Raw genomic sequence first — 72,089 nt, 5'->3', positions numbered from 1 at the left:
ATGCGAGACGTCAGGTCTAGTACATAACATAGCATACATGATAGAACCAATCGCTGAAGCATATGGAATCGCTTGCATGTGCTTAGTTTCAATGTCCGTTGCCGGAGATTGCGATTTGTTCAACACGGTTCCTTTAGCCATGGGGAGAGCTCCTTTCTTGGAGTTGTCCATAGAGAAGCGTGCCATTACTTTGTCTATGTATGTACTTTGACTCAGCCACTAGAAGCCGCTTAGACCTATCTCGGTAGATCTTAATTCCTAGAATATAAGCAGCTTCACCAAGACCTTTCATTACGAAACAAGAGCCCAACCAGTTCTTAACCTCCTTAAGCATAGGGATGTTGTTTCCAATGATCAGTATATCATCCACATACAGGATGAGGAATGATATAGTGCTTCCACTAGCCTTTCTGTAAACACAAGGCTCATCTCTCATTTTTGATAAAACCAAACTCTTTAATTTTCTCATCAAAATGAAGATTCCAGCTGCAAGATATCTGTTTAAGTCCATAAATGGACTTATTCAGTTTGCACACCCTGTTAGGATATTTAGGATCGACAAAACCTTCAGGCTGAACCATATAGACATCTTCAGAAATATGTCCATTAAGAAAAGCAGTTTTGACATCCATTTGTGTCACACCCTCAAATTTCCACTAGCGGGGTTTTACCACGAGGAGCGTGACACACCAGGATCCAACCATTCGTCATACCAAACCAACACGTAAATAATTTAAAAACATAGTTTAACCCTCGTAAAAAAAACGAGTTTCAAAACAACCAAATCAAATCAGAAGTTTTGCGGAAGCATAAAGAAAATGGTTTTAAGAAAACACAAGTATCACGTGCCAAAACATGCACAACCCACAATACTTAAAAGAAACCAACTGAAATCCATGCAAATACTAAAAACTCCAAGCAAGCATGCTACGTGCTCCCTAGCACTACCTAGCGACCTGGGCAAGTATCAATACTCAAGTGTCAACACAGGGTTGGTGAGTTCACAAGTTAAATAAAAATAATTATAATAAGTATAAGTAGATTTTCCACATCTCAAATTATACCAGGGTAGCTAACCCATTTACAAGCTACTAGACGGTTGAACCGAAGCTGACTGTATGTATGCCTTCCTACCAGGTCTATCACCAACACTGCGTATAAAAGTTAGGTAAATATCACACTCGTTTTACGACATCACAGCCGTGCTAGCGCGACTAACCCAAGTGTGGTTTGTCAAATCCAGTAGTACTACTCAATAAAACCCCGACGATCTCGGTTCAAAGTAAAGTAAGGACTTTAAGTGATAAAAGGGCATCTAGTATAAACTTGTGATATAAATAAGAAATTTTCAGAAAAATCCGAAGTATCCCACTGCATTTTCCTCCAGAAAACCAGTACAAGAGCAAATCGGTGTTTTCTCCCCGAAAACATGTAAAAGGAAAATAGTTGATGTTTTCTCCCTGAAAACAAGTTTACAAAATCAGTTTGTACTTTCTTCTAGAAAGCGAGTATGAAAAGTATGAACTCACCTTAAGTATGCAAACGAGATTCCACGAACAAGCTTAACAAACAAAAGTGTGCCCATCTAACCAATACCTAGTACAAGTATTAAGCTATGAGGAGGTGTTTAACAATACGACACCCTAGTACTCACGTAACGACCCACACACAAACATGGACCTGACCCGACGACTCATTGGTGATATATAATAACGTCAATAGTTTCAAATTACTCTAACATGCATCCTATGACACCACACCATCCAAATATCAAGCAATTATCATTTACAACCAAATCTGTCCATGAAACCTTTGAGACAAATTTCCGCCCGCACAACCTAATTTATTAAACTAAGCATCCCTTTGAAATAAATTCCACAAAAATTACCACAAAAGCAAATCTGAATTAGGTTTCTCAAGATATTTTTATTATATTTTTGTTTTGTGTACAATATCACAACAATTCAATAATTCCAGGTAGGTACCGATTATTCATCAGTTTGCGCAACAAAATGTATAGACTTGGCTAGACCTCTAAATCAAAGTAAATCAAGCAAGGCCAATTGGGTTAGCTTCCTAACTCAAAGTATGGCCAGAATTGGAATTAGCCCAATTGGCTTTGTCATCATCGAGTTATGATATTGTGAATATAGATCAAAATCCTACCTTACAAATCAGATTCGACCTTCGGTTTTGTAAAATCATAAAAACTATCAAGAACTCGACCAAAAATTACGAAATACAACTTTCTGAAAACTAGACTCAAAGTAGTACGTCATCAAGCAAAGATTTAATAAAAACTAAGCAATATTTATCAAGTTACAAGCAAAATCATAAGCGAGTTAAATTCTGTCCAGAATTCAATCTATCTTGAACCCTAACCAAATCATGTTTACATGAACAACAACATTCTAAATCATCAATTATCGATCAAAAATGTCTTATAATGGTTATATCACTGAGATTTTCATGCCATGCATCACTTAACATCAAAGAACACACAAAGAATCAAGAAAACAACGGTTAAGAGATAGATACTTACAACCAATGATTGCTATTATGTAAACACAACCCCTAGCACTTCCAATGCACCCCTAAGCTTCCCAAGTGACCCAAAATCTCTAGGGTTTCGTCCAAAAACGGCAGAGGTCGATAATATGTACTCTAGGGTTTTTAAAGTCGTTTTAAACAATTTTCACGACCTGACGATCCCCCGCGCGGCGCGAGGGATATAGCCAAATCCTACGCGCGGCTCGGGGCGCTTTAGGTTTTTTTTATATTTATATATATAAATATATGAATAATAATAATAATAATCAAAGTATGAACACGCAAAGCAAGTAATCACATAGCACGCACATGTATTCGATTACGAGATTGACATTTATCACCAACGCGTACAGACAGACTCTTGTGTGTGACTCGTTACCGACTCGTTATATGTTATGCAAGAATGTCTAAGGTAATGAAGTATGTGTTGACGGGGTTAACCTGAAAATGTGGGGTGTCACAATTTGCCATGTCTTGTAGTCATAGTACGCGGCTATGGCAAGTAATATCCTTATCGACTTAGTCATAGCAACGGGCAAGAAAGTTTCATCATTTCCAATACCCTGAGTTTGAGTAAAACCTTTCGCGACTAGTCGTGCTTTATAAGTGCACATTTCCATGCATATCGGTTTTCTTCTTGAAAATCCACTTACTCCCTACTGCCCGACACTCGGGGGGTAGCTCAACCAAGTTCCAGACTTGATTGTCACGCATAGATTGCATCTCGGCGTTCATGGTATCTTGCCATTTCTCATATTTCGGATCTAAGATAGCAAATTTGTAATTAGTAGGTTCGTCGCTTGACTCGGCTACTAAGAGGACCTCTTGTGTTCATGTCCGATGTATTAGCAACAACAACTTGTTGATCAGACGTTCCAACTTCCTCAGTGGTAGTTTGTAGTTCTTGAATTTCTTCAAGATCGACAATATTATCTCCAGTTCTTCGATCGAGAATTTCCTTCTCGAAAAAGTGGCCCTTCCTTTTGACAGAAATCACATTTGTATCAGGATGGAAGAAATAATATCCACTTTGGTTATAGTATCCGACGAAAACAACTTTTACACCACGAGGATCGAGCTTATCATCAGAATCACTAGTGACATAAGCATCACATCCCCATACTCCAAGGAAAGACAAATTGGGTTTTCGCCCATGCCATATCTCATATGGGGTTTTGCTTACCTTTTTAGTTGGAGCCAGATTGACAATGCGAGCGGCGGTCAAAAGGGCAAAGCTCCAAAAGGAGTGAGGCAAGTTAGTTCTACACATCATCGATTGGACCATGTTTAGTAAGATTCGATTTCTCCTCTCGCTCACGCCATTGTGTTGGGGTGTGCCGGGTGGAGTGTGCTGTGAAACAATTCCACACTCTTTCAGATGATGTATGAATTTTGAGCTGAGATACTCTTTGCCTCGATCTGATCGAAGCATTTTAATAGTTTTCCCGAGTTGTTTTTCCACTTCATTTTGAAATTCTTTGAACTTTTCAAAGGTTTCATGCCTGTGTTTCATAAGATACACAAAGGCATATCGACTGTAATCGTCAATAAAAGAAACGAAGTATCTTTCATGATTTCTAGACATGGTTATAAAAGGACCGCATACATCGGTATGTATGATTCCTAGCAGATCCTTTGCTCATTCATTCTTATGAGTGAAAGAGCCTTTGGCAAGTTTGCCAGCTAAGCAGGATTCGCAGTCATCAAAAGAGTACGGTCCTACGGATTCAAGAATCCCTTCGATTGGAGTCTCTTAACTCGTGCCTTGCTTATGTGGCCAAGTCGGCAATGCCATAGAAATGTATCATTGATGTCAGATCTGATACGTTTAGAAAGATTATATACATTATTTTTTATTTGAACATTAACCTCATAAATACCATTTCGAGGTTTAGCCTCAAAATAAAAGATATCATTCAAGTAGGCAGAAATAGCATTACTATTAAAAACGTACTTAAATCCTTGTTCAAATAATAAAGAAACTGAAATAATGTTTCTGGTCAAACCAGGTGCAAAAAAACAGTTATCCAAAGTAACTACAAGGCCAGATGGACAAGCAAAACGATATGCGCCAGTTGTAAGAACTGGGACTCTCTTCCCATCACCAACGATGAGTTCCATGCTGCCTTGTTTCAGTTTCTTCCAGTTTTCAGGCTCCTTCAAGACATTAACGATGTGGTAACCACATCCGGTATCAAATACCCATGTGTTGCTAGAGACAGTGAAGAGTTCAATAACGTAAATAGAAATACCTTTAGAGGAGCTTTCACCATTGGTCCTCTACCTTTTCAGCTCAGCAAGACAGTCGGGACAGTTACGTTTCCAGTGTCCCATTTTGTTGCACTGGCGCTCCTCAGGAGGTGGCGGTGGTACCTTTGCAACACCTTTGTTAGTGTTGGTGGCAGACCTGGCAGCGACAGTAGCCTTCTTCTTGCCTTTACCGTTATGACCCCGGTTCTTGGGTTTAGGCTTGACGACACCAGCAGATCGAACCATAAGAACTTGATTGTTTTAGCTAGAATATTCATCTTAGCCATCTTGAGCCATGAAGCTCCGGAACTGTCTTCACCCAGCCATTCATATCGAAATTCATTACGAACTAGTCGTAAGAGCTACGAAGAGAGTTCAGGATGAAATCCGCTGCCATTTCATCTGACAGGGAATAATCAAGTTCCTTAATTGTTCGATGTACCCTTTCATCTTGACGACATCCGCACTAACAGGTGATCCCTGTTCCATTCTGCAGCTGATGAGCTGCTTCATGGTGTCGTAGCGTTCTTGACGGGCTTGTTTCTAGAACATGCCCTTGAGTTGCTCAAGCATCTCATAGGCACCAAAATCTTCCAAGCCTTTAGCAAGCTCGTAAGACATGGTGGCAAGCATGATGCATGCGACTTTAGCCGAGTCATCCATATGCTTGTCAAGAACCCTCTTGGCATCAGCGGTATTGTTTTCAGCCTCAGTTGGAACAGGTCCATCGAGAACATAGTGCTTCTTTTCTATCTTGAGAATAAGTCCCAAGTTGCGGTGCCACTCAAGAAAGTTGGTGTCATTCAACTTTTCTTTCTCAAGGATAGCCTTGAGGGTGAATGAGGAGTTATTATCAGTAATCTGTTTAAATAAGCAAAAGTAAATTTTATTAGTATTTTCGATGTTTTAATACTATTATTAATGACCCAATAATATTAGTAAATAGGAACTTGAGAATCTGGCTTCCAGTTACTAATGGCAGCTGTAGCACACAACATTAGTAAGTGGTTAGGCAAGCAGGCAACGATTGCCAATTGTGAATAGAGCACAACTCTCGTTTATGAGGCCTATTAAGACAACATTTGCCTAAGTAGATACGTTTAGCCTCATCTATGTCCACCTTAGTCTCTAGACAGCTGTAGCACGTAACAAGAGAGTAAAGTAATAGTCACCCTAGTATAGTCACTTGTGAAAGAGCTGGATGTGTCAACGAAACCCTTTCACCTTGAAGGGATAGGCTAGAAATCAAGTGCGGTGCTGTAGCTCCAAACACTTGAAGTTTCGCAGTATGCCTCAAGTGTGACTTATAGTAGGATGGCATAGTTAAATTGGGATTAATTTTAAATATTACCGAATAGAGTAAAAGTCCAGTTTTACTTTATTGATCGAGACAACTTGATGAATCCTTTCATCTCTTAGGACACTTAGTTTTATATAACCTATTAAAACTAAGTTTGTCACGATAATACCAACCAATTTTAAGTTAATAGTTTTACCTATTAAGTTATAAGTTGTGGAAAATTAATTTTAGTTTAATTTTGCAAAACTTGATTGGTTAATTTATTTTAATATATTTGGTATTAGGTTGGTGGTATTATAATCAAGCAAGCAACCAAAATAACAAACAGAATATGTAAATCTTAAATGGCCATGATCAGTGATTGATCTTGCTAGAGCCTGTTAGCAAGATCAATCGGGTCAAGGGGTCACAACACAAAACAACCACAAGGATGGACTCTTGGTGCATCCCGTCATCTTTGGTAACTCCCACTGACTTTAAGAACTCCATGAGCTCGTGCTCGGTTTACCTTCGGGTCTTCTTCATTACAAAATTGCACTAATACAAGTAATGAAAAACTAAACCCTATCTATTACAATTTTGAACCATCAAGGTAGCCAAAAACCATAAAATAAACCCGAAAACTAAACACAACTTTTGAACCATCCATATGGCCAGAATAAAAATCATTCAACCAAAGAAACAAGGTCGGGCCAGATTTACATATTCAACGAAAAACAAGTTGGGCAATATTTTGGTCAAATAAAATAAATAAAATTTTGACCAAACTAAATTTGTCCTAATATTTTATCTAGATCAAAAACGTCAACTACTTTGAAGTTTATGATGTAGAACCGGTGAAAATACAGAATTCGACTCGCATGTTGTAACCAAGGCTTTGATACCACTGTTAGGTTTCAGTGGTGATCAGTTAAAACTTTGTTTATTAAAACCGGTTCAATAAACGTGGTTAATAATAATTAATCTCTCATTAATTATAGTTATACGCAGCGGAATATATAATTAATCAGCACCAAAAACTAAACCCGACAGGATCCGGTTACAAACAATACGAGTACGAGTCAAAATATATAATTATAAACTAACAATATATTTAAGTTTACCTCGGTTAATAATTAACCGGTTAAGACACCGAAGGCTAACGAACCGAGCTAGGTGACCCAACGAGATCCAACGACCAATCAGTGGCGGTGCACGATGGCAACGACAGTGATGGTGGTATCCGGACAGCGGCTGTGGGCCCCGGTCGGCTTCAATCGACGACAGCAGGGGGCGACGGTCGGCGGCGGTGGCTCCGGCAGGCGGCGGTGGCTAGACAGCGCCGGTGGTCGGAACAGCGGAGGTGGTGCAGGTTGGTCGGCGATGGGGTGGAGGAAGAAAGGAGATGGACTTGTTAGGATTAGTTGTCAGATTATTAAAACATCATATATTTATATAGCCTCCTATTAGGTTTAACTAATCTCATTAGTTATAAACCTAATGGGCCAACAAGTCCAATTCTAACTCCAAAGCCCGCTCCATGTAATTTTTATCTCGTTAAAGTGTCTAACCCGGTTAACTAACTTAAGCGGGTTAATGGTTCGTTACCTCACGGTGTAACTCTCACGGGTCATAACCCGGTTGGCCGTATTGACTTACCCGAACCGATCCATAATTCCAACATCTTCAACGAGATATTTTAGATCAACATCTATTTGTATGGTGAGTGCTTGAGCCGTGCCTCCTTCTTGTATGATTTGTTGCTACAAGAACCAATAAACTAATGTTGACGATTGTGGCTGAGGATTCGTGTTCAACACGGGTCCCTTAAAACAGATTTTGGTCCTCTACTAAAGAGCTCGTCTGTCTCCCAGGGTACAACAACCGAAGCAATATGTACTGCCAGGGAAGGCCACGCGCCCGATGCTACACCAGATAGTTTAGTGTGCTAGAACTTGAAAATATGAAGATGAAGTTTAGAGAGTACTCCTTTCCAATATTTTTGAAAAAGAAATATACTAACGTTTCTCTTTGATGATCATCCTTTTGTTCAAAACTTCTCTTCTTTTTCTTCTATTTAACCAAGGCACAAAGCCTTTATTTATACATAAACATTAGGACTCATGAAGAGTCTACAATAAAGCTCACTTATGTATATTTATTGTAACTTACTTCTCGTTATCAGGGCCGGCCCAAGGGCTGTGCAGTCCGTGCAACCGCATAAGGCCCAAAAAATCTGGGGGCCCAAATAAGATAACAGAAGTACGTTATAAATATGGTTAAATAAAACGCAAACGCATGTGAAACAATGTTGTCGATTAGCTCATATGGTTGGCTGTCTTGTTTGTCTATTGTTTTGATTAAGGGATAAGGGATTCAGGTTCGATTCTTCATCCACCTACTTTCCTGCACTACATGATGCACAATACCAAATTTTCTTTTATCTTTTTTTGTTGGTTACATAGTTGAGTTCTTTATGAATATTTAAGATTTTATTAGATTTTTATGTATAATTTTTGTAACATCCTAAAAATTTTAATGATGAATAAAGGAAGTTATGTTTAGTGATTTCGTGTAATTAATTAATATCGGGTAGGGAGCGGGTCTTGGACGTGGATTAATTGAGATGGGTTAAATGAGAATGGGATTTCAGGGATATAAATACCCCCAAAATCCCAAAATATCTTCATTTTCACCAAACTCCCTAACACCCCAAAACACACACACACACCACACGCATACCGCCGCCGGCCGGCCGAGCCAAGGGAAGAGTCGGGCAGGTCCGAGAGAGAGCGATTAGTGTACTAGCAAGTAAACGAGATCCAAACAAGCCCAAAAAGGTATGATTCTTGATCTTTGAAGTTTAAAGATCCAAGCTTTTTTAGTGTATAAGCGACCGAAAATGGTCGGGAAGCGTAGTGGGTGATATTGAACCATAGCAAGGGTGTTAAAATCGCTCAAAATGCTGGAAAGAAACCGAACAGCGGCTGTCTGGGCAACTTCGCCTGCATCTGGGCAACTTCGCCTTCAAAGCGATGAACTTCGCCTGCAAGCTAAGTTCGCCTGATGAACTTCGCCTGCAAGCTAAGTTCGCCTGATGACAACTTCGCCTGAGGCCAAGTTCGCCTAATTGATAAATTCGCTTACGGCCAAGTTCGCCTGATGACAACTTCGCCTAAAGCCAAGTTCGCCTGATGACAACTTCGCCTAAAGCTAAGTTTGCCTAAGGTTTAACTTCGCCTAAAGCTAAGTTCGCCTAAGGTTTAACTTCGCCTAAAGCTAAGTTCGCCTAAGGTTTAACTTCGCCTAAAGCCAAGTTCGATTAGGAAGTAAACTAAAAATCTAATGAAAAATGTGTTAAGACAGTTAATGGAAATAAAATTTTTTCAAGCTGACCTGGCAGCTCGACCCCAGCCAGGGGCTCTGCCCCTTGGACCTTGCTAGGGGCTGCCGCCCCTAGACCCCGCTGCCAGGGGCGCTGCCCCCGGACCCCCGTTCGTTGTGGGTCATATAAAGATAGACATACATTATGAGAAGTGATAGTTAATTGATACATATACTTGTTATACAGTCAGCCGTGCACAACTGAAGAAAGGAATTACGATTAACGGTGAACGTAACCGTGTTCAGGTGAGTTTCTAGCCCCATTCCTTGTTATGTTTTCGGGGCTGTGTGCATACTTGATGTGTTGTTAATACATTTATCCTAAGTGATAAGTGTATGCCCTATGTGATATATGTGTTATGTAAGAATGATTGCTTGATGGTACGTGAACGATCTTCGGATATTGCACGTACTGTCAGGTTGTAATGCTATGTATAAGGTAAGTATAATATGAATGCTTATGCGTATGAACGTGATAGAGATAATAAAAGAAGGAAATAATGATGTATGGTCGTATGGTTACGAAAAGGGTACCGAGCCCTAAAAATACTCGGGGTATAATATATGGAACGAAGAGGGAATCGAACCCTACTAATATTCGAAAACTAGGGACCAGACCCTTATAATATCTGTGATGTTAGGGACCAGACCCTTATAATATCTGTGATGTTAGGGAATCGAACCCTTCTAATATTCGAAACTAGGGACCAGACCCTTATAATATCTGTGATGGTAGGGACCAGACCCTTATAATATCTGTGATGTTAGGGAATCGAACCCTTCTAATATTCGAAAACTAGGGACCAGACCCTTATAATATCTGTGAGGTTATAGGGCGAAAGGCTCTTTAAAACGTATGATTATGTATGTAAAGAAAGTATGAAGGTAAAAATGAAAGTAAAAGCACTTAAGTGTGTATGAAAGAAAGTTAAGAGGTTAAGTATGAAATGTAAAGAATGTATTGTATGATTATGTGATTAACTAGAACTCACTCAGCGTAGCTGACTTTTAGTATGCACGCAGGTGAGTAGGATGAGACAGCTGGCTTGAGCGGGGACATATGGCAGAAGAATAAGAGCCTGGCATCTGAAGACTTACGATGTTTTAATTTTAATGTTTTAATGTGAAAGACGAATGATGTTTTGAGACAAGTTATGAAATATTGTAATGTTTTATGAAAGTTTTATATTCCGCGTAAATGTTTTAATTAACTCTGATATTTAGAACTGTGTTTATGAGTAAATCCAACACGAAAGTAGAGTTACCGGTAACGGGGCCTTACAATTTTTATAACTAGAATACTATAATTATTAAATTTAAAACCCAAATAAAACTTGTAAAATAAAAGCCTATTTAGTCTCAACTAATTTAAAGAATAAAATATATTTGTCTTTTAACCCAAATATACTAGTTAAGGGTCATTTTTTTGTTCTTACTTAAAAATAATTTTATATTTAGGGACCTATTTTTTATACTCGCACGGGGTCTACGAAAGCCTTTGAATTTTCAGAGACAGCCATTGCTCATTATGAACATAATTAAGAAGATATAGATGAAAAGTCTTGCATTGATCTCACATTCATTAAAATATTTTCCAACATCCACTATGAATTCTAGGGGTATAAGCAATCCATGGTAGATAGACTGTATGAGCAAACACCACCCTTTGGGATCTTAGCAATTGAGCATAATAAAAGATAAACTGTATGAACAATGAATCTAGAAAATCTACTAATATGAAGGTCATAACAGAAAACGACAAAAAAAAGGAGAGAAAGATAAAGCACACATTATATCATATACACCATAACTCTCATGTTGCAACATAGGGCTCTTTTCCGTCATCTAAAGATTCCCAGTCCTGCAAAAAATGCACCTTTTGAATAACATATGACTGCAACAAAAAATGTATTACACTATCATAAATAAAAAATGAAAATTCATACATACGATTCGCTTTTAAAACTTGAAGACCTTAACTATGAGCTTAATAAAAACGAATCTAGGATTACTTATGTAGGTAGTTGTGTTTGTGGCTTTGTAGAAAACCATATACACTTTCATATGTGTTGCATCCATTAGGTGTTTTATTAACTTATTCGAATAATTTAGTATGAAAGAATTGGAAAAATTATCACCATTAATCGGTTTTTAGTTTTGGTTCGATTTTGGTTGTTTCGTTTCAGTTACGTTTCAATATACTCGGTTTTTGGATTCAATTCGTAAAGATTTTGATAGAATTGTTATTGTTTTTTTTTTTTTTTTTGTAATCTGCCTTCAAAAACATAAATAGGCAAAGGCTTATAAACAAATACAAAATGATAAATAAGGAAAATATAATCAAAATAATCTTATTCTATACTCCCCCTCAAGTTGGAGCATGGAGGTCACAAATGCCCAACTTGTCGAGTAGAAACCGCAACTGTCAAGCACCAAGAGGTTTCGTGAACAAGTCAGCAATAACTACTAATGTGTAACGGCTCAATATCCTTCGACTTTACGCGTTCTCTGACGAAGTAGCAATCCATTTCGACATGTTTCGTGCGTTCATGAAAAACTGGATTATTTGCTATGTGTTTAACAGTTATATTATCACAAAATAATTGCGTCGGACCGGTCTGGGGAACATCCAAATGTTTCAAGAGCCATCGAACCCATAAAACTTCACTAACTGTTGATACCATGGCCCGATATTCAGCTTCAGCGGAATATCTTGATACAACAGACTGCCTTTTTGATTTCCAAGAAATAGGAGCTCCTCCTAGAAGCAAAACATAACCAGTTCGTGACCGTCTTGTATCTTGACAACCAAGCCAGTCTGAATCGGTATACCCAATGAGATTTACCCCACCACTACTTGGAAGTAAAATACCTTGTCCAGGAGTAGACTTCAAGTATCTGAGAACTCTTATAGCTGCTTCCATATGATTCTGTCGAGGATCAGCAACAAACTGACTAAGAACGTTGACAGAATAAGTAATGTCGGTTCTAGTGGCTTGTAAATAGAGAAGTCGGCCCACTAATCGTCTATACTTTCCAGCATCAACACGCACTTCTTCATCGTCCCTACTAAGTCTGGTGTTCTGTTCCATAGGAAAAACACTTGATTTACAACCCAACATACCACTATCTTTCAAAATGTCCATCACATACTTTCTTTGACTAAGGACAAGACCATCTTTTGTCCGTGCTACTTCGATTCCTAGAAAATATTTCAGAACACCTAAGTCTTTGATGCTGAATTTGCTGTCAAGAAAACTCTTTGTTTCTTCAATTTTCTTTGAGTTGTTACCCACTATTATAACATGATCTACATAAATAAGAGCCGCCACAAAGGTACTTGTTGTTTTAAATATGAAAAGTGAGTGATCGGGTTTTGATTGTTCAAAGCCAAACTCGTGCAAAGCAGATGCAAACTTTTGATACCAATTCCTAGATGCCTGTTTCAGCCCATAAAGAGACTTCTTTAGCTTGCAAAACTTTGTTTCTTTCCCTTTGTCGAAACCTTGTGGGATTTTCATGTAAATTTCTTCATCCAAGTCACCATGCAAAAATGCATTATTGACATCCAACTGATGAATTATCCAATTCTTCTTTACTGCCACTGCCAAAAGTGTACGAATGGCGACAAGTTTTGTCACCGGGGCAAAGGTTTCATGGAAGTCAATTCCTTCCATTTTAGTGAAACCCTTTGCCACCAACCTTGCTTTGTATCTTTCTATCTCGCCGTTTGGCTTGTATTTTAATTTGTACACCCACTTTGAATCTATGACATGTTTTCCCTCAGGTAGATCCTCAAGGGTCCACGTTCCATTAGTTTCAAGAGCCTGTATTTCTTTCTTCATCGCCTCTCTCCAATTTTCATTCTGAACTGCTTGCTTAAATGTTTTTGGCTCATCATTTAAACTTATGGCCGTCAAAAAAGCTTTATGCGAATTAGAAAATTTATCATAAGAAATAAAATTGGCAATAGGGTATACCGTCGAGCATTCTTGATTGGAGTCGGGTGTAGCTTGATCGATAGACGGTGGAAGATTCACAACATAATCATTGAGTTGAGCAGGACGAGTTCTAGTTCGTTTTTCCCTAGTGGGCTCTTCATGTTCTGTTTCCATTTGGGTCGTTGGTTCTGTCACATTGGTCTGACCAATGTTTTCAGTTTGGGAAGTGGGTTCTACCACCTGGTTTGACCTCTCATTTGTGATAAATTGTCACTATTTGCATCATTTTGCATGAAAACATCACCTTCATTCATATTTTTGTTCATATCATTATTTTGGCTATCGGGTTCTTGCTCGTTCTCTTCATGTATATTGCTCATGTTTTCGTGTGGACTTTGATCATCATAATACCATGGTGGAAACTCAAAAATTTCCGGTTCTTCGTCTTCCTTTTGGTTAGTGTCTGAGTCATAAGGAAATGTGTTTTCAACAAACCTCACGTCTCTAGACACAATTATGTTGCCATTCTTTACATCAAAATTCTTGTAACCTTTGATACCCCGTGGATAACCTAAAAATATTCCCGGTCTCCCCCGTTCTTCAAACTTGTCACCCCTCATCTCAGTGTTATGATAATACGCAAGGCATCCAAAAACCTTTAAACTTTCATAATCAGGTTTTTGTCCATAAATGATCTCATAAGGGGTCTTGTTTTCTATGATTTCTGAAGGAAGTCGGTTTATAATGTAGGCTGCTGTCATGATGCATTCTCCCCAAAAACGTGTGGGCAGTTTAGCTTCAAATTTTAAAGCCCTTGCCGTTTCGAGCAGATGAATATTTCCGTTCCACCACTCCATTTTGTTGCGGGGTGTGTGGGCAGGTGGTCTCTAGAAGAATACCATGCTCGGTGTAAACGTTGAGCATTCTGTTCGAGGTAAATTCACCTCCATTGTCACTTAAATATTTCTATCTTTAAAAGCATTTGTTTAAATAAGTTTGCATATTTCTAAGTACGTAGCATATATATAAAACTAAGTTTACCTAATTTTTAAGCATGTAACAAATATATTAAGTTTGATATTTAACGTATGTTTAAATATGTTGCAAGTTGTTAAATAAGTATATATGCTTTATAAATAAGAAATATAGTCTCAGAGAAATTAAATAGAAAAGAAATATACGAGAGAGAAAGAGAAAGAATGTATGTAATTTATTGTAGGTCCCGAAACCAGATCCGACAACGAACGGTTTTGTTCTTGATAAGTGCTCGAGACGGGTGCGTGAAACAAACAACCGAACATAAATAATATAAAGATAAAATAAATGAACGATCTCGTTGTCAGTTAAAGATTTGAAATATTAATAAACGAACCGACCCACCCAAGGTGAGCTCCCCTTGGGTGGATGACTTACACCATGAAAAACACACACATAAACATGACATATGAAGTCCTATTTATAGCCTAATATAAATATTCTAGAAAATCTACTCCCCGTTGAAGCTAAGCGTGGACACATAAGAACCATTGGATGGGTTTCTGGGGTTTTTACAACCCAATAGCGTTTTCATTTTATACCTAGCATATATATATATATATATATATATATATATATATATATATATATATATATATATATATATATATATATATAGGGTAAGGTTAAAATGAAAACCCACTTGAGTTGTGAAAACCTGCGAAAACCCTATGTAACATCGTTTTTTTTTTGTTACATGTAATATATGTTGTAACATTTAATACAAAACATCGAAACATCAAAAAAAAATGTTTTGCTATTTTTTAACATTATTTTACTAATTTATATATATGTTTTCAGGAGAGAGAAAAAGTTATATTTATATTTACATTTTTTATTCACTTTAATTGTGGACCACAGGATTTAAACATTAATTAAAAACATGTGGTTGAGAATGAGTTTCTAAAGTTTTCACAACTCAAGTAGGTTTTCATTTTATACTTAGCCTATATATATATATATATGATCAGGATCATGTGAGAACTATATATATATGATCAGGATCATGTGTAAACTTTCTGGAAATTGAGAACTGTGATAACCATTTTGAACCACAAAAAAACCCAAAAATAAAAAAAAAATCATAAAACAAAAAAACACAATTATAAAAAAACTAAAAAAAGTTCTTATTTATCATCCCGGTTTCTTAAAAAAACGTAAAAAAAATTCTCGATTTAGCTAAATTATACATATATGTATAATATGTACATATATGTACACACATGTTTTTTTCCTATACACATATGTATAATTTAAGGTAAATGATAATATACATATGTGTACATTACGTAACTAGAGATTAAATGAAAGTATACATATGTGTATAGGTATAATACGAAAAAAAAGAAACAAAATCGTTTTTTTATTATATATATATATGTATAATATGCACACACATGTTTTTTCCTATACACATATGTATAATTTAAGGTAAATGATAATGTACATATGTGTACATTACGTAACTAGAGATTAAATGAAAGTATACATATGTGTATATGTATAATACGAATTAAAAAGAAGAAAAAAATTTTGGTTTTTTTAATGAAACCGGAATGAAATATAAGAATTTTGGTTTCTTCACTTTTTTAAAATTTTCGTTTTTTTTTGTTTTATAATTTTTTTAATTATTCTTTTAGAGGTTTTTTTAGTGGTTAAAATTGGTTCTCAAAGTTCTCAATTTGCCAATGGTTCTCTTAGGATCCTTACCATATATATATATATATATATATATATGGTAAGGTTAATGAAAACCCATTTGAGTTGTGAAAACCCGCGAAAACCCTACGTAACATCGTTTTTTTTTGTTACATGTAATATATGTTATAACATTTAACACAAAATATCGAAACATCAAAAAAAATGTTTTGCTGTTTTTTAACATTTTTTACTAATCTTTATATATGTTTTCAGGAAAGAGAAAAAGTTATATTTATATTTATATTTTTTATTTACTTTAGTTATGGACCACAAGATTTAAACATTAATTAAAAACATATGGTTGAGAATGGGTTTCTAGAGTTTTCACAACTCAAGTGGGTTTTCATTTTATACTTAGCCTATATATATATATAGGTTTAAGTTCAGAAGAGAAATAAAATTACTGTGAGAAATAAATATGGGCCACTAGTTTTATTTTATGTTTTAAATGTTTAAAACTAAATGAAAAAAAATGTAAATGCACAATAAATGCATTCTCACTCTTCAATTAATACAACTAATATAACCATAATAAATCCCCTCTTTTCAATTAATACAACTAATATAACCATAATAAATCTTTTCTAATTAATAAATATCATAACATAATATTTTTTTTCAATTGATATACTTAGAAAATTATTGTTATAAATTATAATAAAAAAATAATCATACAAATGTGTTCATTAAATATAAACAATAAATATACAACCTACACAAAATTATATAACCTACACTTGTTTTGAGCAATAAAAACGTACAACATACAAAAAAGTATACGACTTACATATGTAATTCGACATCAACAATTATATAAACTAGACAAAGATATACATATCATATACGTGTGTAGGTTATATGTTTTTCGTATGTAGGTAATATGTTTTCTTATTCTTAGAACAAGTGTATGTTATATGTTTTTGTGTAGGTTGTATATTTTTATTGACATTTAATGCTAACATATGTAAGATAGTTTTTTGTATTATTCATCACAATGTACCTACGTGTTAATGGATATTGATATATTGATCGAGTTGGAAGAAATTGGTTTTGGTTAGAAAAAAAAATTAATGTATGAATAAATTGTATTTGTGTAGGATAAAATTTCGAGTGTATGTTATATATTTTTCGTGTGTAGGTTATATGTTTTCGTGTGCGTGTGTAGTTTATTGATGCTGAATTTTGTGCGTCGGTTATATGTTTTTCGTGTGTATGTTATATATTTTCTTATTCTTAAAACAAGTGTAGGTTATATGTTTTTGTGTAGGTTGTGTACCTTTTTGTTGATATTTAATGCAAACACGTGTAAGATAGTTTTTTTGTACTATTCATCACAATGTAAATACGTGTTGATGTTAATATATTGAGTTGGAAGAAATTGGTCTTGGATAAAAAGAAATTTTAATGTACGAATAAATTGTACTTGTGTAGAATAAAAATTCAAGAGATAAAAAGTAAGTTATAAAAATAAATGAATTCTTAATATTTTCCAATTTTAATAATTTGATTAGTTATATTAATTAAATAGATAACTATTATATTTATTAGTTATAATAATTGAAGATAGAGCATGTATTAATACTTTCCTCATTTATCTTTAAGCATTTAAAACCTAAAATAAAATTAGTGGCCCATATTCATTTCTCACATTTCTCACAGTAATCTCATTTCTCTCCTAAACCATCCCCTATATATATATATATATATATATATATATATATATATATGAAGAGAAGTGCGAGAAGTCATTATAACCAATCACAAATTTTCTTTTAATTTTATATTTAATTTGTGTAGAAGGGTATAGTTGTAATCTCTATTAATTTGTGAATATGGAAACTAATAAATGTTGTAAAAGGTTTCAAATAACAATTTATTTTTATTTTTCTTAAATATTCGTAGGATGTTACTCAATTAAAAATTTTAAGTTAAATATAATACATATCCAACTTATCAAAAAAACAAATATACATCTATTTCATTTTATTTTTAATTTCAAGATTTTTATCTAAATTACACATAGACACTTCAAAATATCACCTACACAGTACATAAATGAACCTACACACGATAAAAATTACGCGTACACAATTCAAAATACCTCCTACACAGTACAACTATGAACCTACACATGATAAAAATTACACATACACAGTTCAAAATACCACACACATGATACCTCTATTGACCTAAAGAGTACATACATGAACCTACATACTACATATGATAAAAAGTACACATGCAATTCAAAATACCACTTACACGGTACATATATGAACCTACACAGTACATAAATAAACCTACACACGATAAAAGTTGCGCATACAAAATTCGAATTACCACTTACATGATACATATATGAACCTACACAATACAAATAACCGTTTCTTTATTACATTTAACTACATATAATAAATAACGGATAATGCTAATAACTCACACTTGTAAAATTTTCACATACACATTCGTGATACCACATACACAATACATATATAAATCCTACACAGTATAAAATAAACAATTTCTTATTTTTCACATTAAACTACATATAATAAATAACTTATCATATTGATAGCCAACAATTGTAAAATTTTCATGTACGCATTCGTGACTCTACCTACACAATATACTAATAAGTGTAGGCAATACATGATATTTGACGCATTTGAATAAATATAATTGAAGATATTGTAGTATTAGATTAAAATAATATTTGTTTAACATTAGTTTGATTAATAATGTCAATTAAAAAATAACAATTAAATAAACTATATGTAACTTTTAAAAGTTAGTAATAATAACAACAAATAAATGTTATTAATGACTTAAGTTTCACACTAAACACTCTACAAATCAAAGACCTAACTATCCTTATTAATTAAATTTTTGGTAAATTAATATCTTAATAATTACTAGTTTACCTTAACCAATCTAATCCATTGATTACACATAGCTAATGTTAATCAATGGTTCATATTGATTTCTCACACTTCTCACTATAACTTAACTTCTCGCATGATCTATCCCCTATATATATATATATATATATATATATAGTAGGTGTGCCCGCGCGTTGCGGCGGGGACAATGGGGATTCAATCGATATGAGCTTGGTTTGCGATGTGACGGTGATGCATCGAGAATTCAATCAGTAAATGTTTAGTTCCTTATTCTACCATAGCAATAGATTTACATGTAATTCAACATAATTCCAAAATCTAAGTTATATAGTGCAGATATTACTTCATCTCTTGTCCATTATTTCCTTTAAAGCAATCACCAATTTTTTTTTAACATCTGTTAATTATATTTGTTGTCATACAAACTATGGGAGCATGTTACAATTGGTAGAGGATGCTTGTTTTTTCTCAAATATGGATTGCAACTTCATGTAACAAGTTAGTCTTAAGTCATCACTATCATTTTTGTATCCTAAACCAATAACAATGTAAAATTTCTAGTTACCGACTTCGCCACGATGCCAAAAACAACACCAAATGCCATTTTCGTATTAACAACACACAGAAGTACTTGTCAACGTTTAAACATCGGTTTCTTTTCATTATCATCAATAGACCATTGACCACGAGAAAACCTCCTAAAAGTTTCTAGAAGCTTGAGCAGGATTAATGATGGATCATACTGTTGCCAATTAATTAACAGCAGTGACCACATTAGTACTTGGAGGTCTCATGTTTTGTCGTTATTTAGCACACATAGATATAGTCTTCGTACAAGATATTCACAATTTAGAACATAGTCCACCATCTTCCCAAACTTCCTTTTATCATTAAGCAATGGTTGCGCCTGCTAAAAAAGGTTAAATATTAGTTTGAGTGGATATTTTCTTTTAAATTGTCAAATAGGTAACAAGTTTTGTATTTCGTTTAAGTCGTTTAGTTTAACCACATGAAAGTATCCACACAATGCGATAATATGAAAATAGCATAGTAATGAAAAGCGTGGCGCTCTGGCTCCTAGGCGTTCATTTGGCGCCCACTTTGACTGAAGTCGCAAATATAGAGGCGAGGCATTCATTTGGCGCCTACTTTGACTGAAGTCGCAAATATAGGAGAAAAATCTACAACTGAATATTTATTTATTTTTATTTCTCTTGATTTTATTTGATCTATCTCTTAAAACAATTTACCTAAATTTATGGGATTAACAAAATTAACTCTATTAATGCTCTTTATAATGAATGACATTTAGAGGTTAGTAATCTTTATTTATTTTTAAATTTTTGTTTCCGATTATGCTGTTAATTTAGTTAAGATTATGAAGATGCATGAAGAAGATGCTTTGTTTTAACCCGCTTGCTAAAGTTATATTTATTACTTTATGAACTTTTTGATTTCAAGTATGAACAATTTGGTTATTTTGGATTTTCATATGATTGTGATAACTATTGTTGAGGATTAAGCTTTTGAAATGATTTAGCATTTGAATAAACTGCTATTTGTCATTACAGATTTTGTTTGCGATTTTTTATATTTAAGTGCGCTAGGCTCACGCTTTATTGACGATTAGCGCTTAGAAGATTCATGTGTGCCTTAAGTGCGCCTATCGCATTTAATAACTATGGAAAATAGAACAATGATGTAACTTGGTTATGATTATTTACTATTATTACTATTACTCTTATTATTATTATTATTATTATTATTATTATTATTTTCAAGAAAGAAATTATTAAGGGTGTGGGCATTAAATGAACACTGTAAGTTTTTTGTAATCAAGTTATAAGACATAAAAATTAATCCTTGAGGCTTGATTAAAAAAAAGAAAAAAAAAACGTGATCTTAACTCATGTATCTACAAGGATCAAATGGGAATCTTGAAAGTGGCGATGAGTTGGGCGATTCATGGCGGGTCTTCGGGCTCGAGTACGGGTAAATATGCAACCCAACTAACCCATTTGGTCTTCTAGACCTGATGTATAGCACTCTTGTTCTTTCCAATCGAGTCGTTTTCTGTTGGCCCGGCAACTTGGAAAAAGGGTAAAATAGTCATTAGTAAAATTAAACAAAAGTTTTAACAAACACCCGTTATATATAGAAACCACAAGCGTCTACCGTTGTCTTCATTTTGTCATGTAAATATTCCAACCCTCTCGTTGTACAAGCTGCAATATTCATCCTGGTGTTCCATTATAGCCCTTTTTTGTTGACCCAATTACCTAACAAAAGGTAAAGTCATCATTTTAAAAATTACCAAAACTTTTAGCAAGCACCATTATAGAAACCATAAGCGTTTAACATGTTTCAAAATTAGTAAATATTTTATTTGATCCTAAAACAAACTGTTTGTGTATTTTAGTCGATAAGAAATAAAAGTGAAGTATGTATATTTTATTAGCATTCCGATCGAGTAGTTCTGTAGGCCCGATGACTTGGCCAAAGGGTAAAACTGTCATTTTAAAAAAACTAACAAAACTTGTAACAAACATTCATTCGTCTTCCAATCAAGCCTTTTCCCATGGGGCCAGTGACCTAGCAGAAGGGTAAATTTGCCATTCGAAGAAATTTGGCATAACTTTTAACATGCATCCATTTGTTCGTGTTTTTATCAATCCGTTTTCTATTAAGCCAATTACATGGCAAAAGAGTAAATTGTCATGTTTAAAAATTCAACAAAACTCTTAAAAATTCTATTAAGATGTGTTCCAATCAAGCTGTTTTCTTTGGGCCTGGTGACCTGGTAAAAATGTAAAATTGTATTTTAAAAAAAACTTTAAACAAACATCCATTAGTGTTCCAATTAAGCCATTTTCTTTGAGCCCAATAATAACATATAACACCACATTCATGAAGTCAACTTTCCTTACTTTGGTTTTGTTGGTTATTCTTTATCAAAATTTGCATTCGTATAAAATGACCAATGATTTGGGCAGGGTAAAAAGAATGAGAACGAACAGATTACATACCCAGTTCAGTGTCTCTATCAAATCCACATTGAATCACAAATCCGTGATGTGAGTCCAGTGCATATCTTCCAACATCTATAAAAAACTGGAAAAAAAAAACTTTCGAAAGTAAATATTAAAAGTAAATAGTTATTACACTTTATAGAGTAATCTTGTTTACCAGTATAGCCACACCAGTGACGAGGAATTCACTCAGGATTAACGACTTGACATAAATAAAGCGTTTGAGATGGAAAACTTTGGAAGCCTTTAAGAGATATATAACTCCACCTAATATATTTTATAATATTTTGTTAAAATTAGACTATAGAAGGCACTTAAATTAACTTATATTGAAGTTAGCTTTTGTTAATAAAAAAATCCAACAAACAATTGCATTGATCTTACAAAATGTCTTTCTTTTTAACTGAACTAAACCAGAAATATATACTAATCTAAACCCGACAAGCAAAAATCAAAAACAAAGAGGGGCCCATTTTCAGGTTTTTGCTCAATTATAAACAGATTAATGGATGCATCATATCTATCAAAATAGTTATCAATTCATTTTATAAAAACCTTCTCTTATTATTCTCACCAAAGTAATGAAAAAGGGATGAAACATTTTGACAGAACTTGTACCCATAACAAAGCAATAAGTGAGCCCCCCCTCGCAAGAACCGCAAATTATTCCTTGTTTTATCTGTAATTCAAACGGAATTAATATATAAATAAATAATAAAAGTGCAATGGGTAAAAAAAATAGGGAGAAATTGTGTACCAAATGATTCATGACCAAAATATTTTCTAGGTTAAAAGACCCTGTCATGAAAGGGAGGCCATGAGAACTACAAGCAATAAAATTTTATAATGACTGTATAACATGATTTATCAAAAACACACATAGAATATGAATCCAAGTGGATAATAGGATACCGTATCTGCTCTTGATATTATAACCAATGGAGATGTTTTGTCCATACTGAATCATGAGTTAAAGGTTTTCATTATTTAAACCAATACCCAAAGATTAAGATTTTCATCATCGGTCAACTTTTGCAAAACATCAGGAAAAATGTATAATGGGAGAATATAACATATAAAGAACAGAGGTGAATTAGCAATGTTCATGTCTCTGGGTGGCATAGTCTAGTCTCATGTCCGAAAACGTTATTTGCACTACTGAATATGTGCGACCAACAACCACATGCACACAAGAAGTAAAATTTATGTTATAACAAAAAAGCAGCATCCTATTTCTGTAGCACAAAATTGTAGGACACTTATTTTATACCACGAAGAGATCTGCACGGTCCAAGCCCATCTGAAATCATACTGCCTAGAAGAAACACTTGTCTATGTTGTTTATTTGGAAGTTCCTATTTCTTCTGCATTAATAATTATAAGAACAATACAGAAACCATGAATGAAAGGAGATTAATGTTGCTATTACCACTTCAAACAACAAAAGAATGAGTTTACCTTTTAAACTTTCTCATATGCGAAACAACGTCGTTTTTTCATTTCTTTCCGAGAAAAGCTTCCATTCTGTTTTTTCTACGAATAACCTCTCCTGTTGAACCATAAATGAGAGATCTTTAACCGCAAATATTAAAGGAAGAAAAATAGATACGCAAATCGGTCATGCAACTTTCAGGTCTTGAAATTAATCCAGATTAGTTTTAACTGGTTTCTGATTTGTAGGATGAAACACAATGAGATTCACCACCGGTGCGTTCTTTACGAAACACGTAACACCGTGTTTTATTGAGTCATCTACATAGCATCTGATATTATGCTTCAAGCTTTATATAATATACATTTCACAATTAATTATTAAAACTAATGTGATAAACAAAAAGAACATAACTTATTGGATATGTCCAATCCCTGGTTTAAACAAGGTGAGGGGGAGATAAGAATGATCGATATTTGTTTTGAAGAAACTGCAGGATGCTATCTATATTAATGTTTGTTAACGGACTTTCTTGAATGCTCGCTGGTAATATATAATAACATACTCATCACATGCTGAAAATAGAATAAGAACAATAATCCAAGTGGTCAATTCTTCTATTTTTTTTTAATTAAACTATTCATATATTAAAGCACTAGCTTTTGAACCCGTGTATTACACGGGTTTTGTCAAATGATAAATATAAATAAGATCTGTTATTTCAAATGTGATTCTCAAAATACTTGTAAATTAATTTAATGTAGACTTAATGAAAAAAACAAATATGGTTCATGAAAAGTACTAAAATAGCGTTATTTTGGAAACACCACGTGTTGAATTGCAAGAAATTTAAAAAAAAATGTATTAAAGTTGTGTAGTTGGTCAAACCTTAGGTATGAAAATGGCATTTGATTCAATAATGAATATAATCCACACTATGTTATAACCCATTTAACAAAATGGTTTTCACTCATAACCTATAAATAGCTAGAATGAATGAGATTGAAGATTAGGAATTAGATGAATGTGGGCTTGACACTTAAGATTCAACATTTTCTTTTATTAATATTTTAAGATAAGATGCATAACCCGTCTATTAAAAACTTGTTTATCTTAAAATATAACATATAAAGAAAAAAAATCTTCTAAAAATATTCTTCATCCTTCCATCATTTCAGTTCTTTAATCGTAAATTATAAAATATTGCTACATTAGCTATTTATATATGAAAATCTATTATTTAACCTTTATCAAATTATTATGAGCGGATAAAAACATGAAATATTATAAAACAAGTATTTGTGAGTAAAAAATCATCCAAATAAAAAACAAATTTATATCCAGAAGAAACCAAATTGATGTTAGGTGGCCTCTAGTAACATTTAATTCAACTATTTAAAAAAAAAAAAGAAAAAACAAATCAGCCAATAATTGATTTAAAAAGGCAGGCTGTAATTGACTTATCTTCAACTTATGTTTCTTTTCCTCTCCAAGTAGAATCAGATTGATTATGGCATCAGTAGCTGAGAAGACGAGTCTTACTTCAACTGAGCAAAGGTAATGGTTTCTTTAACAACATCCTTTGTTTAAAATGGATAGCGGGGCACAGCTTGTTGTGCGTTTGACTTCAATATGTATGTAATGCTAATGTTAAACAATATAAATTTTAATCATCTAAATATGAAGTGTTTACATCAAGACAGAGTACAAACGGGTAACAAGCTGCCCCACACAAGTAGGCAGGGCTCTCACTTTAATCCGAAAACCAACACAAGAAACCCAAACCCGAAAAAAGGCTAATTAGAACCGAAGTAATTCGGGTTGGTTCCTGGGTTTGAACTCTAGGTTTCGGGCCAACCTGAAAAACGCGAATAAACTTTTAGTTTTAAAACGGTATGTATTTTTAGGTATTATATGCTAAGTCTTAGCCGCTGACGTTATCAGAATTTAGTCCAAATCGACTGTTTTCATTCCACATATTATGAATTGATAGTTTATTGTTTATTAATGTTTCAATTTATGACTAAAAGCAACTATAATCCAACACCTTAATCACGGCATACTGAAGATGATTATGTCGGTCTGGTTTATTATGGCCGAACTTTATAAAATGTTACTCTTTTTAGGATGTTTTATTTTTTTTTATTTTCGTTTTGTTATTGGTTTATTTACATTACTAGTAAAGAAGAATACCTTGCATTTAAATTTAGCAACACGGTTTTTTTTATAGGATACTCGAAACCCGAAAAAACCCAAACCCGAAGAAACCGTGAGAGGTTTGGGTTGGGTTTCGGGTATGGATTTAAAACTTTGAAACCCGAATAACCCGACCTGAAAATCCGAACCCCGAAGAACACCCCTAGCCGCAAGCCATTTTTGAATAGCAAAACCCAATCTTTTAAATGTTGGATATCAAGCTAGCTTAAAGAAAATGAAACTGTGAATACTTGAGTGATTTGTATGGAAGAAAAATGAAAGATGAATATTCAAAAGATGAAATCTATATTTAGTAATGAAAACAAAGAAAAGCACGCATTATTCTATAAACTTGAGGGCTATAAATAGCCTTACAGAAAAGTAAAGTAAAACACAAAAGTAGCAACAAAATACTAGTCATCCTAAAGAACCGGTACAATCCATAACCCACTCCTCTATTGTTCACTTTCTCCAACTGTTTGAGATATGGTCAATCTTGAACACCAATTCTCATTAATAAATTATTAAATGCTTTAGACTTCAATATCCAGCCATGCAACACCGACGTGATACTTTGAAGCCAAGCTTATTCCATGCAAATTCAAATAATGACATGAACAAAACCAATTAAACCTAACATTAAACACTACATCGATAGATCTTGGACTCGGCTAAGTAGCCCCACAACTTCAGGTGTGAGGAAACCAAAAGTGTCAAATGCGAACGGTATAAATACATATTTGTTGTCAAGACATGCATGCCTTCTCATGTTTAGTCACCTTGCATGAACCAACTTTTAGAGCGGTCTGTCCTTCCGTGAAACCACTACTCCATGCGCCCACCAAAGGAAAAACCCATGTTAGATCCACACACACATGTTTCCCTCTACTCCATTCAAAGACCAAAATGTCAGCCGGGAAATGTTTGAATGAATATAAAAAAACGTCAGCCTTCTCATGTTCAATCACCTTATTGATGTTTGAATATAAAAATTAAAAAAAAAATCCCATTTATGATTATCTTTGTTACATGCATGATGACACACCTTGTCACTAGCTTGATCTTTCTTTCCTTTTGTTTTGATTCAGGGTGGCAGTTGTGACAGGCGGAAACAAAGGTATCGGGCTAGAGATATGTCGTCAGTTGGCCTCAAACGGCATCAAAGTTGTACTAACCGCTAGAAATGAGAGTCGGGGTTTAGAAGCTACCAAAAAGCTAAACGAGTCTGGGCTCGTGGATGTTGTTTTTCATCAACTTGATGTTAAAGATCCATCGAGTATCGATAGATTAACCAAGTTCGTCGAATCTCAATTCAAGAAAGTCGATGTCTTGGTAATGTGTTAGTGACAACACTCACACTTGCACACACCATTGAATAATGTGTTGATGTTGTGATATTGTATAAGATATATTTTTCTAACATGCAGGTGAATAATGCTGGAGAAAATGGAATAAAAATAAATTTTGATAAATTTAAAATTTACAAAGATGGAGGAGGAAATGTAAGTACATATACTTCCATAACTTTTTATTTTTTTCAGTTAGATGTGATTTTTAACAGAGTGAACTGCGGTTTTCGTTCATGTGGTTTGTCCAAATCTGTGGTTTTAGTCCAGTAGTTTCAAATTTGCGATTTCCGTCCCTGTGGTTTCATTTCACTTGCAATTAAATCTGAATTTACTAATCCCGTTAAGTCTGGTCGTTAAACCCATCAGCGTGCCCTTCACGTGAGGGGTAGTTTTGTCCTTTTTCCCCCCAAATACACTCAGCCCCTCACATGAGGGGGCTTGCGAGTTAGGGCTGGGGTTTTGGGGAGAAAAAGGACAAAATTGCCCCTAACGTGAGGCGCACGCTAATGGGTTTAACAACCAGACTTAATAGGGTTATGAATTCAGGTTTAATTGCAAGTGAAATGAAACCACATGGACGAAAATCATAAATTTGAAACTATTTGACTAAAACCGCAGATTTAGACAAACCAAATGGACAAAAACCGCAGTTTACTCTTTTTAATATATTTATGAGTATCATATATATGGTTTGGCAGAAGGAAGTGTTGGATGAAACCCCAGATGTTATAAACAGGATGATGGATCAACCTTATAACTTAGGAGGAGAGTGTATTAAGATAAATTATTATGGACTTAAAGCAGTAATAGAAGCATTTCTCCCGCTTCTTCAACTCTCGAACTCACCAAGAATCGTTAATATTTCTTCGAATTGTGGAGAGCTACGCGTAAGTCATTCAAACTCGTTCAAAAACTTAAAATGAATGGTTTTAGATACAACATCGAAAATTTACTTTCGTCATTTCCTCTTGCTTTAAGTGGATCAGCAATGAGACGGTGAAAGCTGAGTTGTCAGATATCGATAACCTTACTGAAGAAAAGATTGATGGGATCATTCAATGGTTTTTGAAGGACTTCAAGGCCAATAAGTTGTCAGAGAACGGTTGGCCGTTACTACTCGCTGCTTATTCGGTTTCAAAAGCTTCGGTTAATGCTTACACAAGACTCTTGGCAAGAAAGTTTCAGAATATTCTTGTGAACTCTGTGCATCCAGGCTGTCAAAACCGAGTTCACAGGTCACACGGGACACTTGACTACAGAAGAAGGCGCCAAAGCTCCTGTAATGGTTTCCTTGTTACCTGACGACGGTCCTTCTGGGGTCTACTTCAGTCAAATGGAAATAGCGTCGTTTTGATCTATCGTACTATATATGATGTCATGCTACTCGTGTTTGGATTTGCTTGCCTTGGAATGTTTCTTCGTGAAATCGACTTTTATATGTATCTAGCAGCGGTTGCATGTATGTCATCTCATCAGCTAATAAAGATTTTATGCATGAGTTTTTTACTATTACAATTCTATATAACAATAAATATACGAGTCATGATACACCAGTCAACCCACCAATCCGACACGACAGAGACCCCAATGACCAATCACACTCAACACATAAAACATTTCCTATTAAAAAGTATGGATTAAATCAAATCATTCATCTCGGTAACCATGAATCGGTTACAAAACAAGATTTGCCAGTAGCAACTCACTAGAATTTACAAGAACTCATCAAAATATCAAGAAAGCAAGAATCTTTAATCCAATGCTAATCACATAGTATATACTGATCAGTAGAATTTACAGTTTTTGTTAGATATCATGACTCGGGTCAAGACGAAAGCACCAGCTCAGCCCAGGCTAGCGACGAGGCCTTGAGATCTGACGAGACCGTGGTGTCCAGTTTGCTTTCCAACATTGCACACAGTTCTTGCATGCTTACTTCATCTCCATCCCTTATGTCAATGCAACTTTTGACAACCTCGCGTATCACTTCAAGGTCTTCGTCTCTCAAATGTTTAAGCGCAGGATCCACAACCGATGCCATGCTCTCCGATTCTTCAAGATACTCTTTTGCCTGTTCAAAATTTTAAAAAAATTTCATTATATCAAGAAAATAACTGATTTTTTAGAAAAACAGCAAAGATATGATTTTTAATTTTTATTGTTAAAGTGGCAAAGATATGATTTTATTTAAAAAAACAACAGTGTTTTGACCCGTACCCAACTTGCATTACCCGCCCATTTTGCCACCTCCGCACGCTACTCACTAAAATATAATTATTATTTCTTAGATCATTCATCATATCAAGAAAATAACTGATTTTTTTTAAAAAAACAGCAAAGATCTTATTTTTATTATAAATGTGAAAAAGATATGATTTTATTTAAAAAACAACAGTGTTTTGACCCATTACCCAACTTGCATTGCCCGCCCATTTTGCCACCTCCGCACGCTACTCGCTAAAATATAATTATTATTTCTTAGATCATTTCATTATATCAAGAAAATAACTGATTTTTAAAAAAACAGCAAAGATATGATTTTTATTGTTATAGTGGCAAAGATATGATTTTATTTATAAAACAACAGTGTTTTGACCCGTTACCCAACTTGCATTACCAGCCGATTTTGCCACCTCTGCCCGCTACTCGCTAAAACATAATTATTATTTCTTACCCAGTCTACCAAGAATCCCCTGTCTTTGCATATTGGAGGCCGCCCGCTAACAATTTCCAATAGCAGAACACCAAATGCATATATGTTACCCTGAACATCCAAGTGTCGGGCTGCTAACGAGCTAGGTTGAACAGATATCACGCCTTCATTGTTTATATTGCTAGAGGTGTTCTCTGAGCTTGTAAGAATACTTTTACAACTTTCAAAGTCAACAAGCTGCAAAAATCAAGAAAATATAAATGTAATACACATTCTAAGTGTTATGCAAATTTTATTTTTGAAAAAGGTTTAAAGGTGGTACCTTTGGTGAGAAATCTTCTGTGAGATATACCGAGCTAGAGTTTAACTCGGATATAGTAAATGGAGGGTCGATTTCGGTGTGAAGATACTTTAGACCTTTAGCGATTCCTAAAACAATCAGCATTCGTCGTGTCCAACTTAGTTGACACTCTTCTTCACCTACATTAAAGCAAAGTATTTGATAATATTTCTCTACAACAAACGATAAATCTTGAATCGTAAACATGACCGTTGGGCTGATTTAGGTTATGTTTTATCTTTAACGGGTCAAACAGATAAGACGAAAAAAAAATAGTTTAAAGGTCAAATGGGACCAACTCAAAGTGTAGTTTAGCACATAAACCCTCACAGTCACCTTTCTAGAAAATTATATTATTTTTCAAATAATATGATGTTAAATTACATTTTTCGTCCTTTATATGTATACCAACTTGCAAGTTCCATCCTTAAAACTATAGAAATTACAAAAAATCATCCTTTATTTCAAAAGTTGTAACAAATTAACTCCTTTCCGCTAACTGGTGTTAAAATTCTATTAGCTTTCTAACAAAATGACTATTTCGACCTCATAACTAAAGAGCGAAATGCGTAGTTTTCACAAGTTGAAAAGCATTTCATGCTTTAGTTATAAGGGCAAAATAGTCATTTTTGTAAAAAGATAACAGATATTTAACACCAGTTAGTGGAAAGAACGTAGTATGTTACAACTTACAACTTTACATATAATGACCCGCCAGCAACCACTTGGCCCGCTATTTGCCGCCACTAATAAAGAGATAGACTTACAATGCAGGTGATCAGATAGTGTCCCATTAGATGCATATTCAAAGACCAACATCCTTGTAAATGGGACACCTTCAACACAATATCCAAGCAATTTCCCTACATTTTCATGATTTAGCCTAGCCAAATCAGCCACCTGATAAAAAAAAATACAAACTTGATCAAAAAGACCAAATCTTGAAAACACCTATAAAAATTCAAGATTCTTGGCATCACCTCTTGTTGAAAATAGGGCTCAAGATAGCTCATCCGGCGTTCTTCTCGGTTGCAAAGAGAAATAACCGCGATTTCGGGCCCACCTTTCATGTTTCCTTTGTAAACTACACTATCCGGTGATGACAAGATAATGTTGCTAAAATCCTCACATGCAACTTCAAGTAACTGTCGGCTGTATCTCGTCACATCCTTTAGCATATCAGTGTCTGCACACCGGAAAAAATAATTCAATTTTATATTCAGTTGATATAAAATAATGTTTTTCATAAACCAAGCTTCCTCACCAACAAAGATTTCCATATGATCTTTTTCGGTTTTCGGCTTCTTCCAAGTAATGATACTCGGTGAGTTGACTTTCAACCTGTAAGCGGCTGTGGCAAGAGCCGCAAGGAAGATGGACCCCACCATCACTCCAGTCACTACTTCAAGAGTTAAAATCCATGCGGGCTTTGATGCATGCGGGACGGGCTTTTGTTTATCTTGAACAGGATGGTGTTTCGTGTCTTCTGACTTTAGAGGTTTAGCTGGAGAAGCAACACCTGCATACAAGAAACTCTTTATAGTTTAGTGTGACATGACACCGGTTTTAAACATATAATATATCGGCCCGTCTGCTTTTTACTAAAACATACCACATTGTTCAGGAGCCCTCGGTGTGATATCTTTGTGTTTTATGCAGTTCCCTTGAAAGCTGGCCCTAAAAGAAATAACAAAATAAAATGAACAAAAACACAAGCAGAGGTCACAAAACGGTCCGTTTTAATGAATTGAGTAGCGGGTCAGAACAGGTTTGGCTTCGTTGGTTGACCCGTAAACATTTTTCTTCCATTTTTTATATTTGAATTTGTAAGCAACAAAAATATGTTTCAAACAGTTTTCAACTCACTGACCCCTATTTCCCATTTAGCTAAATATTTTTGTTTGGCCCGTTAGAGATAAGCGCATAAAGAAATGTACCTCGGAAGATATTCCAAGCATTTAGGTATACTGCCAACAAGGTAGTTGAACGAAAAATCAGCAACTTTTAAGGGAGACGCGTGACAGAAACCTAGAACATCTGTATTTGGTACATACCTGGACCAAAACAATCAAAACATTTATAAAAAAATGAAATATATATAACTTAAATACCAGAAAACAGTTAAAATGTTTATAACTTACGTTCCAGTCGTTGCAGAAGCATAATCTGTAATATTAGCACCGGGAACAATTCCTTGCAGTTTATTTCGGTCCAACCGAAGCTCTTGAAGGTTCTTAAGATTTCCAAGCTCCGAAGGCAAATTTCCGGTCAATCCATTAGATTGCAAGTTTCTATCAATACAAAACAAGATTTAAAAAACTATAAAAAGCCTATTTTTTTTAAATCTTGAAATGATGAAATTCGGATGTGAAACAAGACTTACATTTTCACAATGCTAACAAGATTACCGATTTCATGTGGAATCGGTCCGGATAACTGGTTTCCCCCTAAATCTAACACTTTTAAGTGCTTTAGCAATCCAATATCTTTAGGTATTGGACCAAGAAGATTGTTCCCATGTAAAATCCTGCAATCATGACCATTTCATGATTAAATTCTACTAATTTTATATTATATTCTTAAAAGTAAAGTAAGATGTCTATCAAAAACTTACAGTTCGCGTAAGAACGATAACGAAAACAGTTCCTCAGAAATGAATCCCTTTATCAAACAGCCAGAAATGTTACTGCAACACAAGATTAAAAACCTTATTACTTTCATTGCATACATCATTTTTAAATGTATATTTAAATTAATAAAATTCCTTACATTTTTGTAACATGATCCTCAGAGCAAGATACACCAACCCAATGACAAGGATATGAATCCAGATCATTCCAGTTTGATAAAACCAGTTTTGGGTCATCAAAGATACCTTCTTTAAACACTGTTAATGCATGAACTGCAATATAAAGAATATCAAGAAAGTGTATAACTTTAAGGGTTTTTAATATAAATGTATAATCTTTATTTACAAATTTACAAATTATTGTTTCTCTTGCTAAACCCTACAAAAAGATAGCAAGAAAGTGTTTTAACTTTAAGGGTTTTAATATAAATGTGTCATATTTATTTACAATTATTAGTTTCTTACGAAACCCTATAAAATCAAGATCATCCCATCTTTCAATTTCTTTGCAAACCATTCAATATCTTTGAAAAACAAAAAAATTAACACTGTAGATATCAGAAAGTGTAAAACTTTAAGGGTTTTTAATACAAATGTGTAATATTTATTTACAAATTATTAGTTTCTTAATAAACCCTACAACAATTAAACCTTCCCCTGTTTCAATTTCTTCAAAAACCATTAAAGACCTTCAAGAAACACAAAATAAAAAAGGCATCAAGAAAATGTTAAACTTAAGGGTTTTTAATATAAATATCTAATATTTATTTACAATTATTAATTTCTCACTAAACCCTACAAAATCAAGATCATCCCCTGTTTCAGTTTCTTCAAAACCCATTCAAAATCTTTAAAAAACACAAAATTAAAAGAAAATTGAATACCTTCTGTGGGTTCAACAGCATCAATGGCAGCAAGAAACAATCCCAAAGTAACCCAAATCAGTTGAAATTGAATCAATTGTTTCATTTTCTTGAAAACCCACAAAAACCCAGAATCAAGAAACAGAGGATTTACTGAAAGTAAGAATCTTTCAGTGTAAAAATGTAAAATGATAGTTGAAAAGTGAAATTAAGATGATTTAATCAACACCCAGTTGACTAAAACTTGATCAAGGGTTTCAAGAAAATTATTATTATTATTATTACAGAGGAATATAGAATTGAAAACAGAGTAAAATTGGAATGTTTGAATTTTGTTTTGTTTTGTGATTGATGAAAAAAAAAGATATTATTAAATTGGCGGTGTTTTGGATGTTTTGAATATTAATATTAATATATTGAGAAATGAGAAATTTACCTAAATTCATTTAACTTAACCGTGTTTATTTTTTAAGTTTCACGCGTATTACCTAAATGCATTTGACCTGTGGACCAGACCGACTTCGATATGATTACTTGGTTGGGTTTGGCTCGTTTGCGGTTACAGAGGTGTGCATGGTTGGTTAACCGAAATCCTAACCGAAGTTATTGGTTAATTTATTTTATTAGCCGATTGGTTTTCGTTTAATCCGTTCGGTTTATTTGGTGATTTTGTCGTTTTCGGTTTGGTGATGTTAATAAGCAAAACTAAACTTGGGCTAAAAGTTTGTTTAAAAATACCTAAAACGAGACATATAAATATATGATGTGAAGTTGTGAACGTATAAATACATGAAGTGGATGTATAAAACATGAAATACACATTTTTTTTTAGTATTTAGATATCCATATTCGAAATTTTGGATACCCGAATTTCAGATGCGGATTTTGATATTAGAATTCCATATCCAAAATTTTTCGTATATCCGAATTATTTAAACACCCTTAACTTGCATCCCTAAAACTCGCTACTCACTAATTTTTAATCTTATATTTTCAATTTAAACGGTTTTCTCTCTTTCTTCGTTCAACTCATTCTTTAAACGGTTTTCTCACTTTCTTCGTTCACTCACAACAATGTATTCGTTCACTCACAACAATGCCAATGTGAAATCTCAAATGCAATCTTGATATTCATTTATATTTCTAGTATTGACATAAAAATAACTAACAAGTATGAAGATGTGATTTTTTATTTAGTGGTTTGTAATTTGTAAAAAGGTTTTGGAGAATAAATTTTTGTATCGTAGACAGAAACCATTGTGAGTGCGGTGGTTAGATATGCTTTATAGATAATAGGTTAACTTTAATAACATTTTATTTAATTAATTACTTACCACAATACCTAAGTTATGAATATTAAAAACCAATTATAATCTTGAAGAACCAAATTTCTTAATATTATTATCATTACTTTTAGTATTAAATAGTTATGAATAAATGAATAAAATACCTAAACTTGTTGAATTGTACTTGCTCCCATTATTACTTGAGATTCATCTAGATTACAATTACAACATGTCTATAGTCATATCATTTATTGTTTTTCTGAAACAATATGTAACTTCACAGTTTATCAATTCAACTTGTTAGCTCGTTTCAAAGAACCCGACAACCAAACAAAGGGAAGATGCGCTTTTACTCGATTTTATCCTATTTAGATTGGTTCGTTAAAAACCAATCTATTCATTTGTGTAGTTCATGTGTTTGTTAAAATCCAATCAGTTAGTTTCACCTGTATTTAGGTTCACGGACAAAGATTTGTTGGAACTTCATAAACCTATGGACATGAGCAAAATTGAGAAGGAGGCTTTTCATGGGATCGTGATTATCACTTGTTGAAGTATTTGGAAAGCGATAAAGGAAAAGGTTTGTGAAGGTAAACAGGTGAAGATCAAAGAGATTATACCGGAGATAAAGTCAAGGGTTTTTTTTTTTGGTGTATAAGTATAGAACTAAAAATAGATATGTAGATCGGTCGAAATAGCGTAAATTTCCTTTCAAAGTAGTTATTTTCTTGGAGAAAGTGGTTTGTTAGCCCAGAAGCAAGATGGGCTCAATAGTCCAAACTCCAAAGTAGCAACATTTAAGTTGAGCTATAAGCTTACAACAGCCCACAGGCCCAGACGTGTAAGTTTATTGTCAATTAATTATTATCAAATTATTGGCAAACCGAAAAGGCGAAAATAAACAATCCCATCTTTTGTTTATTAGCTGATAATAATCAGATATTTAAAAATCTTTGCCAACGGTTCAGCCCCTCGACTATTTTTCTCTCAATGGACCTCCGTTAAAAAACACTTAACGCCGTTAAGTTTTTTTCCGAATTCAAAGTGATGTTTTAGGACTTTTGATCAGTCGACTAATGTTAAACTTATCTCGAAACGGTGGTCCAAATGATAAAAGGTGTTTCAATTCAAACACTACGTATAAATGTATGCTTTATTAATAAAATATTTAGTTTCCTTATTGTTCTCAAACACTACGTATAAATGTATTATATGGTTATCTACAATTCTCTGGAGTCTGGAGCACACCTAAAACAAATAAACTTTAAATAGTTACATTTTTTTTTTGAACGGCGGATATTATATAAAGCACCGACTAGCAAGAAACTAGCCGGGCAAAAAACAAGGAAAATTACATGAATAAAAGTGAAGTACGTAACCTCATCAAATTAGCTTTACACTTGCTCTTTCTACTCGAATACCAAAGCAAAGTGAAGTACGTAACCTCATCAAACAACAACGCATCCTTCATACGTCTTTTCAAGAAAACGGTATCATTTCGAAGCTTCCAAATTGCCCACCAAGCAACATATATAATCACACCCACAATTTCTTTCTTGGGTACGCTTAAAGCCAAGTTCTCAACCCACTCCATGAGATCAGTTGGGAATCGCAAATTACAATACTATAGTGTATGGTAGTTTTAAATAGACATGATAGTTTTACAAATTACAATACTAGAGTGTATGTACAAACACTATACTTTTTAAGTTTCAATTATATTAATGATAATATTAAGTATTGTGTTAATTAAAATCAATTTGAAAGTCAACTTCATTGTTTGGTTTCGGTCCAACAAAGAGAGCCGTTGAAAAGTTTTGTGTGTTGGAACCACCTCTAAAACATCAAAAACATGTGTTCCTATAAATAAATGTTATGTTACCGGGAGAAGTGAATTTCCTCTCTTCATTTGATTCTTTTCAAGAATATATGTATGTTTTACCGACTCGTCTTTAAATTTTATTCCGTTATAGTTTTGAACTAGAACAATTATTATTATTTTAGTTCAAAACAATATCATATAGTAGTTACTCTAATGCTTCTTAAGAGTTACGTCTCTCATATTAAAAGTTTTTGTACGTAATTTCACCCTTCTATGTGTGTGTACTTTAATAGAATGAAAACTTTAACCAGAAAATCATATGAACTTTTTTATCTTTCACTACATATGATTGTCTTATGATTTAACAAAGAGGTACGTATTAATTGCCAAGTTTTATAGAATTGTTTCACAAAATATAACATCTAGAGATTTAAAAGAGGTTAGGTATAGAAATTATGCCATGCAATCTGAGTTCATTGTATTTGAAATATGAAATCCATATATTATAATAAAAAGAAGTCTAATGAAATAGTAATTCATAGTTTGATAATAAATGTATGAATACGGATCTAGCATAGGTTGAGGGGTAATCCACGCTACTCGTCAAATTTTTTGGCGAAGTATATTTTTAGTACAAAATTTGTCTTCTATATTTATGTACCGGCTCCCTGAACAAAATTGTTTTACTCTGCGTTATCCCACAACTTTTCTTCTAGATCCGTCATTGAAGTGTATGATTTGTGTATATGTATTGATGATTCATGCATGGCCCATGCAGTAGACATTGTTTAACGTTGGTGCCTAAAGTGTTACATGAAAGGTCACTTGTAATAGAGGTGTTCCCTTGTATCAAAAGACATGAAAATCTAGTAAAAGCACTTCATATTCTATGCACATATATACATATGAAACCAAAACTTTGCAATTGTATAGTCAAATTCAGATATTATATTACTCTTTACATTAATGATGACAAGTCATATTGTCGATCTAAAGAGTTATACATTCATATATATATTTGAATTTATTTTGTAGGGTCAAGTTATTCTAAAAAAAAATAAGAAGAATGAGAAGGATTTGTAAAAAAAAATAATAATAATAAAAAAAAACCTCGAAAAAAATAATAAAAAAGTAATAAAAAAATCATAACTCAAATTTTAATGCAAAGACAAAAATGTAAAAACACAAAAATGTTTTCGTCGTCTTCCTCATTCTAAAAGAGAGAGAGAAAGAGAGAGAGAGAGAGAATGTTGAGTGAAAAAGATCATTGTATCTTTTTGCTTATTATTGTATTTTATGTTTATTTTCGTCATTAATTGTGTCTTTTATTCTTGATATTGTGTTATATTAATTAACATTGTGTCATATTTTGTTTGGTATTGTGTTATATTTTGCGATCTATTGTGTTTTTTCTTTTTTTTGTTTATCATCGTGTTTGTTCATTTTCGGCATTGTGTCTTTTTTCTCCGCATTGTGTCTTTTCGTGCTTTTTTTTTTGGAACGGGAATGACGGAGGAAACATCTTGGTTTTTAAATTTTTTTTCGTTTTTTATTTATATATTGAGTTATGATTTTTTATTTTTTTATTTTTTGAATTCTTTTTGAAGGTTTTTTGTGTGACCATAAATCCTTCTCACACCTCTCATTTTTGTCTCACTTTGCATTTTAACTTTACTCTCATTTTGTGTTTAAAATCAAGCTATATATACCATCTTATTTATTTTAACTGGGCCTTAATATATTAGTTCTTTCGTTTGTACAATTATCAATATATTTAGAATGATCATATTATAATTGTTATAAACTAACTTTGAGAGGCGTTTATACATAAAATTAAATAATTTATTAATACACATAAGATATGTATGCATAGATATATATTTTTAGATATATAAATCACTTATTAGAAGTTATAATATGATATCATTAGACATGTATCCTAACAAGTCCTCTTGGAAGGATAAGCATCCCACCAAACATAAATTAAGCATAATAAGATGATGTAAACACTCACTCTCCACAATTAAATAGATTATTAAGCCCCTCCTTTATCTCCAGGGTATTAAAATATGTTAACATTGTCATGTACAAACAACTAGCTTAAAAAAACAAATAGAAGCAACTAGCTTCAAATAAAACAAATGCGTGACATTATAGGGGCAGATAAAGTCTATACACCACCCCGAGCATTATAAGAGCGCAATAGGAATGATGTTTATACGTGTCTTGAAGTAATAATAATTAAAAAAGCAATTAAGAAAAATTAACCATTATGCATGACATTATAGATAATTGTTCATGAAATAAAAATCAAATATAGTACAAAGTTGAATTTAGCATAGAATATAATGATAACTGCCAGACTACTAACAAAAATATCTAGAAAATATCAAAAACTAATAAGTTTGATTTCAAACTCAATTTTCTAAAATATTCTCTATTATATATTTATTTAAACTAAAAAGTGCAAGTTAAATGTTGTCAATTTTATATTATTAATAGTTGAAGCCCATCACTATGTATTTCTAAAAATTATATTTATATGGGATGCTACATGATGCTTACATGAAATACCTAATTCTCTTCCTAAAATGGCTAAAATACATCCTTGTGTACCTTCTTCATCTTCTTCCTGTTCAACCCAAAGAGAAACATATACCATATGGATGAAATCACTTGTGCTAAACTCAAACGGGTATACGGTTTACAATTCCAATGGAGAAGTCGTTTTTCGTATAGATAATTACGATAGCAAGTGTAGAAGTGAAGTTTATTTGATGGATCTTCGTGGAAACATTGTATGCACAATACTTCGGAAGGTACATTCGAATTTATGATTATTAACTTAATTTCAATTTCAATTGTTGAATATGATCGCTTAGAATCGTGACATATTGCTTTCATTATGTATTATTAAGAATGTTTATTTAATACGAATTAGGGTTTTATTTAAGTGATATTGAAACCAAATGACTTTGTTTTCCAAACCATGTTATAGAAACTATTGCGATCCGGGCTATGGGATTGTTACAATGATAAAGATTCTTGCAAACCATGGTTTAAAGTTGGAAAAAGTTTAGGCTTTTTCACTCACGACTTGGTTTATGATGTTTTGATTGGAACTAACGGAGCACAAAGTATAAGTAGCATGAATCATAGAATTGAAGGATCGATTCATAACTTTGAGTTCAAGATAGTTGATGGTGAAGGACAAATTATGGCCGTGGTGAGACTTGATTAATTAAAATTTTAAGTTTACACGTGTCACGCTTTGTTTCTATATTATAAATAATAATAGGTTTACATTTTCGTGATGCAGATACAAAGAAAACTATCATTTTCAGGCGTTGCTTTAGGTGAAGATGTTTTGTGTGTGATCATTGAGCCACATGTAGATCACATATTCGTAATGGCTTTAGTAGCGATACTTGGATTAATTTGTCACAAAATGTAGATGATAGTTTGTCAAAAGGAATACACGTACGTGTAAACTAACCAAAGGGGGGCTCGCTTACTAATAACATGTCATGTGACACTAGTAAAATTTCCTTAATGTGTTATGAAGTATCTGATACTTGTATTTTATATCTTATATCTATGTATCCAACATTTGAGTGATCGTGATTTAATAATCTGTTATCCTATCCGTATATTGTTAACACGGTTTAATTCTATTATCTATATGTACGTTTTTTATTAATATCAAAATCAAAGTTTGCTACATGAATGATGAAACTCATTCTGGTTTTATTCGTAGTCCATTTTGTTCGTCGGTTATCCATTCAAATTGTGAACAGTTGCATGCAATAAGTTTATATTTATATTTTTATATTATGGATTATTATATCATCAAAAGTACTTTTAAGAGACAAAAAAGTGTGCATGACGTGGGTGCACCTCCCTTATATGAATATGTGAAGTTGTTTGTTTTAATTTTTAAATGTGTTCTTGCTCCATAATTTAGTATTTTATTGGATAAATAGTTATTTAATATTTTATTAGATAAATAGTTGTTTATAACAATACTCTAATAGGAAGGGGAAATACCTAAAAATCTAATATTTTCACAAACTTATTTGTTGACATCCTTACATTAACACATGCACTAATAACACCTCCCAATAATAACCAATGCTATAATAGCTACTAACCATCTAAATTCTTTCAACCTTCATACATTTGAATAGGGTTTTATCTTCTAAACGTATAAATAACTATAGTAATTTTTATTGCTTTATAAATTTTAAGTAGAGTAATTACGTCATAAAAAATGAAGCGCTGTAATAATAATTACCCTTGTATTAGTGTAATACTCGAGTCATTTATACGCTTTCTCATGTTAAACCGGGAAAAAAGGTGTAATAATGATAATAAAAAAAGGATGGAAACCCCAAACTAACCAAACTTAAAAAGAAAAAAAGAATTTTGTTCTCTCTTTTATCATGCATTCATGTGTCTCTTTCAAACAGGAGATTGCTTCTGGGCCCAATCACAAATTAAAAAAACAATCTCTACTGAAAAAGGAGACTTGTTTTGACCCACAATAATGTTAACTTGCTAACTTAATAGCAAGTTATTACTTATTACAACTTAATAGCAAACAAGGTAAGAAACCATTGTATGAGTTGAATAAAAGAAATATTAAATAGCTAGTAACAAACTATTAAGGATTATAAAATGATATTTATGAGTTGAATAGAGTTTAGTGAGTCGTGCATAGTAATTTTTGACCCCTAAAATCCAAAGCTTTGTTTTTAGTAGGATAGATTTTGTTATTCAAAATGTAACTGACTGATTGTGGCTCAACTTGTTGCCCGTTTACCTGCCACTTTATTTTAATTGTTTGAATGTTTTTAAAACAAAATCGACAATCTGTCAGTTTTCGTTACGGTACCGGAACTAAAACAAAATGTGGTGAGTCTACACGAATTCAGCCGGTTTTCGTCACGCTCGTTACGGTACTGTAACTAAAACAAAACAAAGAAAATTAAAACAAAAACCAAATTAGCATTCGATTGGTCCCCAAGCGTTGTCGGTCCTGGGCATTGCGGCACTAAGTCGACACGAATTCAGTCGGATACAATTACGTTCGCTACGGTACTGGAACTAAAACAAAAAAAAACGATAAAACCCGACCGTTGACAGTCCCAGAAGTTACGGAAGCAAGTCGACACGAATAACCGTTTAAAAATCACATTTAAAACAAAACAAAAAAGGTAGCGAATTAGCTGCCGCCAAGTGGACCAATGAGGTTATTTGCGGCGCCAAACTTAAAATTTATTCTATATAAATAAATATGATAATGTAGAGAGAAACAAAAAAAGTCATTTCACATTGTTACTGAACCTAGTTTTACAAACTTCTAAAGTTCAAAAATAATAATAATAAAGAAAAACAAACACATATCACTAAAATACCCTTTACAAAGTGAAGGACAATTACAAGCTTGCAACTGCAGCCTTATCAAACAAGCAAGGTATTATTGCAACTTTCACAGGCTTTTTAGCTCCATGCCTTTTTATATCAACTTGTACTCAATCAAGATTCAAGAGCATACCACTTTTCAAGCACGAAGTACAACAACACACCCTTAAACAATCTAATGTTAAAAAAAAAAAGACTTATAATTATTGAGACTCTTAGCATGCTAATCTTAATCTGCAGGGTAAAAAACCATTTATACCAATTTACATATTATTATTTTTATTATTTAGCATGATGCCAATTATCTTTGTACCATCAACTTTGCATTCTTGAGGTTTCTAAGACTCATTACAAGTTGTTGTCTTTCACCTTCTACTTCTGCAAACTTTAGGCTTATTTCTGAATATCTTTCTTGCATCTCCTTTAATTCTACTTCCATGCACTTGTTTTTATTTAATAGTTCCGTTACGTCTGGTGGCGCCTTAAACGTTTGTTCATCTCCGTCTAGTTCAATGGCAGGGCTTGGATTTTGAGCTGTAGATACCTGTGATTGAAGATGATTAATCATTCGTGTCGTATAAAGATAGTTGCAGGCATTTGCATTTGAAAAAAAATCAATATTTTGAAACTTTTATCATAAACTAGGGGTGTGCATGAAAGCGAAATAAACCGATCCGAAACTGAAAAAACCGAAAAATCCAAACTGAAATAACCGAACTGAAACAAAAAAGAGGCTTCCAAACCGAACTTATAGATTTTAATTTTTATTTTAAATTTTAAGTAATTTAGAATAATTTACGTTTAACTTAAATATTTTAACCCAAATGTATAATAATCAATTAGTTTTTAAGTGACAAGAAAATTTTGGCCCAAATTCGTTATTATTGGCCAACTTTCTTTTTCGGCCCAAAATCTTCAAGTCCAAAAGGCAAAACCGAAACCAAACAGAATCCAAACCAAAAACTCAAAAACCAACATTTCGGTTTTTGGTTCAGTTTTAGCCCAAAACCGAGCCGACCCATTAAAAGGTTACCTGTGGATTCTCAATGTTTTGATCAAGAACCGCTACTCGTCTCTCCAAGTCTTCAATTTTACGCTTAAGATCTTTTTCTTTCTCCAAAAATAAAGCTTCAGCGCGCTCTAATGCTATTTCCTTGAGATTTATTTGATTCTGGTTATAACAAAATTTCAAAATTAGCCAAAGTATACACAATTTCAACCCGCTTACTTATGAACGGGTTCACAGCTTGATTTGAAGTTGCTTCTACATTAAAATAAAGAAAAGCTAAAAATGGGTGCGGGTCAAATCAGTCAAACAGGGTTGAAAGTCATCTAAAGTCTACTTTTTTTAATGCATACAACCCCTAAATCGATTTATATTGTTATTGTAATAATATCTTTTATAACTATAACTAATGTAGTAATTATTACACTAATATAACAATGGAATAAAAATTGTGAGACATGAGTTAGAAAATGCACCTCAAGCAGTTTGACTTTGTCTTTCATACCGTTGACCTCTTTCGGGCTGCGAGAAACAGTGGCAGTTTTATTACTATTATTATTATTATTATTATTATTATTATTATTATTATTTTTATTTCTTGGCATTGTTTTGCTTCCTTCCTTGACCCTTTTCTCAATACTAACAATAGCTTCATCTTTCTTCTTGAGGTCACCTTTTAACTGAAAAGACTGTTTTTTCAAATTTTCGTTCTCTAACTCGTTCTCCTTACAAAACTGTTTCATGTCATTACATCTTGACTTTAGCCTCTCTATCTCTATTTGCAGCCTCTCAACTTCATTATCTTTCTCACTTTTAACCTTTTTCAAATCCCTAAACTCGTTCTCTAAACTCTCGAGTTCCACCTTCACTAAACGAATCTCGGTTTCACGCTCGCTTAATTCACCATCAAGATCCTCTATCATGGCATTGTAACTTGCTTTTTGATGTGTTAACTCTTGTGATAAGTTTTCAACCTGGTTTGAAAGATCAGCCACTTTGTCTTCGTATTGGCTCCCGAGATGGTCAAACTCTTGTTTGACTTTCTTGAGTATCTCTTCAAGGTGTTTTTTCTCTATCCTGAGTTGAACGGCTTCATCCATCGCTTTCATAGCTGCGTTTTCGTTTCCACGAAAAGCCGATGTCATTTGTATCGATAACTTTCTGAACTCTTCTTGAAGTTTGCCAGCTGTACTAGCATTTTGAAGTTTGACTTTTCTTAAAGTCTCCTCCGCTTGAATAGCTCGTTGTTCTTGCTCGACTTTAGCACGGATTAAATCTTCCGTATCCACCTCAAACCTCTCGGCTTGTTTACTTAACTCTTCTTCCAAATTCTTGACTTGTGTTTCCATTTCTTGAATTGAACTACATTTTGATTTGAGCTCGTTGTGTAAGTTTTCAATCTTGGATTCGAGCTCGTTTACAGTGGCGTAAGATGTCGAACATTCATATTGCATCTTTAACTGTCCCTGAAGTTGACTTTGTTCCAGTTTGTAAGACAGGTCATGGTTTTCCTGCTTTAAAATCTCGTAATCTAGAGCGATATGCTCCATTTGCGTTTCAAGCTCGTCTTTGTCTCGTTTGTATAATTCTATTTCGTTATAAAGATCGATTATCTTTTGCTCTTGTAGATATGCATCTTTCATGCCAGTATGTTGTTTAACTATGTCTTCTAACGCCTTTTGATCTTCGTCATCGCTCTCGGGTTTAGCGTTGACTTCTTGACATTTTGACTTTGACGTTGACCTTGACTCGAGCATCTCTTCTAAGTCCCGAACCGCAAGAATCAACTCCGCGTTTGACTCTTGTGTTTTCTGAAGCTGTAACCGGAGATTGGAATTCAAATCCTTTTCATAATTCAGTTCCTGTCTCAGCTCGTCCACGAGAGCCAACGAATCCCCTCCCTCGGTCAACAACTTACTATTGACTTTTACTTTCATCTTTTCACACTCTTCCTTAAGTGCAACCACTTCTTTTGAAAGATCCTGACTTCTTTTGCTCTCTTTAACAATCTGTTTCCGAAGGGTTTGAATCTCCATCTCCGATACCTCAGTCTGCCGAGCTAAAATGACTAATTCGCCCTTGAGTTTTTTTATGACACCATCTGGAGACCCCTCTTCATCTGTACTTAACTCATGAACTGAACCATCTAACCAATCCCGTTTAGTGCTCTTACATTCGGGTTCCCATGGTGTATCGAGTCCCGAGCTGCTATCGGAACCTGAAAGTGTGATGTCGGATACACTCGATGCACCATGATCTCTGCTAATGTTATCGGTTGACACCACGTGATCCTGTTTAAAGATATAATCACACATAACATAATTTTTCTAAATATTAAAATTTAGTAGGGTGATATGAGGCTTACTTCTTCTATATCACCATTACTTAAATGAACCTTATTATCTTCATCCACATTTTCACTTTCATTAACCTCACTGTAACAGTTTTACGGTTATATGTTAAACGACATCATGAAATGATTAAAATTTAAAATCCATGTTTACCTTTGATCTTGCACTCGTTGAATTGATACCTAGTTTAGCGTTAAACAAACATATACAACCGTTAAACATGAACGATTAAACGAACAATCCACCGACAAATATTAACAAAATGATAAAAGGACTCACATGCAATACACTTGAGGATTTTGCATACTTGAGAGGCAGAGAAAGAGAAGCAGCCTTTGCAGCCTCACTATACTTCGAAAAATCAAGTGACGTTTCGCCAACAACTCCGAAAACCGAAGTACCCTGCAAAAAAATAAATAAATAAATAAAATAAAAAATTAATGCATAACATTATAACTAATATCCAATCAAGAATATTCAAGATTCTTGATTAGGAAGCATGAACACAATTCATACCGTTGCTACAATAAACCGATATATTTTCTCGTTGATCTTTCCAGTTTTGTGATCTTGTGTGAGTTTCGCAGTTTCAAAATGTGGTTTTTCCCAGTAACAACTTCCATCTTTAACTTTTGTTTTCTCTAATCTTGCAGTTGGCTTACCAGCATCACTAGGTATCACAGCTATTGTTAATGCATCTCCTCCAATTGCAGCTAACTTCATATACAAAAACAATAATCATATTACATTATTATGGTTTGTACTTTGTACATTAACATATCTAAAGATCTTGACCTAGTGAAAAATTAGCACCTATAGTGAAAAAATTACATTTTTTTCTTTTTTGGAAATAATATGAAAAATTAATTATATAAATTAGTTACTCTTAGAAGGAGAATGCCTACTAATACATATTAAATCGAACTGAAACAAAAACCAACAGTTTGGTTTAATATTTTTGTAAAAACCGAACTTTGGTTTTGCATGTACTAAAAAAAGAAAAAACCTAACCGAATTTCCAGATTTTCATTGTTTATTTTTTACTAAGGAGTTTATAAAAATGTAATAAATATGTAAATCAAATATTATCACAAATGTACAACAATCAGTTAGTCATTAATTAACAAACTGATTTAGGCCTAAATTCATTATTCGGGGCTTTATTTTCAAACTCAAATGGCAAAACCGAAACTAACCCAAGTTTCGGTTTTGCCAATTTCCAAACTCGAGTTTCGGTTTTCGGTTTAACTTTAACCCAAAACCGACCCAAAGTGAATCGTGCACACCCCTATACAATTCAAACTGACACAAAAACCTACGGGTTGGTTTTATATTTTTGTAAAAACCTAACTTTGGTTTTGCATGTACTAAAAAAAAGAAAAAACCAAACAGAATTTCCAGATTTGCATTTTTTTTATTTAAGCACTTTTTAAGAATGTAACTCAAATATTTCAGCACAAATATATAACAACAAATTAGTTATTAATAACAAAACAATCTAGCCCAAAATTCATTATTTCGGCCAAAATTTTCAAACTCAAATGACAAAACCGAAACCAACCCAAGTTTCGGTTTTCGGTTTAATTTTAACCCAAAACCGAACTGTGCACACCTCTAAATTCCTCTATTACTCGTTTCATAACACCTTATAAGCACTATTTTGGGGACAAATGATATCCTCCATATACTCACCTGAGTTGCATGAAACTGCAACTTGAACACAGCTTTGATCTTGTTCTTGTCACTCCTCCATCTAGCAGACTTGAACATTGTATCTCTATATATCTCACTATCACTCTAAGTATATAAAGCTGACATTTTTATGTGTTAAAAGTTAAAGAAAGAAAGTTTGTGCATTGAAGAACTTGTGAATGTATTTATGAATAAGGGGCTTGAAAGCTCACAAGAACACAAGGCAGATCTATAAAAGATCTTCAGTTTCTCTCTCTGGGTTGACATATTTATTAATAATATTAATAATTAATTAATATTTTTTTAGTTAGTAAATAAATTGGAGTGTTTGACAATTGACATTGTGCATCTACAGTTTGTTGGAAATAAAAAATAATAAAAGTTTTGTTATTAAATATTTGCTTCAATGCTTCATTTGTAGACCAAATAAGAAAGAAAAAGGGGAAGCTTCTCTTTTATATTTTTATTATTATATATGTCATATAATATAAAGAATCATATTGTTTTTTTTTATCATATAATAAATAATGATTTACATTTTGTAGTTATAGCATATAATTCATAATTTTATAAATTCAATATATAAGATTATAATATTTAGATTTAATAAAGTGGTGTCTTATAGTTACAGAGAATAAATAAAAAGAAAATGAGGATAGTATACATAATTAGAACCTTTTTTTTCTTAATGTGTCAATTTTTTATTTCTTTCTCATCTTTCAGATAACGATATAACGAATATCAAGAAGAAGGCCACGAGTGTGGGGATCTCTAACTTAGACGGAGGCAACAAGAGGAAGAGATCACCTCATGAATTAATTGGCATTGGAACTGATGTGGAGGTAGCGTTAGAGAGTGGCTTCCAAGTCGATGTTATGGAGATCTTCACGCAACAGTGAAGAGCAGTGACCAACTTCTAACTCGCACTAGTATCTTCTCACCGATTAAATAGCAAAACTTTTTCTCTAGATATATATTTGTAATTCTTTAATTAAAATTGGTTTGTTTGTTTGTTTTTTTCTTTTATAATTAGTAGCATATAATTGTTTGCATTTTGAAATTGACTACACTTTTTTACCCGAGAATCTTAATGAATTTTTTAATTTTTTTTGGTTAAATAAATAATATCAAAATTCAAATTTTGTTGGCTAAAATTCGGTTTAGATGTTAAAAAGAACATTAGTTTCGTTCTATTGAAGGATAATTAAATCCAATAAATTCTCATTGAATGGTATGCAGAACACTAAAGTGGCATTTTATTGCAAGAATAAACAAGTTAAAGATGGAAGAAACAAAGTCAAGAACAATCAAGTTAGTTCTTTTTTTTTTCTTTTATTAGTTATAATATATATATATATATATATATATATATATATATATATATATATATAGTAAGTTAGAATAAAAACCCATTTGAGTTGTGAAAACTCAAAAACTCATTCTCAACTACATGTTTTTAATTAAAAATTAAATCTTGTGGTTCACAATTAAAGTTAATAAAAAATGTAAAAGTTTATTTACATTTTCTCTCTCCTGAAAACATATATAAAAATTACTAAAAAAATATTAAAAAAATAGCAAAACATTTTTTTTATGTTTTCGATGTTTTGTATTAAATGTAACAACATATATTACATGTAACAAAAAAAAACGATGTTACATAGGGTTTTCACGGGTTTTCTCAACTCAGAAGGGTTTTTCAAACTATACTTCTCATATATATATATATATGATTAGGTTCATTTCAGAAGTGTTTCTTATTGCGAGAAGCGCGATAAGAGATTCTAACCAATCACATAATTTCTTTTTTATATTTTGATTATTTATATGCAAGGGTATATTAGTGAAACATAAAGTATTTTATTTTGTAACTCATACTCATTAATGGTTTAATAATTGAAGATAAGTTACTAGCAAATGGTAAGTTACAAACTATTATTATTATTTTTTATTTCATATAAAATTTGAACCATCGTAATCTATTTGATCTAAAATCATTTTATTCTGTAAATGACTAATTAATGTTATTATTATTATTATTATTATTATTATTTTATAAGTAATGTAGATGTAGCTATGTAATGTGTTGTGTAGTTATAATTAGTGTAGTGTAGTTACAATTAGTGTAGTGTAGTGTGAACATATCTAATGTAGTGTATGCACATTTTTAATGTTGTGTGGTCATAAATAATATAGCGTTGACATGTCTAATGTAGTGTGGACAAAACTAATTTTATGTAGATAAACTAATATCCTACACATCATATAACATATCCTACACATTAAGCAACACGTCATACAGCATATTCTACACATAAACCTATTTACATCTTATTTATAGTTTATCAACAAACAAATCTACATCTTTTTTTATTTTATTTTTAATTTCAAAATTTTTATATAAATTATAGATATACACTTCAAAATACCACCTACACAATACGTAAATGAACTAACACACGATAAAAAAATTACACATACACAATTCAAAGTATCACATACACAGTACATATATAATGAACCTACACGTGATAAAAGATACACATACATAATTCAAGAAAACCACATATGCGGTACATATATGAACCTACAAAGTACATAAAAGAGCATACATACGATAAAAATTAGAACTACACTATTCAAAATACCACCTACATGGTACATATATGAACTTACATATTACATAAATGAACCTACACGATAAAAATTACACTTACACAATTCAAAATACCACAAATATAATAAATGTATGAACCTACATAGTGCATAAATGAATCTACACACGAAAAAAATACACATACACAATTTGAAATACCACATACACTAACAAAATAGATAATGTAACTTTTAACATAATCATTTTTAAATTATGATATTAATTAGTAAATTAATTAACTGTGAACTAATTAATTCCTAAATAATATAACTTTAATATATTGTTGGTCAACGTTTTTTTATGAACTTAACTTGTATAAATTAGAAAACGTATGGTGAAACCCATAAATTTATTTGATAAAAGTTATGGTAATATAGATTATATGATTTTTTTTGTAGGTTGTAATAACTTCTTGCAAACTTAAATTATTAGAATATTTTATTTGAGAAATGATGTAGTTAAAATTTTGGAGTGTAATAATGAAATGTAAGTTACAAATGTAAGCTTCTACAAAGCAAAATACCAAAATACCCTTTTTGTTTGAAACTCCATTAATTTCTTTTAAGATGTTGAAACTAATAATTACACTATTACCATTTTGATTGTAGACCATAGATCAATCATCATCAATGGTTATGATTAACTTCTTGTACTTCTTGCTATAAAATCACTTCTTGAAAGATTCATCCCTATATATATACATATATCCGTTTGTGATTTAACTTTTAAGTATTATATATTTAATTCTTAACAAAAAAAATTAAATACGCATATTAAAATCAGATAATACCTCACATAAAGTTTATCTACTATTCTACTAAATCACTTTATAAAATCTCTAATCGTAAAACGACTCAGGTTTCAATTAGATTGTTGTGGATCATCAAGAAAGGGGGTGCCATAATGCCATCTACCTTCGGAGGCGCCAATGCCATTTTCTTCTTCCCTATTGATCACGATAGCGTCTTAGATGACTAAAAAAGATGGGGTCTATCTCATTTAAGCCAATCATATTTTTTATGTTTATTTAATAACTATAACGCGTTTATTAAAACGCATATATTAAAATTTATTATCTACGTAACAATGATATGACACTTTAACTAGTCTCTCTCAGACGCATAACAAAAAAAAAATTATGTTTTTGTTTGTTTGTTAGCCATCAACTAGGTAGAAAAAGGATATGTAGATACAATCAGAATAAACAGAATAAAAAAATGATTAAATCAAACCATAAATCTACGTAATCTACGAAAAAATTTCCCCAAAAATAAATAAATCAAAAGAAAGAAATGTAAAAAATGCTGGACTATCCCCTATTTCTAGGTTATCCACTTTTTCAACCAAAAATCCAAGTAGCAACGCTAATCCAACGAACCCATCATTTGAATTAACAGGTAAAAAATCAAACCTAAAACCTATGGGACAGAAATAAATAGAGCTACTTATCACGATGAATAGGTTAAAACGAAAAGCTTTGCATCTAGTTACCTACCAACAAAATAAGATATAAAAGTTGTCACCTATGATCTATCTACTCCCACACACATTTACAGAATAACACGTGATGCTATTTATTTTACAAACGTTATAAAATATATATTGTTGACTTGGTACTATTGGCCCTTTTGATTTTAATTACAGCATCACCATAAGATGGATATATTAAAATTATATTTATTAATGAATTGTCAGGTGGTGAAGTGGTAAAAAAGAGATATGATGTTCCATATGATCCAGGTTTGATTCTTGCTCATATCATTTAGTTTTAGAGACACCAGTGTGATGATGGAAGACTAGACGTGTTCACTAGTTGGATCCTTGAAATGAACGGGTTTTATCTTACTGCACTGCCGTGTCTTCGGACGAGCAAGTGTTCACGGACGTTGACTTTAGGTGAGGACTTTTCCCGGATCAAAAGACGAGTGTGTCCAAAGAAATCATAACATTGCTAGAAAGATGTTTTGAATCACTGATTAGTTTGAGGATGTGATACTGGTGTTTGTTTCCGGGGAGTTTCGAGTGTCTCATCAAATGTGTATATGTTCATATATATAGATTTGATTGAAGAAGTGTTCAAATAATCGGTTTAAAAAATGGTTAAACAAAATTAAAATCGTTAAAAACCAAACAGAGTTACACATTTGGTTTTCGGTTCGGCATAAAACAAGCGGCATTAGGCAATTACGTATCTGAAATCGTACCAAAGAACTTGCAACATTTTATATATTTTTTTAGTTAAATTAGATTTTTCTGTTTAATACATAAATATGAGCAGTGACTGCGAGTACTCAGAAGACGAGTTGGAGTCTGATACCGACGCGAACCCTCGCCATAAGGCGAAAGGGAAGCGTAAGGACACAGACGTCCAACCAAAAAGGAATTTTGGGGAAGCTTTTAAACCAATCACGGAGAGAAACCCGCGTGACTTCTCCAAAACCTTTAGACCCACTGCCACAAATGCAGGAAGGTCAAAATTCGCAAGAGACATTGCGGAGGCAATCGCCCCGAGAAGTGCCAAACAAATGTCAAACATTGGCACTTATGATGGTCTATCCGACCCAGACGACCATCTGAACAGGTTCATTGCGGGGGCTACCGTCAGCAACTGGACGGAACCCACGTGGTGCTACATGTTCCAGATGACTCTGGTCGGAGCAGCCAGGGCATGGTTCGATCGTTTACCGATCCACCACATATATGACTGGGCGGACTTTCAGAACAAGTTCAGCCAGCACTTCAGCCAACAGAGGAAGTACACTGAAGAGCAGTGGACGATCCTCAACTGCGTGAGAGAGGAGGATGAATCTTTACTAGACTTCATCACTCGCTTCAACTCTAAAAAGCTTAGTCTCGGCAACATAAGTGAGGATCTGGTTCGCGCCGCCTTCATCCAAGGCGCCGAATACCCAGAACTCATCCGCACGTTGACGGGTAAGGATGGCATGCCATCCACATGGGATGCCATCATGACGGCGGCAAAGCGCTTTGCCGAGACGGAAAAGCAACTGGGAAGGGACCTTCCCCAGAGTACGCACCTCTACACGCAGAGGACAAGAGAGAACAATGTCCGGATCGCCCGGCAGAACAAAAAGAGGAGGCTAGGTATTTGGCAGTCAAGGGTAAACTTTGACACCTCATCCAGCTCTCGCCCTCTTGTTGGCGGAAGGGACAACACACACCCTTCAAATCGAAAACACCGGTGGACGCCACTCACAAAGAGCGTCACGGAGATATTTGCCACGGAAAAATTGCCATGGCCCAAAGCCCCATCGATCCGGCAGAAACCTAATGCGGATCAAAGCAAATCCTGTGATTTCCACGGGACAAAGGGTCATGGTACTGAAGAGTGCACATCCTTGAAGGATATTATTGAAACATTTGTTAAGGATGGAAGGCTTGCACATCTCGTGGCATCGATCAGGAAGGGAGGAAGGAATGACAACCGGTACAGAGGTAACGGACGAAAGCCCGTCGACATCAGCATCAACATGGTTCATGGCAAGGTCAGAGGAAGAAAAAGACAGGTGATAGAACCATGCGCGTGGAAGGAAGCTGAGGTGCGCTTCCCGCGAGTGCCAGGAGGCCCCAACAAAGAAGGCCCCATCGTCATCAGAAGCCAGATGGGGCACTACATCACCTCCCGCACTCTTGCTGACAACGGCGCATCGTCGACAGTGATGTACAGGCAGTTCTTTGATAAGCTGGATGATGAAGACAAGGAACGCCTGGAAACGGTCTACGCTTCAATGGAAGGGTTTGATGGCAGTACAGAAACACCCCTGGGTATCCTATCTTTCCCCGTTACTCTTACTGATGGGAATCATTCACGCACAGAAGACGTGGATTTTGTCGTGATGAAAAAGCCACACCACACATACGACATCCTATTCGGAAGAGATGGGATGGCAAGATTCAACGCCGTGGTATCTTCAGTCCACGGCATGATGGGATGGCCAACAGCTGAGGGTGTAGCAATGATCTCTGGCATTCCCCAGGTATGCATTGCATCTGTCTCATCTAAACCCAAACCGAAGAAGGCTAAACCAACCATCACTGAACCGGAAAAATGGGCCTTCAATGGCAAATACCCCGACCAGGCCGTTACCATTGGACCAACAATTGTTGATCCCACCCGCACCTTACTCAAGCGCTTACTGCAGAAAAACGCTGACATCTTTGCGTGGACACCAGCTGACATGACTGGTGTACCCCGAAGTAAGGCGGAGCATAAGCTCAAATGCGATCCGGCTGTTACGCCAATCGTACAAAAGCGCAGGGTAATGGGGCCTGAACAAACTAACGCGTGTAGAACCCAAGTCAAGGAACTCCTTGACGCAGGCATCGTACGCGTTAGTAGATATCAAACATGGGTTGCAAATCCCGTAATGGTACCGAAGAATGACAAACAATGGCGCATGTGCATAGATTTCAAAGATTTGAACAAAGCATGCCCCAAAGATTGTTATCCGTTACCAGAAATTGATCTCAAAGTGGATTCGTTGGCGCCATTTCGCCTTAAATGCTTCTTGGATGCGTATAAGGGGTACCACCAAATCCACATGGCCATTGATGACCAGGACAAAACCGCATTTCGGACGCCCGATGGTACATTTTGTTATAAAATGATGCCATTCGGACTTAAGAATGCAGGGTCCACGTACCAACGACTAATGGACAAAGAGTTTCATGCCCAAATCGGGAGAAACTTGGAAGTCTATATGGATGATTTGGTCATCAAAAGCCTCGAGCCTGAGGCGATGTTGAAAGACATTGAAGAAACTTTCAACACGCTCCGAAAGATAAACATGAAGCTCAACCCGAGCAAGTGTTCATTTGGGATGGAAGAAGGGAAGTTCTTGGGAGTCATTGTTACTAAAGATGGCTTTAGAGCGAACCCTGAAAAGGTCGAAGCCATTGTTAAAATGGAATCACCTACCACCATCAAACAGGCTCAGACACTGAATGGGCGACTAGTCGCACTTAATCGCTTCTTGGCAAACCATGCGGATAAGTCGTTTCCTTTCGTGTCAACACTGAGAAACTGCCTGAAGAAAACGCACTTCCGCTGGACACCAGAAGCGGAAGCAGCTTTTCAGGAGATTCGGTCACGCCTGATCGAACTTCCAACGCTTACAGCACCACAAGCGGGAGAGGAGTTAATCCTATACCTTTCCGCAACAGATAGAGCAACCGGGGCAGTCTTGCTAGTAGAACGAAAGGGCATCCAGATGCCAATCTATTATGTTAGCCGTGTACTAACAGACGTAGAAACCCGGTACTCTACCCTCGAAAAATTGGTCTTAGCACTTATACACGCTTCACGCAGGTTAAGACGATATTTCCAGGGCCACCCAATCACCATTCTCACCAACTTCAAACTCTCAAATGTTCTAGGCAAACCCGAATTATCGGGACGTCTAGCCAAATGGGCAATTGAATTGGGAGAATATGCAATTAAGTACAAGCCAAGACCAGCCATAAAAGGCCAGGTCTTGGCCGATTTTATTGCAGAAGTCCCCGTTTCGCGGGAAAAAGAGTGCCAGGAGGAGGCTCAACCCTCCCCAGCACAGGACGTCAATGATGTCTGGCGACTCTACACTGATGGAGCAGCCAGTAACGAGGGTTCAGGCGCAGGGTTAAAATTAACCAACCCAGCAGGCCAAGAATATACTTACGCTATTCGGCTGGACTTTCCAAGTACGAATAACGAAGCCGAATATGAAGCATTCTTGGCCGGTTTGAGAATTGCGTGTAAGATGGGAGTGAAAAACTTAGAAGCCCACGTGGATTCCATGCTGGTGGCCAACCAAATAAATGGAACATACACGGCTGTGAATGACACCATGGCCCTGTACCTCGCCCAGGCAAAAACCCTTATGCGTGATTTTAGTGATTGTAAAGTCATACACGTCAAGCGCAGCGAAAACAAATCTGCGGATGCGTTAAGCAAGCTTGCATCACTAGCCTTCACCCACTTGGGAAAGGACATCCGCATTGAACTCCTCGAAGCACCATCAGTCCCGCACAAGGAAATTTGTGTCATCCAGAACAATACAGACACATGGATGACACCAATAATAAATTACCTTGCAGCAGGAATACTACCAGAGTCAAAAACACAGGCAAGAAAACTACGCTGTAAAGCACTGAATTATCAACTCGTCAATGACATCCTTTACAGACGTAACTTTCTTGGCCCACTCTTGAGATGCGTGGACAACCAAGATGCCGACTACCTCCTAAGGGAAGTACACGAAGGCATCTGTGGGGTACACGCAGGCCCCCGCGCTGTTGTAGCCAAGCTAAACAACGCGGGATACTTTTGGCCGGGGATGCATACGGATGCACTGGCATACATCAGAAAATGCAGGTCTTGCCAGCTTTACGCACCTAACACGCATCGCCCAAAAAACGAACTGGTTCCAGTCACTTCTTCGTGGCCATTTCAGAAGTGGGCCATCGATGTAACAGGCCCATTTCCTACAGCAGCAGGAAATGTTCAGTTCCTAGTGGTAGCCATCGACTACTTCACCAAGTGGATAGAAGCAAAACCGTTAGCCCAAACAACCGCAAAGCATATCAAAAAATTTATTTGGGAATTTATAATTTGTCGTTTTGGACTTCCACAGAATTTGGTGAGCGATAACGGCACCAACTTTGCTGACAAGAAGCTACAACAGTGGCTGAAAGAACTTCAAATCACCCACACATTTACCTCAGTGGCACACCCGCAAGGTAATGGTGAGGTGGAGAGAGCAAACAAGAGCATCGTCGAAGGCATCAAGAAAAGACTTTTGAAACACAGATCCGGCTGGGTAGACGAGCTTCCGCATGTCCTTTGGGCAAACAGAACGCTGAAGAAGGCCAGTACGGGGGAAACCCCGTTCAGCCTCACTTATGGCACGGAAGCCATGGTCCCAGTCGAAATTGGTCTACCCTCACCAAGGGTCTTGAGTCAGCCAGAAGACAATGATGCGGAAAGATGGTTGGATCTTATGCTAACCGAGGAACGCAGAGATTTAGCCGCAGTGCGTGAAGAGAATTACAAACGACAAATGCAAAAGTACTATAACACGCGGGTAAAACTCTGCAACTTCAAGGAAGGAGACTACATACTGCGTAACAACGAGGCTTCGAACCAAGAACGCCCAGGAAAGTTGGCCCCAGTATGGGAAGGGCCATATGTTATCAAACAAGTTCTGGGAAAGGGCGCATACCGGCTCGAAAGGCTCGATGGCACTCCCATCCCAAGAACATGGAATGGAGCTCAATTACGCAAATGTTATATGTAGATCAATTCCAATACTTGTAAAGAAAAGGCCAAGAGCCACTTCTAATGGAAATGATTCTCCTTTCATGATGTGTTTACCTTTATTCTTATGAACTCCCCACTGGTGCCGGTGTTTACCATAAAGGGGGAGAAGTAAGTCGTTACGTGTGGAAGGCGGCAAAACCCGCATAAACACAACGTTAAAAATAAGGGAAACCTACACGCAGGTAGGATGTAAGTAAAGTTTAGCCATCCTTGTAAGTGCAAGTGACGGTCTTATCCGCACAATCACAAATAAGGAAGCAAAACTTTAAACTATCATTTACCACGTTCAAAGGTTATCCTAAAAAAAAAAAAAAAAAAAAAAAATACAAGGAAAAAAGGAAACCCTACACGCAGGTCAGGTATGGGTAAAGTTTAGCCATCCTACCAAGTGCAAGTGACGGTTCTATCCGCACAATCACGAAGGAGGAAGCGAAACTTTAACCCACTATCAACCACGTTCAAAGGTTAACTTATCCTAAAGACTTAGAAATGAGGAAAACCTACACGCAGGTCAGATAAAGGTTAAAGTTTAGCCATCCTACCAAGTGCAAGTGACGGTTCTACCCGCACAATCACGAAAGAGGAAGCGAAACTTTAACCCGTCATCAACCACGTTCAAGAGGTTAACTTATTCTAGAACACTTGGAAAATTGCTAACTTAAACTAAGTATGCAAGTCATGAGTTTATAAAGCAAGGAATCCAAAGAAGGAAATAACAATCTTATACGCAAAAAAGATTTATATTTCAATAATATATTACAAGAATGGCCGGGTTACTACCCGCCTAGAAGAGAATATACAAGTCTAAGCAATGGAAAGGGATCTTCGGGGTCAAGCTTCAGGGCCGCCTCCACTAGGACCCGCTCCGTCAGAAGAACGGGGTGGTTCGAGGAAAGCTTTGAGGACAGCTAACCCATCATCAGCAACAGCTACTTCATCCACCTTTTCCACCACTGGATGCGGGAAGGCGGCGTATTGGTTCAATGCTTGGTCGTAAATGGCTTCGGTATCCACATCGAACAAAGGGAAGTTGGAAGGCGGGACGCCTTTCTCAACAAACCCTAGACCAAGCATGAAGCCGGCCTTTTCCGCATCATCATGAGAAGCGTTGAGGGCTGCGGTCATGGCATCATCGTAGGAGGTCTCTGAAAAGACCCGACGCACAACCTACAGAAAAAAAATACAAGTATTAGAACCTTTTCTGACAAAAGAAATGCGTGAAGATAAATCTAAACATACCTGAGGCAACGCTTCTCGAAGAAGCCATCGGAGGGCAGCTTGAGCTTCGGTATGGGCGCGTTCGGCTTCGCTCTTGTTAAGGTTGGCAAGTAAAACTTCCTTAGCGGCAGCCTCTTCGACGCCCTTAAGCTTCCGCTCGGTTTGGTCAAGCACCCCCCTCTGGTCCAGGATTTCCTGGAGTTTCTTGGCATCTTCCATTGCCAAGGCATCATGAGCGCGTTGGAGAGCCTCTAATTTGCCTTTCAGCTCCTCATTCTCCAAACGCAGAGGCTCAGCAACGGCTTCAGCCTGGGCAGCCCTCTCGGTTGCGTTTCGCGCAGTTTCCCTGGCCAGCCGAAGCTGTTCATTCACAGCTTGGGCAGCCTTGGAACGGGCCTCGAGTCGCGCCTGAACTTCAACCTCGAGGGCCTTGAAGGCTTTCTCCTTGGTGGCGGCAGCTGCCGCCAGCTGTTGGTTCTCCTCCCGGAGAGCACGCGCTTCAGATACATCTTTGGCGCGAGCTGCTTTCAACTTGTCGTTTTCACGACAAAGCAGCTCGATGCGCGGCTGCATCCGGGCCTGGAGAACCCGAAGCTCATTGGTTAGCCTACCCTCCTGGTAGCTAGCCATGGCTTCCCCCAACGCACCATGAGGAGCAGCGTGGCGAGCCCAGTCCACGCACTCCACAGGGGTACGAAGGGTTGTTCCTCGGCGTATGTTCCATCGTGGAACATACACTTCATTGGAATCCGACACTGCAAAAGAAACAGACAGTAAGGAAAAGATGATAAAAAAACGGGAAAAACAAAGGAACCCTACGCACCTGTAGGGTCAATGACAGGCCGATATCCGCCAAACCCATCACCTGAACCTAAAGGAAATCCATCCAACAGGTCAGGCAGATGGGAAGGTGGCAAAGATCGGCGGGAAGCCCTGCGCGTACCTGATGGTCCGGCTGTCGGTGCCGGTGGCGCGGGCATGGTGGCAGCCGCCGTGGTCGCCGTCGTGGTCTCCGCCGCGGTCGCCGCCTCCTTAAAAGCAGCAGTAACCGCCGGTTCCGTGAAGGATGCTGTAAAAATCGCACTCACGGCCGGCGGTGACGTCATCTCGGCCGGAACAGTTGGCTCGATGGAACGAGCAACTGGACCGGCGGATGCAGGCGCAGGCGACTGGGTCGACGCCTCAGGAAGGCTGACCAAGCCTACCGTCATTGGCAAGGAGGTACTCCCCTGCGTTTCACCCAGGATTGCGTCAACATCCACGCCTGCACAAAGAAGAAAGTGTTAAAAGAAAATTATGAAGTGACAAATCTACAAAGGCATTATGATTATACTTACGGGTTTTCTTGACCCGGAACGTACGGACGGGCGGGGAGGAACCCGATGGAGCCGACCTCTTGGTACCGGTCACCGCCATCTTCGTTGGTTCTCCGGAGGTAACGGTCGTAGCCTCCGGAGCAGTGGTCTTCTCACCACCGGGCTTCCCCGCCACCTCTTCACTATCTGACTCCGTGTCAGATAGAACCACTGGATCAGCTGTGGCCTTCTCCTTCCCCTTCACGCCGGCAGCAGTCTTCTTCTTCCGCACAAGGGGAGGACCATCTGCGGATTCCTCAGAAGAAGATAGGATGTAAGGATTTCCAACAGCAGGTACAGCATTGAGGGGTTCGGGATAAAATATCTCCTTACCTGGCCGCCGGTGGCTCAGGATCTCTTGGCCTGGCGGATAGACCTCCACAAACCTATTCGCCGTTTGCTCCAGGATGGGCAACTCATTGTCGTCCAGAGCACGAGTGCCCACCCGCACGGGACGGTCAGCCTCCCGTGGGAACAGGAGCGACTCCAAATTATTCCCCTCTGAAAGAAAAGAAACAGTCAGAAAAATAAACTGATATCAGCAAGAAAGACAAGACATACCATAAGGAATAGAGTTCAAACCGTATTCGAGAAGGATAGGAAACCGAGACGCATCCTTCCATACCCGGCTCATCCCCAGCAGCACCATCCCGGACTCCGCAAACCGGTAAACCGGAGATTGGACCCGGGATATCTTCGCGAACCATTCCGCCTCCTGGTAGCTGGAAGCGTGAAGGCTCGGAAGCGCTTGACCCTTCTTGAACTTCATAGCAATGGGGATGGCGCGGGCAGAGATGTAGAAGAACTCTCGCTTCCACGATCGGAGACTGCGCTCGGTCACGCAGATCTTTAAACCCTTTATACGGGTTGTCAGGGTGTACCACCCTTGGACGCACCTCCAAGTATAGAAGGTCATCAGGCGGTCCACGTAGGGCTCAATACCCAGAATCCGGCACACCCACTCGAAGTGCCGGACCTTGGCAATCGCCATCGGATGCACCTCGGTCAGGTGCACCCCGTGCCTCTCCAGGACACGGTACATAAACTTTGTCAATGGGAACCTAAGGTTTCCATAAACAAAGAATGCAGCATATACCCCGATCTTGCCACTGGGGGCATCGTACACAGTCTGGTGAGATTCAGGAAACTCAGGCTCGAGAGACTCGAGCATGAACTTCCTGACGATGTACTGGTACTGATCGACAGGTAGAGCACACTGGCACTCGCCAGCAGTACTCCTATCGTCGGCTACAGCTTCAGCATCATGAGAAGACATTTTTGCAGAAAGAAGAGTGATTTCGGGAAAATGCTTGCCTGAAAAAGGGGAGTATTTGCCGGAAATCACTAAGAAGAAGAAGAAGAGAGGTGAAAGTGTGAATTGCAAATAACCCTCTCCCCCTTTATATAGTAATCGCAATTAATGCGGTGAATTTAATGCGGAGGAGAGAGAAATCGACAGTGCAATGAAACTATGACACGTGGCAAAAAGCAAGCTGGCAACAGCTGTTGAAAGGACGTGCCAGTAACTTTGCGGCCACGCGCCCGAAAAAACACGCCCACGCGCCTGAAAAAGCGACTGGAATGACCATGTTCTGTCACGTCACCATAACTTCCTGCACGTCCTGACAAAGTCAGAAGAAACCGTCACACGACGTTTCAGATGTTTGGATTGTTCTTATCCTCACCAACCTTTCGAATTTCAAAATTCAAAATTCAAAAAGATTCAAAAGTAAGCGGGAAAATACCCCTTACATTGGCAACCAAGTAACCATAAGACGGATGCGGGTACAGTGTTAAGGCAAAACCTTCCACATACCTAGCACCCGCAGGGAATTGAAGCCAAGAATACCCCGGCAACAAAGTAACTATAAGACGGATGCGGATACAGTGTTGAGGCAAAACCCTTTACGTACCTAGCACCCGCAGGGAATTGACGCCAGGAGTACCTTGAAAGTAAAGTAACCGTAACACGAGCGCGGGTACAGTGTTAAGGCAAAACCCTTCACATACCTAGCGCTCGGCAGGGAATTGAAACCAGGAAGGATCTTCTGGGCTATGCTTGTGGAAACGGAAGTAACATCCCCGCATAGCGGGAACGTCGAGAACTACATTGTTTGAGGCTCCAGGATGGAATTGGTGGTTTAAACATAATTGATCACTATGTTCAAAACCACTAAAACCTCAGGGAGAATCCACACAAGTGAGACTCAACGCTCCTGACTTGCGATAAGGTTACATACCTACCCGCATCATACCCAAAGATCAAGCAAAAAAATCGGGAATTTTTGCAAGTGACATTAGGAAACCCGCGGGAAGAATCCCCACGGAGAACCTTACAACTAAACCCTTTTCAAAACCCCTTGCTTAAAGTCCAAAAGTTCACCTCACTTTATTAAACATTCGTGAGAAGAACATTGGACTGGGGGGACTTGAAGAGGTAGGTCCCAGCAGAGACCAGTTGGTCCCGCAAGACTCACCTTGAACAGGGACGTCTGCGCAAAGGCCATCTGCTCCCGCAGGACCCACCATGCTCATAGAATCTTACGCGCAGTACGTAAGCTGTACACGCAGGGAAAGCCTCCCAATGGTGAAGTACCCCGCCTGTTCCCGCAGTTGCGGATACAAGCCATCAGGGAAGGCTACCCGCAGACAGCAGGGCTACACGCACAAGACACTAGCTACTTCAGCAGTCACGTGAAGGAATGAGCAAGGCGGGAACAATCCCACCCAAATGAGCCAGTCTGATTCTGAAAGATCTTTTGTACCATACCTACCAAGGTATGGATAGAACAGATGATCTGACCAGAACAGCCCATGAGCCAATCACAGGGTGACAGCTCACCGACAACAGTGCGAGGAGGAGCACCCTCTAGTACTGTCACTATTAGCCGCTGCCTACTCACCAACCCTTACTGTGGAGCATGCGCAGCCTACAGTTGGTGGAATAGTGTTACTGTTGGCCGTAACCTATTCACCAACCAGCATGGCCTGCGTTCAATCCACAGTAAGTGGAACGTGCATAGTCTACAGTTGGTGGAATAGTGCAGCCGACTTTGTTACTGTTGGCCGTAACCTACCCACCAACCAGTATGGCCTATGCATAATCCACTGTTGGTTGAACAGGAATACTATTCACCCGGCTATACCTTCTAGAAAACCTACCTTCGGCTATAAATACCCCAACATCTTGGAATGGTAAGATCATCTGCTATCCAGTTATCTAGCAATCTCTTAATATACACTTATATTCAGAGCAACCTAGTCTGATTCTCACGCCGGAGGGTGGTCACAAGGAGGAACCCCCCCTTCTCAGTGACGAGCTTACGGTGTTTGTTTTGCAGGTCTCCTGAAGGACAGCCTTCTCAGCTAGACCTCATTCGTGGGAAACATTACTTAACCCTCAGATTATCTATAATCTGTACCGGGTCACTTAGTGTTTCTTCACAACATTTTATATATTTTTTTAGTTAAATTAGATTTTTCTGTTTAATACATAAATCGAGCCAAATTCGAATTCGGTATTCAAGATAGCCGAATTATACAAGCATTTATGGAGGTTCCCATGCATGGAGACTACGGTTCATGTCATGTAATATTGACATATTACCTTCGAGACTGATTATTAATGATACTCATGTTCATTATTAATAACTGTTTGTGACAAAAAAAGAAGAGTTATGTTTTTATTTGTTTAAACGCATTATTTAGCAAAAATAATACCCATTTTGCTCCATGTTAAAGTGTGTCACTGTCACGTAGACAGTGAGGGCTTTAACCTTAAAGTCCCGTTATGTTTTAAAGCCCACCCTCGTAGATTTGACCCCGCCATTTGTCAACATTATTGCCTCTGTCGTCTGTTAAAATTTTGCAGCCCACCTTCATACCGCCCCACATCGATGCAGCCTTAGTGCGGTAAAGCCCCGTCACATCAGCCATATGACCCCTTCATGAAGCCAACATCAATAGAGCTGACAATTAGATACATGTTTAATACATAATTATACATGTTTAGCAAAAAAAACAGACTATGCAATTTTATACCTTTCTCTCTTTCTTTTTGCATAAAACATATAACTGCCAAAACCAGGTTTTAAACTTGTTAAATGTTATAAGACACAATTTGACATCCTTACACAACGGGGGCTTGCATACCTATTGTTAGTGCTGTTAATATATATATATATATATATATATATACTAGATTTTATCTGTCGTATTACGGGGGTTGTTTTACATTATTCATTTTTAATATTTATATATGTATATTTGGATTTTAATTTTATTTATTGTAAGAAATTTAATAATTAATATACTTGAGGTTTAATGATAAAATGGTTTCACAAATTAATGATATGTTATAATTCGGTTTAAAAGCTATCTGGGTTTGGTGATACCCATTACCCATTTATTTTCTTTATTATAAAATTGTTTATTAATTATAAATAATATATTTTTTTAAATAAAATAGGATATTAATTTTTAATATATCCCTATTTTATAGAATTTTCATATCAAATGTTTTATGAGATTAATTTTTAATATAATGAGATGTTATAACCCGTTTAAGAGCTATCTGAGTTTGGTGAGACCTTTAGCCGTGAATTCGAGTCAAATACGTGAGAAACCTTCATTTACAAATAAAGCAATCTGATGGCTTGAGAAAATGGTTGTTTTACATTTTTCGTTTTTTAATATTTATTTTTTGGATTTTAATTTTCTTTATTATAAGAAGGTTAATATCTGAAGTTAATTTTTCTGGGTATAAGGTGGATGAACAAAGAGAGTGAGAATTGATGGAGAATAAAGGGGTTGCTTTCTTTAAAGTTTTGATTACAGTTAAGACGGGATACATTATTACATTACACAAAGATTAGCTTAATTCTTCTAGCGTCTGGTATCGCAAAACATTATTTTGTTGATTCCGATGAGTTTCTCCGGAGACCCGACTTCCGGTATATATAAATCCTCTGTTATTTAAATAAATCTTTTAAGATTTTTTTCTTAATAAAATAAGATAATGTTCATAGAAAATAACGATAGATGATGTTTATTATTAAAGTGTTATATATAGACATGGACGACTAAATATAATTAATAATATACTTAGGGTTTGATGATGAAGGGGTTTTATAAATAAATGATATGTTATAACCTGTTTAAAAGCTATACGAATTTAGTGACCCATGACCCGTTTATATTTTTTACTATAAAATTGTTTATTAGTTATAAATAATATCCTTTTCTTTTTAAGATGGATATTAAATTTTATTATATCCCTATTTTATAAGATTTTCATATCAAATAATTTGAAAGATTAATTTTTAATTTAATGAGATGTTATAACCCATTTAAAAGCTATCTGGTTTTGGTGAAACCCATACCCATGAATTTAGGTTAAATCAATAAGAGACCTCAATTTAAAAATCAAACAATCTAATGGCTTCCATAAAAAGGAGGAGCGACCACATCGCGGCACGTAGGATTTTAGGGTTTTTGTTTATATATATTATTATAGATAGATATATTATTAGCGCTGTTAATATATATTAGTGCTGTTAATAGATACTATTCTATATAACATAAAACCGATAAAAAGAGAGAAACAAACACGTATATATTTGAAAGTGACATTACAAAGTTACTATGTCAAATTTTGTTGGAAAAATGAGGAGGGTATAATGGTCATTTGTCATTATAATGTGATATAGAAGGAATCAAAACTATGGTTGAGGACCGGAAGCTGGTGACCAACAAAAAGGACAGCTTAACGGTTAAGTGGGCCCACCCTCTATATACTTTTTATATATGAATATAAATTATGCATAAAGTAATAGTATTTTATGGGTGATGATTTATATAATTAGAGTATTAACGTACTTTCCAGCTGAGGTTGCAAGTAAACCGGTTAACCGAATCGACTCGAAAACTGAATTGAAACCGAACCGGTTTGAAACCGATTATATAGAAACCGGTTTGAAACCAATTGAAACCATAGGTTTAGAACCGGTTTGTAGTTTTCTTCATCAAAACCGGTTCAAAACTGGTTAACCGAACCGAAACCGGCCAAAACCGGGCAAAAACCAATCAAAAACCGAACCGAGACCAATCAAAACCTGAACCAAAACCAGTCGTACCATGGTAAGAAACCGGTTTCAACCCGAATCGAAACCGATCACAAACTGGTTTTGACTTTTGTTGACTAAACCAAACTGGTTTTAACTCGAACTGGTTTGTGCCCACCTCTACTTTCTAGTGTGGTGTTGTAGTAAGAAGATTTGGTTTTTCAACTGAGACTCAGGTTCGATTTCCACTTACAACACTTTGGGAAGGGAATGGGTCTTTTGATATCGGGTTCGATCCTAAGGGCGTCCACATTTTACCATCAGTAGGCTTTCGGGCATGTGGATTTTTCCCGAAACTAGAGATAACTTGGAGGTGCTTATGTGTAACATCCTAAAAATTTTAATGATGAATAAAGGAAGTTATGTTTAGTGTTTTCGCGTAATTAATTAGTATCGGGTAGGGAGCGGGTCTTGGACGTGGATTAATCGAGATGGGTTAAATAAGAATGAATGGGATTTCAGGGATATAAATACCCCAAAAATCCCAAAAATATCTTCATTTACATCTATTTCTTCACACACTCAAAACACACACATTCTAACCGATCAAGATTTGAAGCCGAGACCCGAGATTTTGTTGATAGATCTGAGTTGGTAAGGTAAGAACAAATCCAACAAAGCTAATATTACTGAAAATGGTTAGGATTGGATGGGTTAACCGGACCCGAAACCCAAACTGCCCAAATCGGACCCCTAAAACGTCGATTTTAGGCCGATTTGATGGTTGTGATTTGTAGGCGCCGATCATACGATTCCGTGGGTACCAAAATCGAGTTATTTGGCTAAGAAACGAAGGATTTATGGGCAAACAGATCTGCAGCGCGATAACTTCGCCTGCAAGATTAAGTTCGCCTGATGAACTTCGCCTTCAAGCGTAACTTCGCCTAAGGTTTAACTTCGCCTGAAGCCAAGTTCGCCTAAGGTTTAACTTCGCCTGAAGCCAAGTTCGCCTGAGGTTTAACTTCGCCTGAAGCCAAGTTCGCCTGAGGTTTAACTTCGCCTGAAGCCAAGTTCGCCCGAGGTTTAACTTCGCCAGAAGCCAAGTTCGCCCGAAGTTTAACTTCGCCTGAAGCCAAGTTCGCCCGAGGTTTAACTTCGCCTGAAGCCAAGTTCGCCCGAGGTTTAACTTCGCCTGAAGCCAAGTTCGCCCGAGGTTTAACTTCGCCTGAAGCCAAGTTCGCCCGAGGTTTAACTTCGCCTGAAGCCAAGTTCGCCCGAGGTTTAACTTCGCCTGAAGCCAAGTTCGCCCGAGGTTTAACTTCGCCTAAAGTGAAGTTCGTTTAGAAAATAAATTAAAAACCTAATGGAAAATGTGTTAAGACAGTTATTGGAAATAAAATTTTTCCAAGGGGCTCTGCCCCTTGGACCCTGCTAGGGGCTGCCGCCCCTAGACCCCGCTGCCAGGGGCGCTGCCCCCGGACCCCCGTTCGTTGTGGGTAGTAATTAAGACTAGAAAGATGTTATAAGTAGTGATAGTTAAATTGATATGTATACTTGTTATACAGTCAGCCGTGCACAACTGAAGAAAGGGATTACGATCAACGGAGAACGTAACCGTGTTCAGGTGAGTTTCTAGCCCCATTTATGTGTCATGTTTTCGGGGCTGTGTGCATACTCAACATGTTTGTTAATACACTTATCCTAAGAGATAAGTGTATGCCTTATGTGGATAATGTGAAATGTATGAATGATTGCTTGATGGTACGTGAACGATCTTCGGATATTGCACGTACTGTCAGGTTGTAACGCTATGTATAAGGTAAGTATGTTATGTATGTTTATGTGTATGAACATGATAGAGATAATAGAAGAAAGAAATGATAATGTATGGTTGTATGGTTACAAAAAGGGTACCGAGCCCTAATAATACTCGAGGTATGATGTATGGTTGTATGGTAACGAAGAGGGAATCGAACCCTACTAATATTCAAGAACTAGGGAACCGAACCCTACTAATATTCGAGGAAGAAGGGTACCGAGCCCTAATAATACTCGAGGAAAGAGGATACCGAGCCCTAATAATACTCGAGGAAAGAGGGTACCGAGCCCTAATAATACTCGAGGAAAGAGGGTACCGAGCCCTAATAATACTCGAGGAAAGAGGGTACCGAGCCCTAATAATACTCGAGGAAAGAGGGTACCGAGCCCTAATAATACTCGAGGAATGTAGGGCGTAATGCTCTTTATAACATAAGATATGAAAGTAAGTTAATACAAAAGAAAGTAAGAAAGTATGAATGTAAGAAAGTATGAAAGTATGAAAGTATAAAAGTATGAATGAAAGAATATAATGTTATGTGGATGGTATGATTATGTGATTATCTAGAACTCACTCAGCGTAGCTGACTTTTAGTATGCACGCAGGTGAGTAGGATGAGGCAGCTCGCTTGAGGAGACACATGGCACTGAACAAGAATCTGGCATCTGAAGACTTATGATGTTTTAATTTTAATGTTTTAATGTGAAAGACAAGGATGTTTCGAGACAAGTTATGAAATATTGTAATGTTTTATGAAAGTTTTATATTCCGCGTAAATGTTTTAATTAACTCTGATATTTAGAACTGTGTTTATGAGTAAATCCAACACGAAAGTAGGGTTACCGGTAACGGGGCCTTACATTATGGTATCTGTACGGCTGGGTTGGGCCGATAATTTGCGATGATCTTTGCCATTAGGTCACCTTATATAGAGTATCTAGGCAATTCTCTGTTTGTTAACCGTTAAAAAACAAGTATTACTATTTTAGTATAACACATAAACTTATGTTACTCCGTTGGTGATTGCTTTTGCATTGGAATACATATTAAGTACATAAAATAGAAAAAAATTCAATGTTTAGATTACATCGAAACAGAAGGCAAGTGGGCAACAAGTTGCGTCGCTACCCCTTTTGAATTGTAAAACCCAATCTTTTAAAAACTACATTTGCTGATCTCGGAGTCATAACATTACTATGCATGACCCGCTGAACACGGGTAACTAACTCCACAGCTTCAGGCGCGAGGAAACCAAAAGTGTCAAAAGCAAAATGAATAAATATATGTTGGTTGTCAAGACACGCCTTCTCATGTTTTGCCACCTTGCCTGAAGCAGCTTTGTAAGGCCCCATTACCGGTAGCCCTACTTTCGTGTTGGATTTACTCATAAACACAGTTCTAAATATCAGAGTTAATTAAAACTTTCATAAAACATTACATAATTCATAACTTGTCTCAAAACATCATTTGTCTTTCAACATTAAAGCATTAAAATTAAAACATCATAAGTCTTCAGATGCCAGACTCTTATTCAGTGCCACGTGTCTCCTCAAGCGAGCTGCCTCATCCTACTCACATGCATGCATACTAAAAGTCAGCTACGCTGAGTGAGTTCTAGTTAATCATACACTATACAATACACATAAACTTATATTCTTTCATTCATACTTTCTTACTTTCATACTTTCTTTTGTATTAACTTACTTTCATATCTTACGTTATAAAGAGCATTACGCCCTACATTCCTCGAGTATTATTAGGGCTCGGTACCCTCCTTCCTCGGGTATTATTAGGGCTCGGTACCCTCCTTCCTCGAGTATTATTAGGGCTCGGTACCCTCTTTCCTCGAGTATTATTAGGGCTCGGTCCCTCTTTCCTCGAATGTTAGTAGGGTTCGGTTCCCTAGTTCTCGAATATTAGTAGGGTTCGATTCCCTCTTCGTTACCATTCAACCATCCTTTCCTTCTTTTATTAACTTTATCACATTCATACACATAAGCATACATATCATACTTACCTTATACTTAGCGTTACAACCTGATAGTACGTGCAATATCCGAAGATCGTTCACGTACCATCAAGCAATCATTCATACATATCACATCATCCACATAAGGCATACACTTATCTCTTAGGATAAGCGTATTAACAAACATATTGAGTATGCACACAGCCCCGAAAACATAACACATAAATGGGGCTAGAAACTCACCTGAACACGGTTACGTTCACCGTTAATCGTAATCCCTTTCTTCAGTTGTGCACGGCTGACTGTATAACAAGTATACGTATCAAACAACTATCACTACTCATATCATCTTTCTAGTCTTAACTACTACCCACAACGAACGGGGGTCCGGGGGCAGCGCCCCTGGCAGCGGGGTCTAGGGGCGGCAGCCCCTAGCAGGGTCCAAGGGGCAGAGCCCCTGGCTGGGGTCGAGCTGCCAGGTCAGCTTGGAAAAATTTTATTTCCATTAACTGTCTTAACACATTTTTCATTAGGTTTTTAATTTATTTCCTAATCGAACTTGGCTTTAGACGAAGTTAAACCTTAGGCGAACTTAGCTTTAGGCGAAGTTGTCATCAGGCGAACTTGGCTTTAGGCGAAGTTAAGCCTCAGGCGAACTTAGCTTTAGGCGAAGTTAAGTCTCAGGCGAACTTAGCTTTAGGCGAAGTTAAACCTTAGGCGAACTTAGCTTTAGGCGAAGTTGTCATCAGACGAACTTGGCTTTAAGCGAAGTTAAGCCTCAGGCGAACTTAGCTTTAGGCGAAGTTATCAATTAGGCGAACTTGGCCTCAGGCGAAGTTATCGCTTTGAAGGCGAAGTTATCGCTTTGAAGGCGAAGTTGCCCAGTTGCAGGCGAAGTTGCCCAGATCAGCCGCTGTTTTGGTTTTTATTGAGCATTTTGGCTATTTTAACACCCTTGTTAAGGTTCGACATCTCCCACTACGCCTCCCGACCATTTTCGGTCGTATCTACACTATAAAACTTGGATCTTTAAACTTCAAAGATCAAGAATCATACCTTTTTGAGCTTGTTTAGATCTCGTTTACCTGTTTAATCACAACCAACGCTCTCTCTCTCTCCCGGATCTGTCCGTTCCTCTCCTCGGCCGGCCAGCGGTGTTTGGTGTGTGGTGTGTGTCTTGGAGTGTTAGAAAATAGATGGAATGAATGATGGTTTGGGGTTTTAGGGGATATTTATATCCCTTAAATCCCATGGACCTAAGGCCCATTCTCATTTAACCCATCTCAATTAATCCAAGTCCATGATCCGCTCCTTACTCGATATCCAATAATTAAAGCGAAATCACTAAACATAACTTTCTTTATTCAACATTAAAATTTTAGGATGTTACAAGCTTTTAATGCAGCTTGACCGACTGTGAAACCACTGCTCCCTAAACTCATCAAAGGGAAAACCCCTGTTAAATCCACACACACATGCTTTCCTCCTATCCATCCAAACACCAAAAGTTAGCCGGTCGAAAAGATGATATTCCCTCTGACGGATCAGTCAGGAAATTCACCAGTAACATCTCGGGAATACCCTGTTCAATTTTAGGCCAAAAATGTCAATTCTGAAACTCAAAGGGGTAAAAATGAAAAATTTTGATTTCTCAGACCCATCGCGCTACGCGATGAAGGAATGGAGTTTACCATCGCGCTACGCGATGCAGCTTCCCAAGTAAACAAAAAAAGGGGGCGCTGCGCTACGCGATAAGGTAGAAAGAAAGGGGCATCGCGCTACGCGATGACCTGGTTAAGTAACCAGTGCCACGTGGCCAACCACGTGTCCACACGTGGCATCACCTTACAAATTGCGGCGTCGCGCTACGCAACGGTCCCTAAAACTCGCCTATAAAAGGGCAGCTACGGGTTCAGTCCATTTCATCCTATTTTCACACTCAAAAACACACACTTAGTATTGGGAAGCGTGCCAGCTTTGCCGACAAGTTCCGAGGTCCGTTCTCTTGAAGTTCGTGCAAGTATTGAGGAGTTAACGAGCTGTAGAGCAAATAAGCGAGCTAGAAGCAAAGTTCTGACAATCTAACAATCACTCTGCTTTAGTACTAGTATTCCGAGCATTCACTAAGGTAGGATCTAAGTTATACTATTTCAAACATATTATAGATAGCTTAGACTCAGTCAAGGCTATGGCCTTTAACCTTGAAATGAATTTCAAAGGCATTCACAAACAGTTTTCAATAAACGTTACTTCAATAAGAAGTAATGTTATACAAAGTATATTTTGACGGGCATGTAAACTAGAAGGGGGATATCATTAGTAGACTCTAATTGCCTAAGGTAAGTAATTCGTACAAATCCCAATCAACCGCGGGACCCGTTTACTTACCTGGAGCAGTTTACCAACGTCATAGACCCTATTAGGCCAAAGCATGCTATATCAAACGTCACACAAATACAATCATGATTTCAAAATACATTCACAAACCTGATCAAGGTTAAACCCATACTTATGGTCTGCAGTCTAAACAAAATACACCAACAGGGTGATCACTCAAACCTATTTGTTATAGGTTGACAA

At 36.1% G+C, this 72,089-nt stretch overlaps 3 protein-coding genes and 1 pseudogene across 4 annotated transcripts; 2 read left to right on the top strand and 2 right to left on the bottom strand.

Annotated features, from left to right (window-relative positions):
- The first annotated feature begins 24,981 nt into the window (after nt 1-24,981).
- Nucleotides 24,982-28,491, top strand: LOC143614015 (salutaridine reductase-like; annotated as a pseudogene). Its single transcript, XR_013150225.1, has 5 exons — nt 24,982-25,058; nt 26,786-27,029; nt 27,125-27,199; nt 27,745-27,933; nt 28,025-28,491. The product of XR_013150225.1 is annotated as a salutaridine reductase-like (transcript).
- Nucleotides 28,492-28,731: 240 nt separating this feature from the next.
- LOC143614014 (putative LRR receptor-like serine/threonine-protein kinase At1g63430) lies at nt 28,732-33,809 on the bottom strand. The gene is made up of 13 exons (XM_077087572.1): nt 33,553-33,809; nt 32,809-32,941; nt 32,654-32,725; nt 32,423-32,566; nt 32,181-32,330; nt 31,977-32,093; nt 31,652-31,716; nt 31,304-31,558; nt 31,020-31,225; nt 30,807-30,939; nt 30,022-30,179; nt 29,721-29,936; nt 28,732-29,117 (listed from the first exon to the last, which is right to left on the bottom strand). The coding sequence occupies exons 1-13, from the start codon at nt 33,635-33,637 to the stop codon at nt 28,872-28,874; spliced, it is 1,980 nt and encodes a 659-aa protein (XP_076943687.1). The 5' UTR covers nt 33,638-33,809; the 3' UTR covers nt 28,732-28,871.
- Nucleotides 33,810-39,119: 5,310 nt separating this feature from the next.
- LOC143614018 (protein LURP-one-related 4-like) lies at nt 39,120-40,093 on the top strand. Its single transcript, XM_077087574.1, has 3 exons — nt 39,120-39,458; nt 39,638-39,865; nt 39,959-40,093. The coding sequence occupies exons 1-3, from the start codon at nt 39,231-39,233 to the stop codon at nt 40,091-40,093; spliced, it is 591 nt and encodes a 196-aa protein (XP_076943689.1). The 5' UTR covers nt 39,120-39,230.
- A 2,204-nt stretch (nt 40,094-42,297) lies between these two features.
- LOC143614017 (uncharacterized) lies at nt 42,298-47,288 on the bottom strand. Its single transcript, XM_077087573.1, has 8 exons — nt 47,113-47,288; nt 45,937-46,137; nt 45,700-45,822; nt 45,574-45,602; nt 45,435-45,504; nt 43,546-45,360; nt 43,097-43,234; nt 42,298-42,607 (listed from the first exon to the last, which is right to left on the bottom strand). Exons 1-8 carry the CDS (start codon nt 47,188-47,190, stop codon nt 42,365-42,367), a joined length of 2,697 nt encoding a protein of 898 aa, XP_076943688.1. The 5' UTR covers nt 47,191-47,288; the 3' UTR covers nt 42,298-42,364.
- Between the last annotated feature and the right edge of the window lie 24,801 nt (nt 47,289-72,089).

The sequence above is a fragment of the Bidens hawaiensis genome, unplaced genomic scaffold (genome assembly GCF_021521415.1).
Source record: "Bidens hawaiensis isolate Kalapana, Puna unplaced genomic scaffold, B.hawaiensis_p1.1 tig00038653_1, whole genome shotgun sequence".
NCBI lineage: Eukaryota > Viridiplantae > Streptophyta > Magnoliopsida > Asterales > Asteraceae > Bidens > Bidens hawaiensis.
The sequence above is the reverse complement of the archived record's forward strand: the minus strand, read 5'-3'. Positions and strand labels throughout refer to the sequence as shown.

Coding starts and splice junctions, on each gene's coding strand:
- LOC143614014 (XM_077087572.1), bottom strand. CDS start 33,637: ATGAAACAATTGATTCAATTTCAACTGATTTGGGTTACTTTGGGATTG. Junction 32,942..33,552: donor TGCTGTTGAACCCACAGAAG/GTATTCAATTTT, acceptor TTTATATTGCAG/TTCATGCATTAACAGTGTTT. Junction 29,118..29,720: donor GGGGATTCTTGGTAGACTGG/GTAAGAAATAAT, acceptor AATTTTGAACAG/GCAAAAGAGTATCTTGAAGA.
- LOC143614018 (XM_077087574.1), top strand. CDS start 39,231: ATGGCTAAAATACATCCTTGTGTACCTTCTTCATCTTCTTCCTGTTCA. Junction 39,459..39,637: donor TATGCACAATACTTCGGAAG/GTACATTCGAAT, acceptor ACCATGTTATAG/AAACTATTGCGATCCGGGCT. Junction 39,866..39,958: donor AAGGACAAATTATGGCCGTG/GTGAGACTTGAT, acceptor TTCGTGATGCAG/ATACAAAGAAAACTATCATT.
- LOC143614017 (XM_077087573.1), bottom strand. CDS start 47,190: ATGTTCAAGTCTGCTAGATGGAGGAGTGACAAGAACAAGATCAAAGCT. Junction 45,603..45,699: donor AATCCTCAAGTGTATTGCAT/GTGAGTCCTTTT, acceptor ACGCTAAACTAG/GTATCAATTCAACGAGTGCA. Junction 45,505..45,573: donor CAACGAGTGCAAGATCAAAG/GTAAACATGGAT, acceptor AAACTGTTACAG/TGAGGTTAATGAAAGTGAAA.